The following is a 71663-nucleotide window of genomic DNA, read 5'->3' as shown; positions in this document are numbered from 1 at the left end:
GTCGAAGTTGAGCACGTTGTTTAAACTGTTGACAGTGGCTACAAAGTGGGTGGTGAGTGGGCTTTGAATTTTTTCATCGTCCGTATCCCATCCTCGCTGACCGTAATCCGGCCAGGGCTCTCCTGATAAAGAGAGAGACTTGAGAGAATTCAGGATATCGCCAAAAGGCGAGTGCTGAAAGATGTCTGCGGCGGTGAACTCCATTATCGGCGCCCAATTGGACTCGATCGGTAGGGGCGCGGGGGGTTCGGAGTCCAAAGAGGAGTCCAGATCCTCGGAGTCATGAGTCACGCGGAGTGCGGGGCTGGCGTTCGGCTCGATCACCCTTGAGGTCGCAGCCCCTGAGGTGACGTCCAACCGCTCATCCTCGATTGGCGCAGTGGGCTCCGAATTAAGGGTCGGAGCCAGTGCGGCCTCCAAGGCGCTGTTCGGCTACAGAGCTAGATCATGCCCATCGAAACAGTGCGGCGCGCTTGGCTGTGGCTCGAATCCGTCAAAGATCAAATCTCCACAGATGTCCGCCGTGTAGTTTAGGCTTCCGAACCTGACCTGATGGCCAGGGGCGTAGCTTTCGATCTGCTCCAGGTGGCCAAACGAATTGGCCCGCAGGGCGAAGCCGCCGAAGACGAAGATTTGTCCGGGGAGAAAAGTCTCACCCTGGACCTCATCGTTACTGATGATCAAAGGAGCCATCGAGCCTAAAGGCGATGACACAGAGGAACTCTCAATGAAAGCACCAATGTCGGTGTCAAAACCGGCGGATCTCGGGTAGGGGGTCCCGAACTGTGCGTCAAGGCTGGATGGTAATAGGAGACAAGGGACATGATGTTTTTACCCAGGTTCGGGCCCTCTCGATGGAGGTAATACCCTACTCCTGCTTGATTAATATTGATGATATGGGTAGTACAAGAGTAGATCTACCACGAGATCAAGGAGGCTAAACCCTAGAAGCTAGCCTATGGTATGATTGTGTATGGAGTTGATTGTCCTACGGACTACAACCCTTCGGTTTATATAGACACCGGATAGGGTTAGGGTTACACAGAGTCAGTTACAAGGGTAGGAGATCTTGAATATCCGCATCACCAAGCTTGCCTTCCCCGCCAAGGAAAGTCCCATCCGGACACGGGACGAAGTCTTCAAACTTGTATCTTCATAGTCCAGGAGTCCGGCGAAGGTATAGTGCGGCTACCCGAACACCCCCTAATCCAGGACTCCCTCAACCCCCCTCTAGTCGATAACTAGCACTTTCAAGTTAACCTACTCCTTTTAGTCTGCATGAAGGTACAAATCTTTTAACTAAATTTTAACAGTTTGGCAATGTTTTCACTGAATTTTGGCCTTAAGTACAGTTACAAAATCTGACCGTTTGAGTACAATTTGGACTACTGTTTTCTGGAGTGAACTGAACTGCCTTTGGAAGCAAAAGGCATCAGAAACACAGAGAAACAAAGCCATTTTACAAAAGTTGCTTTCATAAGTTGCAAACAGTACTCCAAACTGGCAGTAACAAACTGAATTTTGTACTCCAAACTTTCATAATTTGTGGAGTACTCCAAACAGGAGTAATTCCAGCAGTACCAAATAGTTCTCCAAATTTGCATATGTTTAGTGACTGCATATGTTCAGTGACTTCAAAATTTGACAGTTAGCAAAGTACAGTGATTGCGTATGTTCAAAATTGGATGATCTGCTCTAGTTCCATAATGCTAGAAATAATTGATCTAGACAAACATTCAATTTCATAGATGACTATCAGTTTCACTGTGACTATTAATTTCACTATAATTGATCTGCTTCCGTACGTACCCAGATATCAGCAGAGGTGGGGGCTCTGGAGGAAGCCAAGGTCGGCGCTCAGGCAAACAGTAGCAGAGGCGGAGGCTCAATGCTGCATTGCTTGTACTGTCAAAAAGGTTTAGGCTCAATGTGACATTGCTAAAAATTGATAGTAAGTTTTAACAGTTTGGAGTACAGATTAACTGAAACCGGACAATTTTAATTGAATTTTACCTTCTTCCTTCCTTAGGAACCGAGCTCTGGCGACAACACAAGGAGCAGGCCAGAGGAGCACAAGGGAGCTGCTACTGGAGCTATGCTGCTGCTGATCAACACGATCACGCCAAGCGAGCTGGGGATCAATATCACTCTGTATAAGCTACAGGACCAGAGCAGAATAGCAGAGGCAGAGGCGGAGGCCTCGGGGGTCGGGGGCAGGGATCGGAGGGCGTCGGCGTCGCCCACCAGCAGCAGTGGTGGTGGCACAGGCGTTGCTAGCCAGCACCACCTCAACCAGCCGGTGGGCCAAAGCGGACCAGCGCGGCGGCAGTGAGCAGCGGAATCATGGGCGGAGTGGACCAGTGCGGCGGTGGTGGGTGGTGGAGGAACAACTCATTGGTGGGCGACAGAGAACCACTCGTCGGTGGGCAGCGGAGGTCCTCCTCATGGGCGGTCGGCGGAGTCCTCCTCGTGGGCGGCCGGCGGAGATCCTCCTCGTGGGCAGCGGAGGTCATGTTCGTGGGCGGGCTCATTAGTGGCTCAGGAACTGCTCGTCGGCGGCTACCTTCTCCTGGAGACGGCTGGCCGTGGCGACACGGGCGACGGGAGGAGGAGGAAGGAGATGGGGCTTAATTTCTAAAGCTTTGAAAGTGGAAGGACTAAAATGCAGAAAAACAAATGTACTACCCCTGCGACAAGAATTACGGGATGGAGGGAGTATTATCTAAAAACATGTTAAAATTGTTAAAAAAATGTTTGTAAAAAACTATTCATGCGTTTCAAGAAATGTATGTGAGATTAAAGAAAAGATAATCATGTATATTGAAAATACGAACCATGTATTGTCGGATCACGGGTTCCGGCAAAAACCCTTAAGGTTCGAACTTTGGGGTGCGCGCGAAGATCTCTCTCCCCCTAGCTCACGCTCTCACCGCAATCTCAAAGCTCGGCCCGCCGAACCCGAAGAACAAGGGACACAAGAGTGTATACTGGTTCGGGCCACCGACGTGGTGTAATACCCTACTCCAGTATGGTGTGGTGGATTGCCTTGTAGGCTGGGGATGAACAAGTACAAGGGAAGAACAACCTCCTGAGGAGAGGTGTTCTTAAGCTCGGTGAGCTTGCGTGTGTGAGGATGGAATGGATCCGATCCCAGATGAGTTGTGTCGGTGTCAAAACCGGCGGATCTCGGGTAGGGGGTCCAGAACTGTGCGTCTAGGCGGATGGTAACAGGAGACGGGGGACATGATGTTTTTACCCAGGTTCGGGCCCTCTCGATGGAGGTAAAACCCTACTCCTGCTTGATTGATCTTGATGATATGAGTATTACAAGAGTTGATCTACCACGAGATCGTAGAGGCTAAACCCTATAAGCTAGCCTATGGTATGATTATTCTTGGTCCTACGGACTAAACCCTCCGGTTTATATAGACACCGGAGGGGGCTAGGGTTACACAGAGTTGGTTACAAGGAAGGAGATCTACATATCCGTATTGCCAAGCTTGCCTTCCACGCCAAGGAGAGTCCCATCCGGACACGGGATGAAATCTTCAATCTTGTATCTTCATTGTCCAACAATCCGACCAAAGGATATAGTCCGGCTGTCCGGATACCCCCTAATCCAGGACTCCCTCAGTAGCCCCTGAACTAGGCTTCAATGACGATGAGTCCGGCGCGCAAATTGTCTTCGGCATTGCAAGGCGGGTTCCTCCTCCGAATATTTCATAGAAGATTTTGAACACGAGGATCGTGTCCGGCTCTGCAAAACAAGTTCCACATACCGTCGTAGAGAGAATAATATTTCCACAAATCTAATCTGCTGACGTATTTCGCAGTGTGACATCACACCGCAGCCAGGTCATTTATTCGTTTTTCATAACCAATCTCAGCGTGTATAGCGAGGCGGTTTCCTTGGCACGTCTTGTCGGAGCAGAGATCGTGTCCCCTTTATTATGGGATTCTCATCAATGCGGACGTGGGTAACCCAATCGTGCCCGTTGGTACGACTCCTCGATTGTAGGCAAGTCCCAAACGGTCACGAGGAGGACACTTGGTATTCAACCTCTTTATAAAGAGACCAAGGCCTATTCTTTTTCCTTTTCGATCTTAATCGAATCCACCCCCGCCTCGAGTTCCAACACTCAAAGCTCAAGTTTAGGTGCTTCGGACCTCCGACTATGTCTGGATCCAACCTTCAAGGTCGGTGGATGCCTTCCTCCGTCACGGAGGAAGATGTGAAAAAGCTAAGGGAGGCTAGGTTTCTGACCGGCGAGATCCCGCACCGGCTGCCTGCTTGAGGGCAGGTCATTCCTACCCCCAAACCCGGCGAGAGCGTTGTGTTTGTGTCTCACTTCCTCCGAGGGCTAGGCTTCGCTCTAGATCCCTTCATGAGGGGGCTCATGTTTTATTATGGGCTGGATTTCCACGATTTAGCTCCGGAATCTATCCTCCACATCTCATCGTTCATCCTCGTGTGTGAAGCTTTCCTCCGTATTACCCCTCACTTCTGACTGTGGCTCAAGACCTTCAAAGTGGAGCCGAAGATGATCGAGAGGCGGCACGCAGAGTGTGGAGGCGCCGTAATAAGCAAAAACGCCGATGCCCCATGGCCCGAGGGCTCTTTCCAGGAGGTGTCCAGCTTATGGCAACGAGAGTGGTTTTATATCACAGCTCCCAGGGGTACCAAGTGGGTGGCTCCACCTGTCTTTCGCTCGGGTTCCCCGCCACGACTAATGTCATGGGTCAACAAAGGGATGGACTGGGGACCAGTAAAGGATGTGCCCACATTGCAGAGCCGCATCCAAGATCTCCTTGAGAGAGATATCAGTCTGGTCATGGTAATGCAAGTCATGTTAATTCACCGAGTTCTGCCCTGCAAACGTCGTCCCCTTCGCATGTGGGACTTCAACCCGGAGGGACCGCGAGCTATTCAACACTTCCTCGGCATGATGCCCGAGGATATGTACAAATTGTTCTTCGGACCACAAATAATGTGTCCGGACACCACTGAGGATGCAGGTATGAGCTGCAATCGCCCGGATACCCAAGTAAGTAGCCCCGCATCCGAACACACGGTCTGTTTATTTATCGCAACGTCGCCCTAAAAAAGCCGCTCTTTGACCAGGATTGGATAGCGAAGGTGAAGTTGATCAGGTGTCCGGCGCCCCTCCCTGAGACCTCACCGAATCCCGTGCTAACCAGGATGCTGGAGATCGTGCCTTATCAAGCGCCCTCAGGGGAAGATAAAGGGGGGAATAAGGAGGCTGGCACCTCCGCGAAGGAGGATAACCGGGGGAAGGAACTGAAACTTCCTCTCCCCAGGGAAGGAAGAGGACCGCCTATGAGGACCCGGAGACAATGGTCTCCAAATGGGGGAAGAAATCTTTGCCAGAGGGTCCTGCCCTGGGGGATACCCCGGCCGCACTATGCCCTCAAGGGGATCAGCCCTCCATCGAGCTGTAAGTAAAAGGGAACTTTATGGTGGAAATATCATGCCTTACTTCTGAGGAAAATAACTGAAATATTCCTCTTGCAGTTCGGATCATAGCCCATCTCGACAGAGTTCATCTTTTGGGGATCTTCTTCCGAAGATGATGGAAAGTGAGACGCCTCCCCCTACCATCCTGTCTCGTGAGGCGGGCGACCCCGAAGTGTTGTCGCGGAGGGTTTCTCCTAATCCAGCAGGGCCAGAGGATGACTTTTTGGCTGCCCGAAGTCCTCAGTATCCGGCTTTTGAATAGAGCAATCGGAAGAGTCCAGCGCCGCCTGGTGTGCGGTCGGACGTACTGGAGGATCTGCTAAAGCAAGCGGCTATCTCAGAAGAGCACCGCACGTTTATGGGTACGGTGATTGAAAGGATTTCGTCCGGTGAAAGACTCTGGGTTCTGTCAAAGACAACGGCGCACAGAGGATCATAGTCCCAGGAATAATTGTGCCGCCTTAATATGCAGATGGCGGAGGGTCCGGTGGCCAGCTGGACTAATGAGTTTGCCGATCTAAAGCGGCAGCTTGATGTGGCAGACGCCAACATCGTACTTGTCAACAAGCGGCTTGACGAGGCACAGGGTATGTGATTTCTCCGGTGACACATGGTAAGAGGAGCATGATGCCAGTATCTATAACATGTTTTTGAATGTAGATGGAGCTGCGGCCGTGGAGAACCTTCGGGCGGAACTTGCCCGAGCCAAAGAACAAGCCAGGAAAAGTGATGCGGCTGCCCTGAAGGTAGTCGAGGAGCTGAAAGCCGAACAGGCTGCTCACTGAGCAAGGAAGAAATAGCCAGGATGGCCGTGGGATTGAAGAATTCCGCTGACCGTTACGAGCTTCTAAAAAATGAAGATCGAGCGAAGATGACAGACCTGGAGAAGGCCACGGTGGCGGCCAAAGACACCCGCTCCGCAATGAGAGCGATGGAGGAGCTGCGTCAAGCCGGAGATATCGCGGCTGGGAAGCCCTTTATGCTACGGATGAAGTTCGGAGATCCTAAGTATGCCACTTGTATGCTCCGGCTGTGGAGTTCTGCGGACGCGTATCTGGACTTAGCAGCGAGTGCTACCGATGCGGCCGAATACTTCCGAGATAAAAAAGATTGCGAAGTGGAAAAGCTGTTCTGGTCACAATTTAACGTTCTAGAGCGTCCGCTTCCATTGAATGATCGGTTGGCCCAATGGGCCGAGCTTAATAGATTGTCCGTACTTGCCATGAGGTCTATTGTGGATCATCTATGGCCGGAAGGGCCAAAGCCGAACAGTTAGTTTAGTTTGGTGCAGCAGTTCCTTGGTGTAGTGCCACGCATCAACGGGATGAAGAGGTCGGCGTGCGTAGAGGGTGCGCGGATGGCCCTTGCCCGTGTCAAGACATACTGGGCAGAGATGGAGGCCACCGCCATTGCAGCCCAAGATTCAGACGAGAGCCGAGTACCTGCCGAGCACTACTTTCGAGAAGTTCTTGAGGGTGCTCGTTCAATAGAAGCGCAGTGCTCGAAGAATATTATGCTCTAATGACATGTATTCCTATCGAAAAACGATGTTTTACTGAATTGTAAAGGCTATTTTATAATTTTGCCTAAAAGAATTATAATACCTCCTGTGTGGCTGTTTATGTATATATGTATATAACCTGAAAGATGGCAGTCGTCGGCTTCAGCCCCCACGCATATAATGCAGGGGTGTTCACAAAAGACGCACGTTCACACTTGATCCAACGTCTTGGTCCATTAAGGAGGTGATGGCACAGAGAACTAGGCAATCGGACTATAATGCTTTAACGCTTTCACTTAGCCAGAGGAGTTCGACAGTGGGGCTACTATATAGCCCCTGGTGGCTCCGCGCTCATCCGAATTTAGGGCGCGTACATGCCTGGCCGGGAAACGACCCTTCGTTAAGGCAGAGGAATCCCGAAGATTCTGCTAGGTCATCGAGTGGTTGACCAGTCTCATGCTATATCATGACACTCAGTTTTCGGCTTTCTCTACTGAGGTGCTCGTCCGGATGAACCAGGGCACAATCACAGTAGTTCTCCTGGTGCCGCCTTAGCCGATAGAGCAGAACGTAAGGCAGCAAAACACAGGAGCCGGGCAAACCCAACATTTGACCAAAGACATGATTCAGAGCTGATGCATATAAGGCCAAACTCGCGAGGCCGAACACTCCCTAAGGTATTCGGTCTTTATGATGTAAACCGGGCTAAACAATGCCCTTTGTAATAAGCCCCTAGTGTCCAGGTACGTGCAATATTCTGACGTGGCCACAAGCCAATAACGTCAGCATCCTGCTCGGTTATACGGAGAATCCGGGGGATGTGTATCAACAAGAGACAGTAAAAAAGGTTTACGCAGGGTCTTAATCTAAAAAGAAGCCTTGGAACGGGTCCCTGCTGCACGTCTGCGCCTGTGTCTCCGTTGTGCCGTATCCTGGACGGGTGTAGCACGTTGGTCATCTGTAAAAGAGAGGAACTTAGTTGAAAAGTTGTCGTGCAAAAGGTATGGTATACTAAATAAACCATGTACAGTTCAAGATGAGTAAAGTTGAGCCGAATTGTCACTTGTTTACATGCATTGAGCCCCTTGTATTGTTATAGGGGTATAGCCATCAAACCTGTACCAATTATATGTAACTACGCCGGACTCGTCTAACCGTGTCCGTAGTCTTAACGACCGGTCATCTACTCTGGTTGGTGAGGTCATCTAGTGTGCGGCTGCCAGGGCGGCCGCACGATCTTCCGCGCGCAAGGAACGCTCAATTTTTTCCATTTACTGTAATGATGCCACGTGGACCAGGCATCTTAAGCGTGAGAGAAGCGTAATGCGGTATTGTGTTAAAGCGAGCGAAAGCTTCGTGTCCGAGTAGTGCTTGATAGCCACTTTGGAATAGAGCGATTTGGAAGGTTAGCTTTTCGCTTTGGAAGTTGTCAGGAAAGCCGAATACAACCTCTAGAGACAGAGAGCCCGTGCAGTGAGCTTTTGTGCCTCGCGTTACTCCTTTAAAGGTAGTATTGCTATGGCTGACTTTCGTTGGGTCTATCCCCATTTTGCGGACTATGTCCTGATATATCAGGTTTAAACCACTGCCGCCGTCCGTCAGGACTCGTGTGAAATGGTATCCGTCAATTATCGGGTCTAACACCAAGGCAGCCAATCCTGCCTGCCGGATACTTGCCGAGTAATCCCTACGGTCAAAAGTGATCGGTTGGGATGACCAGTGGCTGAACTCTGTGGTGATAGGTCCTGGGCCATGTGTCTTTGGGCGTGCCGCTTTGTTTCTCCCCTTCATCACGTGTACCACGTTTACTGTTTTGACTTCTGGTGGGAATTTTTTCTGTTCCCCAGTGCTTTGCTGGCGAGGCTTGTCCTCGTCTTCGCTTGGTGTATCCAGCCCCTTGTGTTTGGCGTTTAGCTTGCCGGACTGCTTGAAGACCCAACATTCTCTATGGGTATGATTTGCAGGTTTATCAGGGGTGCTGTGGATCTGACATAGTTTGTCCAGAATCTTGTTTAGGCTGGACAATTCGTCTCTGTTGCTTTTGGAGGGCAACTTTCGCTGACCTTGCCGAGAGTTGCTGAATCCGGCGTTTACCGCCGTACTATTCGGGCTGTCTTCTTTATTCCGGCGCTTGTTTTTGTTGCGTCGTGGCTTCCCATTTCCGTCCCTGACTTCGGATGTGCTTGGGTCGCTGGTGCTACTTCGGGCTAACCAGCTGTCCTCGCCCGCGCAAAAGCGGGTCATGAGGCTTGTTAAGGCTGCCATTGTTCTCGGCTTTTCTTGACCGAGGTGTCTGGCCAGCCATTCGTCTCGGACGCTGTGCTTGAAAGTTGCTAAGGCTTCGGCGTCCGGACAGTCGACTATTTGGTTCTTTTTAGTGAGTAACATGTTCCAAAGCTTTCGGGCTGACTCTCCGGGCAGTTGAGTTATATGACTTAAATCGTCTGCATGGGGTGGTCGGACATAGGTCCCTTGAAAATTTGCCCGAAAAGCGTCCTCGAGCTCTTGCCAACTTCCAATGGAGTTTTCGGGGAGGCTTTTAAGCCAGTGTCGAGCTGGCCCTTTGAGCTTGAGGGGTAAGTACTTGATGGCATGGAGATCGTCTCCTCGAGCCATGTGGATATGTAGGATGTAGTCCTCAATCCATACCCTAGGGTCTGTCGTTCTGTCATACGCCTCTATGTTTACGGGTTTGAATCCCTCTGGAAATCCATGGTCCAGCACCTCATCGGTAAAACATAGGGGGTGTGCGGCACCCCTGTATTTGGGTGTACCGTGGTGTTCGGATTTTTGTTGCGTTGCATTGTGCGCTGGGGCGCGCTTTCTTGGTCCGTAGATGGATCTGGTTGCGCCGGCCTTTTGATGCGAGTCCTCACGTGGATCGCGCACTGGTTTGTGTGCGGCGTCATTTGCCGCTCTATGGTGGCCACGAGGTCGTCTATCCGACCGGATGGCTGTTTTGTTTTTCGATTGCGGGGGCTCTAAGGCCTCATCATCGAATTCAGGCAGCAGCTTTCGCTTCGAGTAGCTCTTTGTGTGGCGACTGTCGCCGTACTTTTCTGTGGTGTTGAGTACTTTACTCCATCTAATTCTGAGTGTATCTTGTGCAGCCCTGAGCTTTTGCTTCTGCTTTTTCAGACTCCTCGCAGTGGCGACAAGCCTTTGATGGAGATTCTTTTGCTCTAGGTGCTTGTCTAGTGTGATGTCATCCGGACTGTTATCTTCGCCGGAGACGGGTTGTTTGGTTTGATTCTCCGTGTTGCCGTGGTCGGACGGCAGTTCCATGCCGTGTTCGTCGCCCGCTGGCTCACCCTGCTCTATTGCTGGGTCTATATGATCGTTGTTTCTGTCGAGGCGGGATTTGGAGCGGCACTTACGCCACCGCTTGGACTGCTTCTCGAGGGAACGATCCTTCGCTGCGTCCTTCCGTTCCTCGTCGTCGTTTTCTGTGGGTGTGTCCACCATGTATACATCATATGATGAAGTGGGTGTCCAGTGCCCTGTAGGCAGTGGTTCCTATTCGTCTCCTGCATCGTCGTCCATGCTGTCAATGTCTTTGGAGTCGAAGTCGAGCATGTCGGTCAAATCATCGACAATGGCTACTAAGTCGGTGGTGGGTGGGCGGCGAATTTCTTCGTCATCCGCATCCCAATCCGACCGGACATAGTTCGGCCAGGACTCTCCTGACAAGGAGAGAGACCTTAATGAGTTCAGTACGTCGCCGAAGGGCGAGTGCTGAAAGATATCCGCGGAGGTGAACTCCATGATCGGCGCCCAGTCGGATTCAATAGGAACGGGCGCAGGCGGTTCGGAGTCCATGGCCGGGGAAGAATCCAGCAGTTTGGCATCACGGCTCTCGTGAAGGGTAAGGTCGGTATTTGGCTCGATCGCCGCTAAGAATGCAGCCTCCGTGGCGGGGTCTATCCACCCGTCCATGGATGGCACAATTGGCTCCGAATTGAGGGTCGGAGCGGTTGCTGGTGCGATCTCCTAAACACTGTCCGGTGGCAGAGCTAAATCATGCTCATCGTGACCGTGCGGCGCACTCGGCAGGGGCTCGAATCCATCGAAGATCAAGTCTCCGCGGATGTCGGACGTGTAGTTTAAGATTCCAAACCTGGCCTGGTGGCCAGGGGCATAACTCTCGATCTGCTCCAGATGGCCAAGCGAGTTGGCCCGCAGTGCGAAGCTGCCGAAAACAAAAATCTGTCCGAGGAGAAAAGTCTCACCCTGGACTGCATCGCTATCGATGATCGAAGGAGCCATCAAGCCTAACAATGACGACACAGAGGAACTCTCAATGAAAGCACCAATGTCGGTGTCAAAACCAGCGGATCTCGGGTAGGGGGTCCCGAACTGTGCGTCTAGGCGGATGGTGACAGGAGACGGGGGACACGATGTTTTTACCCAGGTTCAGGCCCTCTCGATGGAGGTAAAACCCTACTCCTGCTTGATTGATCTTGATGATATGAGTATTACAAGAGTTGATCTACCACGAGATCGTAGAGGCTAAACCCTAGAAGCTAGCCTATGGTATGATTGTTCTTGGTCCTACGGACTAAACCCTCCGGTTTATATAGACACCGGAGGGGGCTAGGGTTACACAGAGTTGGTTACAAGGAAGGAGATCTACATATACGTATTGCCAAGCTTGCCTTCCACACCAAGGAGAGTCCCATCCGGACACAGGACGAAGTCTTCAATCTTGTATCTTCATAGGTCAACAATCCGGCCAAAGGATATAGTCCGGCTGTCCGGATACCCCCTAATCCAGGACTCCCTCAAGTTGCCTCCTACGGTGGTGGCTAGTCCTATTTATAGAGGCCCGGGTCCTCTTCCCAAATATCAGGCGGGAAGGGATCCCACAACGGCCAATTTGAAGGGGGGGCAGCTAGTACAAGCTATCCTGACAAAAGATGGTCTTCGCCTGCCAAAGGCTCTGGTGGTGACGCCGTCGTGGGCTCCGTGATGACCTCTGTCCTGCCATCCTGCTGGTCTTGGTCTCGTTGCACCGATATGGAAACCTTTGCCTGATGCCTCGGGACCCCTCGCCTGCGCCTGCTCCTTTAGCACCAAAGAGGAAACGAGTACTCTGCGCCCGCCTGGCCTTGGTCGTCATGGCTCACGTCACGGGAACCTCACGAGGTGCCCCTTGCCTTGATCTCTCTGCTCCACGCGAGCCAGCCTAGTGAGGCCGCCCCTGAGGAGGTCTTGCGTTGTCCGCCTCGCGAGGCTCGGCCCCTCGTGAGGGTCTTGAGCGTTTGCTGGTGAAGATGGGCCGTACAGGGCCGCTGGTGGAGCCACGCTGCAGGCCACAGGCAGGCAAGTCTGGGGACCCCCGTTCCCAGAACGCCGACAGTAGCCCCCGGGCCCAAGGCGCACTCGGACTTGGCTTCGAGGCGAAGCCAAGGGGCAAGTGCGAAGCGCCGCAGGCCCCAACCGCCTGCGGCCTTGATTGATGCGTGGCGACTGATGGGACTTGGGCGTCCCCGCTTCCCCATGCAGCCTTGATATCCGCCTAGCTAGGCGGCCACCACGACCTGCACAGTTGCTCCTTCGTTGCTGGCGACGCACTCCGAAAGAGGAAGGGATCTCCAAGCTGCGGCGGTGATGCCTTCCGGCCATTGAAACAGAGGAAGTATATCACCATAGACGAGTGAGTACCTTATCTTTGTAGTTTCTCGAGTGCTACTTCCCCTCGTGAGCATGATTCCTCAAGGTCCCTTCTGCTAAGGCGGCGAAATCTCCCGAGAAGCAGCCTTCTCCTACCTCGAGTCCTCTGCCGATCCTAAGCACCTCTAGCCGGCCTGCCACACTCAGTGCAAGGTCGGTCGGAGAGGTGCATGCGCCGGCCTGGCATCTTGACCCCGCGTTCTTGCCATTCCCCCTTTGCGGTCCTTCTTGGGGTGCTGAAGGTGTGCCAAGGGCTCCTCCTCTGGTTATTGACCGCGGCTGGGTGACCTCGGCCCTAGCGTCTTCTTCACGCAATGAACCTCCGCCCTTCTGGGCCTCTGTTGAGACTCGAAGGACGACTGGAAAGGGGACGGCCTCCAGCCCCCTGCCGGGGGGAGGCGTGCCTCTTCGGATTTCTTCAGCGACTTCCGGCGCGGAGGACGGGCCTGGTCGTTCGCTCGAGCAGGCGCGCAAGAGGGGCGCTGTCCGTCATGAGCTTTTCCGGGAGACGATGGGTGCGCTGAGTCGTCTTGGGGAGGAGCTTGTGGATGTTGACGCCGCCTTGAGACCGAGGGCCTTCGGCTGGTGGACGAGTGGCATCAACTGAAGGTGGCCATCAACCTCGGGTGCCTCCAGCACGAGCACGCCAACGCAAAGGCCGAAGCATCCCACGCAACCTCGCGCGAGGACAGCGCCCGAGCCTTGGAGGAGGCCGGGGAGGCAGATCACCGCCGCGAGGTTGCCGAAAAGCGCTGGCAGGAGCTCCAGGCCCTGAATGCCTCCCTGGAGCAGCAAGTGGAGGCATGTAGGGCTGCCTTGGCGTCGATGAAGGGGGCGCCGTCCGACGAGGAGGAGATCTTGAGGCGCGAGGAAGCGCTGATGCTGGAGGCCACGGAGCGCAGCCTCGAGCTTGAGCGATTGGAGACGAGGGAGCGTCAAGTTGCCCAAGCGGGAGATGCTGCCAGCGCGCGCGAGGCGAGGACCCAGGAAGAAGTTGATCGCAGGGTAACCGAGGCTCGCGCTGATCTTGCCAATGTGTACGAACTGAAGCTGAAGTTCACGGAAGCTGAAGCTAAGGGCAGGACCGCCGCCCTCAGGTTGAGGTTGGCTGGGGCGGAGTAGCGCGAGAAGGCCGCCGCGGCTGCCTTGATCTCCGTGCAGGCCGAGTTGGCCTCCTCCCAAGCTGAGCTGCTCCCGCTTCAGCAGCGGGTTACCATTGCCAAGTCCATCGCGCAGTAGAGCAGGGAGGAGGCGATCCGCCGACAAACGTTGCAGCGCGAGCATGCCCCATGCTCCGGGACCTTAGGACGAGGGCCAACCTGGCGCTCGGTGCCATCTGCGACGAGCACGCCCCTCATCCCCACACCGAGGACTATGTCGGCCATCTTTGCTTCTTCACAGATGTCGTGACGCGCCTGGAGGACTGGGCCGAGAGGGCTCACGAGCTTGTCGAGGAAAAGAGCCGGGGCCTCCTTGGACGCGCGTTCTCCCGCGTCTTTAGCCATCTTCAGAATGTCGATCCCAACTTTGACTTCGACGCTGCCATCGCCCCTGTGCCCGAAGTTATCCGGGACAACCTGGCACGCTGGGTGGATGATAACATGGATGCTCTGGCCAGAGCCTTCGCTACCGAAGACGACAAGGCCGTGGTCGTGGCGGACGAAGGTGGTGTGGTTGATGATGGTGAAGACGACTCTAGCAAAAGCGCCGGCAGCGCGCATGAGAGCGAGTCGGATGACGTTGCGAGCGACATATCCGACTAAGCTTGCACCCCTCTGTTTTCACCCTGCACGCAAAGACTTGGAGATGGCCCCGTGGGGTGTGAGAGTGTTTTGATGGGGAGATCCCCCTATGTGTATAAATTGGTGTTCTTCTCTTCTCTTCCCGTCTTAAAGCCGAACTTGGGACGTGCTTCCGCGAGTTGGCGGGCTCCTGAGCAGGGTCGCCACCGCGACTCATCCTGACCTACCTGGTCTTGTGTTGGTTGCAGGGCAGTTGGCACGCCCTTCTCCTGAGATAAACCGCTAGGGGTCCGCGGCCCTGAGCCTCCTGAGCAGCATGCGGCCCTACTGCGGGGAGCTTGGCCAGGGGCGTCCTGCTGACCGCGGCAGGATGCGTACGCAGCAATTTTGCGGCGCATACGCTCTTGCCCCAAGGAGGGTCCTGCCGAGGTGGAGTAGACCTGCCTGGTGGGATCGACCGTCCAGCCCCCGAGCCGGAGGGCCTGAGGCGCAAGCCTTAAAAACGAGGTGCATGACCAGAAAGCAATAGAACCAGCAGAAATCAAAGGAAAACTCCCCCCACTATTTGCAACGAGAAAGACTTCAAATTCAAGCCGAAAGGGTGACAAACCAGTTTACAAAGAAAATGGGAGAGGAAAGCAAATAGCCACGTCCGGCGCCTAGCTAGTCTTCTTGTCTTCCACCAGTGCGGAGCTAAGTGCTACCACTGGGACGTGGGCGGGAGCCCCCGAGGCCCAAGGGCGGCACTCGAAGACTCCGGGGCGTGTACAACCCCACTCATTATTACGTGAGAGTTTCACGAGTGGAGACCTTCACAGGCGTGAGCCTTACTTCATATTGCCTGAAGAGGGGCCCGCCTTGCGCCACCCCCGACCACTATTGGGGCGTCCGGAAACCAGGACGAGACCAAGGGGCAAGGGGGAAACCAGCGGTGCCCCCGGTGACCATGGGCCCTCTGCCGGGGGAAGGGCTCGCCGGCGCTCCGCCGGTAGAGGACCTACCTCCGTCCGGCGCCTTGCTCTGCACGGCATGCGGGAGGCCGTGGCTCCAAGCCCCCCATGCACAGCCCCCAGCACTGTGCTCTGGTCGGGGACAGAACCGCCGCCCTTGGGTCCTCGACCACTGTCATGGCCTGGTCCACCTGCAACCCATGGTTAGTGCACGCCTGCTCCTGCGATACCTGATGTACCCCGTCATCATCGCTGAAGGGATCGGCGGAGCCTTCAGGCGACTCGTGGAAAACTCCTGCTTCCAGCGTTCCGCCGTCCCATGCCGGCCCAAGGAGTGTATTGGGGCCCTCCCCGAGCTTGTACTCCAGGTTCACCATGCGGGGCACATAGGCATCGACGGCTGCCCCCCCGGGGGCCACCGCCTGAGTGCAGCGCGTCTTGAGCTCCTGGTCGTGGCTCCAGGCCCTGGCGGCCGTTGGGTCGCACTCCAGCATGGCTTCATGGTAGGCCACCAGCGCTTGCCTCGGCCTGTGACAAAGTTGCTGCAGTAGGATAGGCGGCGCCGGTGCCCACGCTGGTGTCTCTGAAAGTGCAACTATCCCTAGGTGGTCTTGGTAATTCATAACAACATATAGCTCATTGAGCTAATGCTATTCCAAGATGATTATTTCAGGAAAGCTCAATGATTGGCATGGCATGGATGTGAAAGTGGAACCCTCAAAATGCTAAGGACAAAGGATTGGCTCAAGCTCAAAAGCTCAAGACTCTTCATTTTATATTTTAGTGATCCAAGATCACATTGAGTCTTTAGGAAAAGCCAATACTATTAAGGAGGGATGAGGTGTTGCTTAATGAGCCTCTTGCTTCATGTGCTTAGTGATATGCTCCAAAACCCTCAACTACTTTCCCATATCCACGTATGACCTAAACCCTAAGCCAAACTCGGCCCTACCGATTCTTCCTATCCGCCGCCACCGAGTTTTACTTGTCATTAGCCACTGCCAAACCCTAGCAATTCGGTCCTACCGATAGGGATCTCGGTCTCACCGAGATGGGGTTGCAAACTCTCTGTTTCCCTTTCGTAACTTTTCGGTCCCACCGAAAGAGCGAATCGGTCCCACCGAGATTGCAATGTAAACTCAGTGTTTCCCCTTTGTAACTTTTCGGTCTCACCGAGTTCCACTCGGTCTCACCGAAAGAGCAAATCGGTCCCACCGAGTTTGCCTGACCAACTCTCTGGTTAGCTAATTACCAAATTCGGTCTCACCGAGTTTGTGTAATCGGTCTCACCGAGATTACGTTATGCCCAAACCCTAACCATATCAGTCCTACCGAGTTGCATGTCAGTCCCACCAAAAATCACTAACGGTCACTAGGTTTACATTTTCGGTCCGACCGAGCGTATTGATTCGGTCCCATCGAGATTGGAAAACTGTGTAACGGTTGGATTTTGTGTGGAGGCTATATATACCCCTCCACCTTCTTCTCATTCGATGAGAGAGCCATCAGAACACACACACCATTCCAACTCATATGTTCTGAGAGAGAACCACCTACTCATGTGTTGAGACCAAGACATTCCATTCCTACCATATGAATCTTGATCTCTAGCCTTCCCAAGTTGCTTTCCACTCAAATCTTCTTTCCACCAAATCCAAATCCTATGAGAGAGAGTTGAGTGTTGGGGAGACTATCATTTGAAGCACAAGAGCAAGGAGTTCATTACCTACACACCATTTGTTACTTCTTGGAGAGTGGTGTCTCCTAGATTGGCTAGGTGTCACTTGGGAGCCTCCGACAAGATTGTGGAGTTGAACCAAGGAGTTTGTAAGGGCAAGGAGATCGCCTACTTCGTGAAGATCTACCGCTAGTGAGGCAAGTCCTGTGTGGGCGATGGCCATGGTGGGATAGACAAGGTTGCTTCTTCGTGGACCCTTTGTGGGTGGTTGCTTCTTCGTGGACCCTTCGTGGGTGGAGCCCTGTGTGGATTCGCGCAACCGTTACCCTTGGGTGGAGCCCTGTGTGGACTCGCGCAACCATTACCCTTCGTGGGTTGAAGTCTCCATCAACGTGGATGTAGGATAGCACCACCTATCCGAACCACGGGAAAAACATCCGTGTCTCCAATAGCGTTTGAATTCTCCAAACCCTTCCCTTTACATTCTTGCAAGTTGCATGCTTTACTTTCCGCTGCCTATATACTCTTTGCATGCTTTCTTGAATTATGTGATGATTGCTTGACTTGTCCTAAAATAGCTAAAATCTGCCAAGAACTAAAATTGGGAAAAGGTTAAGTTTTTATTTGGTCAAGTAGTCTAATCACCCCCCCCTTCTAGACATACTTTCAATCCTACAGTCTCCTGGCTCCTCCATTGCTCCGGGGGGTGCACGAGCTCGCCGGGCCCTTTCGCGTGCCTCAGCCACAACCTGAGGAGTGGACAAGGAGCAGAAGGGCGGCGTGCCCCTGCAAGCACAGTCCATCAGTTCGGCAACGCGTTCTAGTAGTGCATCGCGGCCGCTCTCGGTCAGCCTGCACCGTAACAGCTCTCGTGCCATGATGAGCGTGGCCCGCACGTTAGCCTTCTCCCGCCGGGTGTGCGGTGATGTCACCGCTGCGTAGCTTGAGGCCCTCGCGGCGGCCCGCGTGCACCGCGGCGTGAGGGTGGAAGATGCCGGTCCGCTTCGCCCATGCCCCGCGGTGTTCGACAGTATGCGGGCCGCCTGGAGTGCGGAGTTGAGGTCTTCCTGGGCGGACGGTGCTGCCCTGATGGGCCAAGCTGCCCAGCAGTCAGCGTTGGTCCTCGGGTCGCCGGATATCGAAACCGCGGAGTGTTGGCGGGTCAGCTGATGGAAGAGAGGCTCCAGCGCACCCTACCTGGCGTGCCAAATGTCGGATCACGGGTTCCGGCAAAAAACCCTTAAGGTTCAAACTCTGGGGTGCGCGCGAAGATCTCTCTCCCCCTAGCTCACAATCTCACCGCAATCTCAAAGCTCGGCCCGCCGAACCCGAAGAACAAGGGACATAAGAGTTTATACTAGTTCGGGCCACCGATGTGGTGTAATACCCTACTCCAGTGTGGTGTGGTGGATTACCTTGTAGGATATGGATGAACAAGTACAAGGGAAGAACAGCCTCCTAAGGAGAGGTGTTCTTGAGCTCGATGAGCATGCGTGTGTGAGGATGGAATGGATCCGATCCCAGATGAGTTGCCTCCTACGGTGGTGGCTAGTCCTATTTATAGAGGCCCGGGTCCTCTTCCCAAATATCAGGCAGGAAGGGATCCCACAATGGCCAATTTGAAGGGGGACAACTAGTACAAGCTATCCTGACAAAAGATGGTCTTCGCCTGCCAAAGGCTCTGGTGGTGACGCCGCCGTGGGCTCTGCGATGACCTCCATCCTGCCGTCCTACTGGTCTTGGTCTCGTTGCTTCGATATGGAAACCTTTGCCTGATGCCTCAGGACCCCTCGCCTGCGCCTGCTCCTTTAGCACCAAAGAGGAAACGAGTACTATGCGCCCGCTAGCACCCGCCTGGCCTTGGTCGTCATGGCTCACGTCACGGGAATCTCACGAGGTGCCCCTTGCCTTGATCTCTCCGCTGCTCGCGAGCCAGCCTAGTGAGGCCACCCCTGAGGAGGTCTTGCGTCGTCCGCCTCGCGAGGCTTGGCCCCTCGCGAGGGTCTTGAGTGTTTGCTGGTGAAGATGGGCCGTACAGGGCCGCTGATGGAGCCACGCCGCAGGCCGCAGACAGGCAAGTCTGGGGACCCCCATTCCCAGAACGCCGACATGTATAAGAATATGTATACATAAAATACTAACCATGTTTAAAACGCGCCCTGTTAAGAAAGTAGCATTAGGATGTTGACAATCCACTGATGCATCAGTTATCCGCATAAATGATTTCTGCCTCATCATCAACCCACTTGATCAAAAACTGGTGCATAGTAGATGACACGCATTGGTTGCATGAACCCAATCACGGCCTAGTATGACGTTGTAGTTACCTTGCACCTCGGCGACAAAAAAAGCAGTAGCCAAAGTTTTGCTCCTGACTGTAAGCTGATGGGGAATGTTGCATGAAAATCAAATTCCTACTAACACCCAAGATCTATCTAGAATAAGCATAGCAATGAGAGGGGAGAGTGTGTCTACGTACCATCGTAGACCGTTAAGCGAAAGCTTATATAACGCGGTTGATGTAGTCGTACTCTTCGTGATCCAATCACGATCCAAACTGATCTAGCACCAAACGAACGACACCTCCGAGTTTAGCACATGTGCGGCTTGGTGACATCTCCTCCTTGATCCAGCAAGAGAAGGGAAGAAGTAGATGGGATCTCAACCAACACAATGACGTGGTGGAGATGGTGGTGGTGGAGCAATGGCAGCACTTCGCTAAGTGAAAACCATGGACTAGAACTATGCTGGGAGGGAGAGACGGGGCAGTAGCCAATGCCAATGTGTTGGGGTGCCTTGCTGCGCCCCCTCCCCTATACTTATAGGTGTGGGAGGGCTGGGAGTCTAGCCCTACTCCTAGTAGGACTGGCGCCAAGGGGGAGGAGTCCTACTCCTAGTAGGAGTTGGACTCCTAGTCCCTTTCCACATGTCTTAGCCACATGGGACTCTTAGGGGTTGGTGCGCCTGGCCCATGAAGGCCAAGGAGCCCCTTTCAGCCCATGCTGGCATGTGGGACTTGGTGGACCCACTTGTGGACTTCTGGACCCCTCCAGAACCTTCTCAAAGCTTCCCGGTAAAACACCGAAAAACTACACCTTTTTCCAGAATCCCGAAAATGACTTTCCATATATAAATCTTTACCTCTCAACATTTCCAAGACTCCTCATGACGTCAGGGATCTCATCCGGGACTCCGTATAACTTTCAGTTACCAATCATCAAACATCCCAATACTACTGTAGCGTCAACGAACGTTAAGCGTGCGACCCTGCGGGTTCGGGAATCATGTAGTCATGACCGAGACACCTCTCTGGCCAATAACCAGTAGCGAGACCTGGATGCCCATATTGGTTCCTACATATTCCTCGAAGATCTTCATCGGTTGAACCACGGCGTCGAGGATTCGGGTAATCCCGTATGCAATTCCCTTTGTCCGGTGATATGTTACTTGCCCGAGATTCGATCGTTGGTATCTCCATACCTAGTTCAATCTCGTTACCGACAAGTCTCTTTACTCGTTCTGTAATACAAGATCTCGCGACTAACTCAAGGCGAGGTTGGTAGCCAAGGGCTATGTCCAGCGGCAAGGGATTGACTTTGAGGATGTGTTCGCGCCCGTGGCGCGGATGGACTTGGTGCGTGTGTTGATCACCCTCGTCGCTCACCATGACTGGCAAATACACCACATGGACATCAAGTCAGCATTCTTGAATGGTGACCTGCTCGAGGAGCTGTATGTGCAGCAGCCGCTGGGATACGTGAAGACAAGGTGTTGCGCCTCCGCAAGGCCATGCACGGTCTGCGCTAAGCTCCAAGGGCGTGGAACACGAAGCTGGATGACAGTCTGAGCACACTCGGCTTCGAGCGTTGTCCGTCGGAGCACGCGGTGTACTGACGAGGCACAGGAAACTCACTGCTACTCGTTGGGGTGTATGTGGATGATCTCTTCATCACCGGCGTGAACACGGAGGAGATCGCAAGCTTCAAGCAGCAAATGACCAAGCTGTTCTGCATGAGTGACTTGGGAAAATTCAGCTTCTACCTTGGCATCGAAATCCACCGGGAGCGTGATCGGATCATGATCTGCCAGACGGCATATGCCAAGCGTCTGTTGGAGCGAGCTGGGCTGTCAGACTGCAACCCAGTCAGCACACCAATACAGGCAAGATTGAAGCTGAGCAAGGACGGTGTCGGGGATGCCGTGGATGTCATGTACTACCAAAGCATCATCGGAGGTTTGCGATATCTAACCCACACAAGGCCAGACGTAAGCTTCGTTGTAGGCTCTAAGGAGGTTCATGGAGGCCCCTGCTGCAAATCACTATGCGGCGGTGAAGAACCTGCTTTGTTACATAGCAGGGACGCTGGAGCACGGATGTGCGTTCAAGCGCGGGAAGGGCGAGCTGAAGCTAACAGGGTACAGTGATTCAGATCATGTCAGGGACATCGTCGATCGGAAGAGCACGACAGGCACCATCTTCTTCCTCGATGAGAACCCTATAAGCTGGTAGTCGCAAAAGCAACGAGTGGTGGCCATCTCTTCATGCGAGGCCGAGTACATTGCAACCACCACAGCTGTGTGTCAAGGGATTTGGCTGGCATGGCTGCTCAACGAGATGCTGAACAAGGAGACAGTGCCGTCGAAGCTGTTCGTCGACAACAAATCAGCGATCTCTCTGTCGAAGAATCCCGTCTTCCATGACCGGAGCAAGCACATTGAAATCAGGTTCCACTTCATCCGGGAGTGCATGGAGGGAGGGAAGATCGACATCCACTACATTTGAACCAGTGATCAGCTCGCTGATGTTCTGAAAAAGGGACTTGGACCTCTGGCATTTCAAGAGCTGAGGAGGAGGATCGGCATGACTGGAGTTCTTAGGAAATAAATCAGCAACGACAATATTAGGGGGTGATTTGTTGACAACTTAATCTAGTCATTGGTAGCAGTAGTTAATTTCCATTTTTCAGTTAAATTCAGTTAGGCATGTGTCGCGGCTGTGCGTGCCGTGCATGTAGGGCTAGGACCCGGTCTTGGTGCTCGTGGTATGGCACGGGCGTGAGCCAGATCATGGCACCGAGGTAGGATCTCTACTGGCCACCGTTTCTTCCTTTTACCAGAAAAAATAGTGAATGAGAAAGTCAGAAAAATCGCAAGATTTTACGCGACGCCAAACACCGGTGTTCATCTCTATCAGAGCGAGTGTCAGAGAGCGAATTCTCATAGCTGCTGCCTGCAACCCAGCTCAGGATGTACTTCACTGCCATTGTAGCACATCCGGCAGTTTTTTGGCAATTCTAGAGCTTTGGTTTCTCCTTCGCGGAGTGCAGCTACAAGCAGGCATGGAGGATACTATTTTGTGGAAACACACGGCCTGTGGGAGGTGTTGGGGAACGTAGTAATTTCAAAAAAATTCCTACGCACACGCAAGATCATGGTGATGCATAGCAACAAGAGGGGAGAGTGTTGTCTACGTACCCTCGTAGAACGAAGCGGAAGCGTTATATCAACGCGGTTGATGTAGTCGAACGTCTTCACGATCCGACCGATCCAAGCATCGAAAGCACGGCACCTCCGAGTTCTGCACATGTATGGCTCGGTGACGTCCTCGCCTTCTTGATCCAGCAAGAGGGGCGAAGTAGTAGATGAGTTCCGGTAGCACGACGGTGTGGTGACGGTGTTGGTGAAGAACAATCTTCGCAGGGCTTTGCCTCAGCACTACGAAAACTATGACGGAGGATAAACTAGAGGAGACGGGGTTGCCGGCACACGGCTTGGTGTTTCTTGGTGTTTCTTGGGTGCTAGCCCTACCCCTCTATTTATATGTTGAGCCTTGGGGTCGAAACTTGGAGTAAAAGCCTCCACAAAGTCAGTTTCACCCGAAAGGCAAGAGTCCTTCTCGGACTCCAGGGCCAGACGCCAGGGTTCCCGGCGTCTGGACCCAGATGCCAGGGACCCTGGCGTCTGTCCCCTGGACTCCGCAAAAGTTCCTTTTGCGCTTTCCAAAAACCTCGTGGGCTTTCCCCTTTGGCCCAGATAAAGTGTTCTCGTGCCCAAACATTTCGGGAAACATCCGGAACCCCTTCCGGTGAATTCTAGAACCCTTCCGGAGATCAAACACTACTATCCACATATCAATCTTTACTTCCGGACCATTCCGGAGTTCCTCATCATATTTGTGATCTCATCCAAAACTCCGAACAACATTCGGTCACCAACATACATAACTCATAGTACTATATCGTCAACGAACGTTAAGCGTGCGGACCCTACGGGTTCGAGAACTATGTAGACATGACCGAGGCACCTCTCTTGTCAATAACCAATAGCGGGACCTGGATGCCCATATTGGCTACTACATATTCTACGAAGATCTTTATCGGTCAGACCGCATAACAACATACGTTGTTCCCTTTGTCATCGGTATGTTACTTGCCCGAGATTCGATCGTCGGTATCTCAATACCTAGTTCAATCTCGTTACCGGCAAGTCTCTTTTCTCGTTCCGTAATACATCATCCCGCAACTAACTCATTAGTTGCAATGCTTGCAAGGCTTAGATGATGTGCGTTACCGAGAGGGCCCAGAGATACCTCTCCGACAATCGGAGTGACAAATCCTAATCTCGAAATACGCCAACCCAACAAGTACCTTCGGAGACACCTGTAGAGCACCTTTATAATCACCCAGTTACGTTGGGACGTTTGGTAGCACATAAAGTGTTCCTCCGGTAAACGGGAGTTGCATAATCTCATAGTCATAGGAACATGTATAAGTCATGAAGAAAGCAATAGCAACATACTAAACGATCGGGTGCTAAGCTAACGGAATGGGTCATGTAAATCATATCATTCTCCTAATGATGTGATCCCATTAATCAAATGACAACTCATGTCTATGGCTAGGAAACTTAACCATCTTTGATCAATGAGCTAGTCAAGTAGAGGCATACTAGTGACACTCTGTTTGTCTATGTATTCACACATGTATTATGTTTCCGGTTAATACAATTCTAGCATGAATAATAAACATTTATCATGATATAAGGAAATAAATAATAAATTTATTATTGCCTCTAGGGCATATTTCCTTCAGTCTCCCACTTGCACTAGAGTCAAAAATCTAGATTACACAGTAATGATTCTAACACCCATGGAGCCTTGGTGTTGATCATGTTTTGCTCGTGGAAGAGGCTTAGTCAACGGGTCTGCAACATTCAGATCCGTATGTATCTTGCAAATTTCTATGTCTCCCACCTAGACTAGATCCCGGATGGAATTGAAGCGTCTCTTGATGTGCTTGGTTCTCTTGTGAAATCTGGATTCCTTCGCTAAGGCAATTGCTCCAGTATTGTCACAAAAGATTTTCATTGGACCCGATGCACTAGGTATGACACCTAGATCGGATATGAACTCCTTCATCCAGACTCCTTCATTTGCTGCTTCCGAAGCAGCTATGTACTCCGCTTCACATGTAGATCCCGCCACGACGCTTTGTTTAGAACTGCACCAACTGACAGCTCCACCGTTTAATGTAAACACGTATCTGGTATGCGATTTAGAATCGTCCGGATCAGTGTCAAAGCTTGCATCAACGTAACCGTTTACGATGAGCTCTTTGTCACCTCCATATACGAGAAACATATCCTTAGTCCTTTTCAGGTACTTCAGGATGTTCTTGACCACTGTCCAGTGATCCACTCCTGGATTACTTTGGTACCTCCCTGCTAAACTTATAGCAAGGCACACATCAGGTCTGGTACACAGCATTGCATACATGATAGAGCCTATGGCTGAAGCATAGGGAACATCTTTCATTTTCTCTCTATCTTCTGCAGTGGTCAGGCATTGAGTCTTACTCAACTTCACACCTTGTAACACAGGCAAGAACCCTTTCTTTGCTTGATCCATTTTGAACTTCTTCAAAACTTTGTCAAGGTATGTGCTTTGTGAAAGTCCAATTAAGCGTCTTGATCTATCTCTATAGATCATAATGCCCAATATGTAAGCAGCTTCACCGAGGTCTTTCATTGAAAAACTTTTATTCAAGTATCCCTTTATGCTATCCAGAAATTCTATATCATTTTCGATTAGTAATATGTCATCCACATATAATATCAGAAATGCTACAGAGCTCCCACTCACTTTCTTGTAAATACAGGCTTCTCCAAAAGTCTGTACAAAACCAAATGCTTTGATCACACTATCAAAGCGTTTATTCCAACTCCAAGAGGCTTGTACTAGTCCATAAATGGATCGCTGGAGCTTGCACACTTTGTTAGCTCCCTTTGGATCGACAAAACCTTCCGGTTGCATCATATTCAACTCTTCTTCCAGAAATCCATTCAACAATGCAGTTTTGACATCCATCTGCCAAATTTCATAATCATAAAATGCGGCAATCACTAACATGATTCGGACAGACTTAAGCATCGCTACGGGTGAGAAGGTCTCATCGTAGTCAATCCCTTGAACTTGTCAAAAACCTTTCGCAACAAGTCGAGCTTTGTAGACAGTAACATTACCGTCAGCGTCAGTCTTCTTCTTGAAGATCCATTTATTCTCAATTGCTTGCCGATCATCGGGCAAGTCAACCAAAGTCCACAGTTTGTTCTCATACATGGATCCCATCTCAGATTTCATGGCTTCAAGCCATTTTGCGGAATCTGGGCTCACCATCACTTCTTCATAGTTCGTAGGTTCATCATGATCTAGTAGCATGACTTCCAGAACAGGATTACCGTACCACTCTGGTGCGGATCTTACTCTGTTTGATCTACGAGGTTCAGTAGTAACTTGATCTGAAGTTCCATGATCATCATCATTAACTTCCTCACTAATTGGTGTAGGTGTCATAGAAACCGGTTTCTGTGATGTACTACTTTCCAATAAGGGAGCAGGTACAGTTACCTCATCAAGTTCTACTTTCCTCCCACTCACTTCTTTCGAGAGAAACTCCTTCTCTAGAAAGGATCCATTCTTAGCAACGAATGTCTTGCCTTCGGATCTGTGATAGAAGGTGTACCCAACAGTCTCCTTTGGGTATCCTATGAAGACACATTTCTCCAATTTGGGTTCTAGCTTATCAGGTTGAAGCTTTTCACATAAGCATCGGAGCCCCAAACTTTAAGAAACAACAACTTTGGTTTCTTGCCAAACTACAGTTCATAAGGCGTCGTCTCAACGGATTTTGATGGTGCCCTATTTAACGTGAATGCGGCCGTCTCTAAAGCATAACCCCAAAACGATAGCGGTAAATCTGTAAGAGACATCATAGATCGCACCATATCAAGTAAAGTACGATTACAATGTTCGGACACACCATTAAGCTGTGGTGTTCCAGGTGGTGTGAGTTGCAAAACTATTCTGCATTGTTTCAAATGTAGACCAAACTCGTAACTCAAATATTCTCCTCCACGATCAGATCGTGGAAACTTTATTTTCTTGTTACGATGATTTTCAACTTCACTCTGAAATTCTTTGAACTTTTCAGATGTTTCAGACTTATGTTTCATTAAGTAGATATATCCATATCTGCTTAAATCATCTGTGAAGGTGAGAAAATAACGATATCCGCCACGAGCCTCAACATTCATTGGACCACATACATCTGTATGTATGATTTCCAACAAATTTGTTGCTCTCTCCATAGTACCGGAGAACGGCGTTTTAGTCATCTTGCCCATGAGGCACGGTTCACAAGTACCAAGTGATTCATAATCAAGTGGTTCCAAAAGTCCATCAGTATGGAGTTTCTTCATGTGCTTTACACCGATATGACCTAAACGGCAGTGCCACAAATAAGTTGCACTATCATTATCAACTCTGCATCTTTTGGCTTCAACATTATGAATATGTGTATCACTACTATCGAGATTCATCAAAAATAGACCACTCTTCAAGGGTGCATGACCATAAAAGATATTACTCATATAAATAGAACAACCATTATTCTCTGATTTAAATGAATAACCGTCTCGCATCAAACAAGATCCAGATATAATGTTCATGCTCAACGCTGGCACCAAATAACAATTATTTAGGTCTAATACTAATCCCGAAGGTAGATGTAGAGGTAGCGTGCCGACCGCGATCACATCGACTTTGGAACCATTTCCCACACGCATCGTCACCTCGTCCTTTGCCAGTGTTCGCTTAATCCGTAGTCCTTGTTTCGAGTTGCAAATATTAGCAACAGAACCAATATCAAATACCCAGGTGCTACTGCGAGCTCTAGTAAGGTATACATCAATAACATGTATATCACATATACCTTTGTTCACCTTGCCATCCTTCTTATCCGCCAAATACTTGGGGCAATTCCGCTTCTGGTGACCAGTCTGCTTGCAGTAGAAGCACTCAGTTTCAGGCTTAGGTCCAGACTTGGGTTTCTTCTCCTGAGCAGCAACTTGCTTGCTGTTCTTCTTGAAGTTCCCCTTCTTCTTCCCTTTGCCCTTTTTCTTGAAACTAGTGGTCTTGTTGACCATCAACACTTGATGTTCCTTCTTGATTTCTACCTCCGCAGCCTTTAGCATTGCGAAGAGCTCGGGAATTGTCTTATCCATCCCTTGCATATTATAGTTCATCACGAAGCTCTTGTAGCTTGGTGGAAGTGATTGGAGAATTCTGTCAATGACGCTATCATCCGGAAGATTAACTCCCAGTTGAATCAAGTGATTACAATACCCAGACATCTTGAGTATATGCTCACTGACAGAACTATTCTCCTCCATCTTGCAGCTATAGAATTTATTGGAGACTTCATATCTCTCAATCCGGGCATTCTGCTGGAATATTAACTTCAACTCCTGGAACATCTCATATGCCCCATGACGTTCAAAACGTCGTTGAAGTCCCGGTTCTAAGCCGTAAAGCATGGCACATTGAACTATCAAGTAGTCATCAGCTTTGCTCTGCCAGACGTTCTTAACGTCGTCAGTTGCATCAGCAGCAGGCCAGACACCCAGCGGTGCTTCCAGGACGTAACTTTTCTGTGCAGCAATGAGGATAATCCTCAAGTTACGGACCCAGTCCGTGTAATTGCTACCATCATCTTTCAACTTTGCTTTCTCAAGGAATGCATTAAAATTCAACGGAACAACAGCATGGGCCATCTATCTACAATCAACATAAACAAGCAAGATACTATCAGGGACTAAGTTCATGATAAATTTAAGTTCAATTAATCATATTACTTAAGAACTCCCACTTAGATAGACATCCCTCTAATCTTCTAAGTGATCACGTGATCCAAATCAACTAAACCATAACCGATCATCACGTGAAATGGAGTAGTTTTTAATGGTGAACATCACTATGTTGATCATATCTACTATATGATTCACGCTCGACCTTTCGGTCTCAGTGTTCCGAGGCCATATCTGCATATGCTAGGCTCGTCAAGTTTAACCTGAGTATTCCGCGTGTGCAACAACTGGCTTGCACCCGTTGTAGATGGACGTAGAGCTTATCACACCCGATCATCACGTAGTGTCTGGGCACGACGAACTTTGGCAACGGTGCATACTCAGGGAGAACACTTTTATCTTGAAATTTAGTGAGAGATCATCTTATAGTGCTACCGTCAATCAAAGCAAGATAAGATGCATAAAAGATAAACATCACATGCAATCAATATAAGTGATATGATATGGCCATCATCATCTTGTGCTTGTGATCTCCATCTCCGAAGCACCGTCATGATCACCATCGTCACCGGCGCGACGCCTTGATCTCCATCGTAGCATCGTTGTCGTCTCGCCAATCTTATGCTTCTACGACTATCGCTACCGCTTAGTGATAAAGTAAAGCATTACAGGGCGATTGCATTGCATACAATAAAGCGACAACCATATGGCTCCTGCCAGTTGCCGATAACTCGGTTACAAAACATGATCATCTCATACAATAAAATTTAGCATCATGCCTTGACCATATCACATCACAACATGCCCTGCAAAAACAAGTTAGACGTCCTCTACTTTGTTTGTTGCAAGTTTTACGTGGCTGCTACGGGCTTAAGCAAGAACCAATCTTACCTACGCATCAAAACCACAACGATAGTTTGTCAAGTTGGTGCTGTTTTAACCTTCGCAAGGACCGGACGTAGCCACACTCGATTCAACTAAAGTTGGAGAAACTGACACCCGCCAGCCACCTGTGTGCAAAGCACAGCGGTAGAACCAGTCTCGCGTAAGCGTACGCGTAATGTCGGTCCGGGCCGCTTCATCCAACAATACTGCCGAACCAAAGTATGACATGATGGTAAGCAGTATTGACTTATATCGCCCACAACTCACTTGTGTTCTACTCGTGCATATAACATCAAATCATAAAACCTAGGCACTGATACCACTGTTGGGGAACGTAGTAATTTCAAAAAAATTCCTACGCACACGCAAGATCATGGTGATGCATAGCAACAAGAGGGGAGAGTGTTGTCTACGTACCCTCGTAGAACGAAGCGGAAGCGTTATATCAACGCGGTTGATGTAGTCGAACGTCTTCACGATCCGACCGATCCAAGCATCGAAAGCACGGCACCTCCGAGTTCTGCACACGTACGGCTCGGTGACGTCCTCGCCTTCTTGATCCAGCAAGAGGGGCGAAGTAGTAGATGAGTTCCGGCAGCACGACGGTGTGGTGACGGTGTTGGTGAAGAACAATCTTCGCAGGGCTTCGCCTAAGCACTACGAAAACTATGACGGAGGATAAACTAGAGGAGACGGGGTTGCCGGCACACGGCTTGGTGTTTCTTGGTGTTTCTTGATGTGTCTTGGGTGCTAGCCCTACCCCTCTATTTATATGTTGAACCTTGGGGTCGAAACTTGGAGTAAAAGCCTCCACAAAGTCGGTTTCACCCGAAAGGCAAGAGTCCTTCTCGGACTCCAGGGCCAGACGCCAGGGTTCCCGGCGTCTGGACCCAGACGCTAGGGACCCTGGCGTCTGGCCCCTGGACTCCGCAAAACTTCCTTTTGCGCTTTCCAAAAACCTCATGGGCTTTCCCCTTTGGCCCAGATAAAGTGTTCTCGTGCCCAAACATTTCGGGAAACATCCGGAACCCCTTCCGGTGAATTCCGGAATCCTTCCGGAGATCAAACACTACTATCCACATATCAATCTTTACTTCCGGACCATTCCGGAGTTCCTCGTCATATCTGTGATCTCATCCAAAACTCCGAACAACATTCAGTCACCAACATACATAACTCATAGTACTATATCGTCAACGAACGTTAAGCGTGCGGACCCTACGGGTTCGAGAACTATGTAGACATGACCGAGGCACCTCTCTTGTCAATAACCAATAGCGGGACCTGGATGCCCATATTCGCTCCTACATATTCTACGAAGATCTTTATCGGTCAGACCGCATAACAACATACGTTGTTCCCTTTGTCATCGGTATGTTACTTGCCCGAGATTCAATCGTCGGTATCTCAATACCTAGTTCAATCTCATTACCGGTAAGTCTCTTTTCTCGTTCCGTAATACATCATCCCACAACTAACTCATTAGTTGCAATGCTTGCAAGGCTTAGGTGATGTGCATTACCGAGAGGGCCCAGAGATACCTCTCCGACAATCGGAGTGACAAATCGTAATCTCGAAATACGCCAACCCAACAAGTACCTTCGGAGACACCTGTAGAGCACCTTTATAATCACCCAGTTACGTTGTGACGTTTGGTAGCACACAAAGTGTTCCTCCGGTAAACGGGAGTTGCATAATCTCATAGTCATAGGAACATGTATAAGTCATGAATAAAGCAATAGCAACATACTAAACGATCGGGTGCTAAGCTAACGGAATGGGTCATGTCAATCACATCATTCTCCTAATGATGTGATCCCATTAATCAAATGACAACTCATGTCTATGGCTAGGAAACTTAACCGTCTTTGATCAATGAGCTAGTCAAGTAGAGGCATACTAGTGACACTCTGTTTGTCTATGTATTCACACATGTATTATGTTTCCGGTTAATACAATTCTAGCATGAATAATAAACATTTATCATGATATAAGGAAATAAATAATAACTTTATTATTGCCTCTAGGGCATATTTCCTTCAGGAGGTACTCTGCGTCTTTGGCTTATAACGTGCACTACTTGACCATCACCCGTTCTGCCATGTACAAGGTTGTCTGGAGATTCTGCGCCCCCCCCCCCCGAAAGTCAATTTTCTTGCATGGCTTGCCATCCAAGACAGGTTATGGACATCCATTTGCTTGGCCAAGCGAGGGTGGCCAAACAGTGGTCCGTGCACCCTCTGTAGGCGTGAACAAGGACGGTCGAGCACATTTTCTTCCAATGTAGATACACTTTGAGAGTTTGGGAGATGGTTAGAGTTTGCCTTCAACTCATTGATTTGGATACTTCTGGTTGGGCGACTTACACGAGCATCCATGATTGATGGTGTGAATCGGCTTCCGCCCATAGTGCACACAAGAAAGTGATGCCTTCTATCTTTATGCTCGTTTCGAAAGAAATTTGGGATGAGAGGAATGCACGGGTTTTTCGAGGCCGCTCCGCTCCAACGTTTAGCACTCTCCAACCAATCAAGCATGAGGCGAAGCTATGGATCCTAGCAGGGGCGAAACATTTGGGTCTTCTGATGCCGGGAGAGTAACGGCTTGTATTTTTCTTTTCGGCCTTTGGCCGGTGCCTGGATACCTTGTTAAACCTCCTTCTTATTTAATGAATGGGGCGCATCTGGCAGTAATGACGACCATGCTTAGCTATTTGAATTTTTCTTGCAAACAACAATTTGCAGTTTGCTTAGGTCACGGACATCTCCTGGACCATCTCATATATTGTCTGTGTACGAAACCTGCTTCTCCTCTTTTTTTACTAGGAACGTTTCCCTTTTCTGATCAAGAAATTGTTTGGCTTTCAACTCCATGGTACTGTAATAAACTGATGCTGAGGATGCTTCATTTTACATGCAGACATATTTCAGCTGTATTGGGCTTGTATGCTTGCATGCACCAGTTTGATGCGCACTGCATGGATTTGAATAATCCCCATCGGGAAGGGATTAAGTGAATTAACCAAAATGATAGGAATTAGAAGGGATCACGATTGACTAGAGGATTGCCCGGTGGCATATGACTTGTATAAATTGGGCCGATGGCTTAGGCCAACTCCAACGCACGACCCCAAATGGCTCGTCCGTGTCCGTTTGGGGGTAAATGGACAAAGCAGGACCTCCAACACGCGACCGTAAACGGACCGTCGTTCGTTTTCTGTCCGCTTCTGACCCACTCCTGGCCCAAGATTGAGACGAGTTTGCGGCAGAACGCATGGGCGTGACGCGTGCCCTTGTCCTCTTGGCCCGCCCGTCGGTGGCACAGGCGGCCACTTTCCCTCCCTTTCCTCCAAAATGCTCCCGGGCCTCGCCCTCCACTCTCCCGCGTCCTCGGCCTTACCCCTCCCTCCATCCACCATGGCCGATGAGGCGAATCCCGGCAACCCACCACCGGCCGCCCACCCCGTGGCGAAGAAAACGAAGCATGTGAAGAAGCTTCGGTCGGAGCTCACGTCGGCGGAGGCCGCCAAGCTCGGCGCCGAATCGGCCAAGAGGAGGAACTGGCGAACTGTCACGATGGAGAAGAAGGCCGTCGTCGAGTACGCCGCCAAGTGTTCCCTGCGGCGTGCGTTGCAGCACCAGGCCGACCTTGACGACAAGGAGTCCACCATCTCCAAGGCGCACACCCACCTCATGTTGGGCATTGTTGGGTGCTCATCAAAGATTTCCCCAAGTTCAAGGACCAATACAATGCTCTTAAGAATAATATAGGAGAGAAGGCGGCCATGGCTGATGAGGGAGACGTGCTCAAGAGGCCGAGGGGAAAGACAAGCTCAAAGGCCGACGAGAAGCATGATGTGTCTTCTATAGCCTTGCAAGGAAATTCGGAGAACATGATGGGCCAAAAGGAAGTGCGGGAGGAGAGCAGGTGCAAAGGGAAGGAGGAGCAAATGAAGATATACCTAGATCTTCAAACGAAGAATCTTGACATGGAGGAGGCCGTGAAGAAGAGGAAGCTCGACATAGAGGAGGCCGCTCAACTCAAGAAGCTAGAGATCGAGGCCACCAATGCCGGCACAAAAGCCAAGGAGATGGCACTAGTGTTGATGAGCGTCAACAAGAACAACATGTCACTAGAGAGGAAGGCTTAGTTCATGAACCGGCAGAAGGAGATGTTCGTCCGTGACGGCCTGAACTAGGTGAGACCTCGGCCACGCTGGCCGCGATGGCGGTCCTTTCTTAAGGCTGGCTGGTGTGTCGGCCGCTGGCTTTGTTGCCGGCGTGAAACATGTACTTTTTAAAGGCTGGCTGTGTTGCGGCATGAGATTATAGGCCGCTGGTTGTGTTGCCGGCCGACGTGAACTAGTGCGAACCGTGGCCGCGACTTAAATCCTTGGTTTCTCATGTTTGCATGCACGGGGACAAGATGCGTCGAAGATGCGACCGCTCGTTGGGCGTCCTACCGACGCAAACTCAAATCCGGGTGGATACGACCCAATTGTCACCCTCAAACGGACGAAATCCAGACAAAACGGACGTCTGTTTGGGTCATGCGTTGGAGTAGGCCTTAGTATGGAGCAGACCATGTGCCACAAGCTCCGGTCCAGAAAAAGTAGAAAGTAGCGTCGTTAGAACACCATTGTGGGCCACAACATTAATGGACAACCGGCAAGAAGCACTGGCGCATTGAATATTGATGCAATGAAAAAGAAATGCATCATGCAATACGCCTGTGTTCACTGATCCCTATGTGGACCAACGGCTCGGATAATGATACCATATGGTAATATGACCCATGTTGAATTTCCGCTATTCCTATGCATACAACAAGGAGCGATTGCTCTAACAAGATTCGAGACACGAACCAACCTGTAGTTGGATGGTTATGTGGACAGTGGTATCCCCAGCCCACCAGGGTTCAAGTCCTGGTGCTCGCACTTATCCTACGGTGACTTATTCATAAAATCTCAAGATGATATGCCGGCTCGATCTCTCAGAGATGCTCATAGGGATAGGATGTACGCGTGTGTGTTATAATAGTATGAGCACTTGCGTCTGTACTGTGTTTAAAAAAAGCAAGATTCGAGATGAGGAGGCGTTTCCGCTTTGGAGCTTTTTTAATTGTTTTGAGCCGGAATACTCTTTATTCCATTAACCAGAATGGCCAGTCAAATTGCTGGCAATTAACGCATGAACAAAATCTGGAGCCCCATCCGGCCACAAGGCTGAGGATGCATGGCTCATACGTGCACTGTGAGCAGCTAGGGCGTGTTTGGTAGCCTGCATGAGGCCCGGCCTGGCTCGCGCGGGACGAAAACGGGTCGATTGGTTGCCTGCTTTCACTGTTCGGCCCGCATGACACGAACCTTAAAGCACTCCTGGGCCTGGCTCCCTGGGAACGCACGAATCGGCAGTTTCTCCAAGGCCATGCCCGAGCGGTGCACGTGGGCGGCGAAGACTGCACGTGCGCGGCCACGCTCGAGAAGCCACGTTGCTTCCCGAAGCGCCGGCAGTTATTAGCCTCACTGCCCCTCACCGCTCCCTCTCCCCACTCTTCCCCACTCTCCCAACTCTCACCGGCGGCGGCGGGTCGGAGCAGAGCAAGAAGACCACCGGACTCCATCACCGGCGAGCGGATCAGCAGTTGGCCCGCGGCAATGGCGGTAAGCACTTCTCTTTGTTCGACATGCAAAACTTTTTCCCGTTCGATCCGGCGATAGATTCGATCCATGGCGGAGGGGAATGGGGAATAGAGGTAGATAAGCATAGGGGTAGTTCATACTAGTTCATACCAGTTCATACGAGTTCATATATGCAAGATCGGAATAGAGGTAGATGCAGATGCAGAAGGGGGATTGGGGGTACACAACGGACACCGGCTCACCGCGGCGGCCGTCACCGGCGTGCGGAGCGATGGGTCGAGCTGCTAGCCTTCATCTTCTTCTTCATCGCCGTGCGGGCCGGCGGGTCATCGTCGTCGTCCTCGGCGGAGTCGAGGTCGATCTGCCAGGTACGACGGCCTGGCTCCGGCGCCCTTGCTGGCATCTGCATCGCTTCTTCTTCCTCCTTAGGCTCCCCACTGATGACCGCCGGCGGCGCGATAGCCGTCTCCCAGTACACTGCGGCACGGCGGTCATTAGGAGCCCAGTAGTTCTTGTACTTGCACCACTTCTTCCTCTGTTTACCGTCGTCGGAGACGGCCTGATTCATGGCCCAGCAAATGATGTCAACTGCCATCGCGCCCTTCGCTGGGTCAGGAATCAACGTCTTCAGGTCTTCTGCAATGGCCTTCATGAACACTGCATTAGATTCCTTCTGCATGTCAGGCATGGAGCCGAAGTTCAAGCACACCTCCATGGTGTTCTCGAACTTGGTGCGGTCACCAGCCGACCACCCGAGGAAGAAGGCCCTCCAGCCAATACCCCAGGGGAAGGGGTTGGCTTTGGAGCTGGAGCTAGAGCTCATGGCGATGGGGAGGAGGAAGGTTGACAGTTAGAGAAGAGAGGGGTGGGTAAGTAGTGGTGGGCAGGGTGAGTAAATATAGGGGCGATGGAGAGGAGAAGAGTGACAGTCATGCCGTTTTAACTACATGCTCTTCAATAAGCCATGAAATCTGTGCTGTGCCTGACTCCATGAATTGTGTGCAGATCGAGGAGAGCAATGAGATGGGCACGGAGGTGCTCCCGACCGTTGACAACAAGGACAAGCAACCCCTTCACCTAATGCCCGACGAGGTTGTGCTGCCGCCCACAGCCGAGGAAGACCCGAAGACGCCTGAGGGTGGCGACGATGAGGGCATGGAGGAGCCCCCCCAGCAACAAGCGCCGCAACTACGGCCACTACCATCAGGAGGATGGCCCAACTCACTTCTGCAAGGTCATCCTTGCACCGAAGCTTGAGTGCATCCCCATGCCCCTGGACTTCACCAAGCACTTCGTCGCGGTGCCGACGGAGTTCAAGCTCAGGAACAACACCGGTTGCTCCTGGAAGGTGATGGTGAAGCTGATGAACGGCAGGGTGACCCTGGATCAGGGTTGGGCCACCTATGCAGCCGTTCATCAGATCAAGATCGGCTACATGTGAGGTTCAAGCTCCTCACTCCAGACACCCTCAAGGTCACCATCTTCGACGACGATTGCATTGAGGTCGTCAACAAGTGCGGGAAGCACGACGAAGCCTTCGCCGCCAAGGAGTAGAGTCGGGGCCTCCCTAAGTACTATCGAGTCTGCTTTGAACTGTTTATGTTTATGGTTTATGCATAGAACTGTTATGAAGTGTGGTACTGCTTATCAGAAATATGCTCTTAAGTAGTTGATCCTCTTTTTATACTCTGCTCTGCTTATGATGTGTGCTACATGGTTGTGCCGAAGTGTGCTGGTAACATCACCAACTAGCCAAAGAGGTTACCACACACCAGACGTTGCATACAACCAAACACCATGCCTTGGGTTTGTCCACTAACATGCAGGCAACCGAACACCAGCAGTGTGGTTCTGCCCATGCAGGCAACCAAACAACATGCAGATGATGCATTTGAGGCTGCATTTACATAGCCAGACTGAGTTGAGAAGGCTATGCAATGCACCTACTGTTGGCTACATCAACCAAGCACGCTCCTAGAGAATCAGCTACACTATTACAGCCCCTTGGGCAAAAAACAATCTTAAAAAAGAAAAAGTTTAAACTAACAAAGATTTTAATCTCTCTGAAGACAATACCGATGGAAGAGCGGTACTGGTCTGTCCCTTTGATTGCATGCATAAGGAAAAGCCAACGGCAGCCGACCTAATTTTTGGCCGGCCACCATGCAACCATTAGATAGGCCTAATTTTTGGCCGGCCACCATGCAACCATTAGATAGGCCGTTCCCCCGTTGGCGTCTCTGTCCCGGCCTCCATGTGTGCCCATTCGGCGAGGGACGACAAGCGTCCCGCCAGCAAGCTCTCCAGCATCGATCGGAGTAGCTGGAGAACTTGCAAGAAATCGGAAATGGTCAGTTGCCTGACAAAAGTCCTCCCAGAATCTTCCCAACGGTAAACAAACCATGCGAGTAGACCTCACATAAAAACATTTTTTTGTGTTCAGTTGCGCTCCTGCGCATGCAAGACCTAGCCGCAACTATGCATAATCGGCTACGGTGACACTTATCAGGATTATTAAAGACAAAGCCAAAATCTCGATCAGCATTCACCGAAACAAACAGTATTTTTTTTTCTTTTTTTGAAGAGCTACGATACAGGCCAGAACAAACAAAGGTAACACAAACACAAACACTGGAAAATGAACAGGAATGACGTAGAAAGACATCTAACAAAAATAATAAACCAACCGGAAATATATGACAACTCACACAGCCAGAAAAAGAAGCAACACATGTATGACCTGAAGCTACTTTCAACGAGATTCCACATTTACCAACCAACCATTATGCACTCATTGGAGCAACAAAAAAACTCGCAGATGGGGAGGGACTGGATTGCGACATACCCACAGGCTAGGTTATTACATACTCCGTAGTTCTATAATAACAAAATGGCTCCCAGACATCCACATTGCCCCTTCCCTCTCCTGACCTCCCAGACTTCCACATGCCATTGCCTCAATCCTCTCGGTGTCCGCGTGGCCACCTCCCTGCGCCCCTGCCCCTGTTGTTCAAGTTCCTCGGCTGGTAGTACCCATCGTCGTTGTTGTAGTACCCGCCGCCACCACCACCACCCCGGCTATTCTGGTACCCGCCGCTGCCACCACCACCCCGGCTGTTCTGGTACCCACCACCGCCACCACCACCCCGGCTGTTCTGGTACCCGCCGCCACCACCCCGGCTGTTCTGATACCCGCTGCTGCCACCATCCCGGCCATTCTGGTATCCGCCACCACAACCCCGGTCATTCTGGTATCCACCACCACCTCCACACCCATTTTCGTATCCGCTGCCCATGCCACAGCCACCACCACCACCTCCACGCCCATTCTCGTATCCACTGCCCATGCCACGGCCGCCACCACCACCACCTCCACGCCCATTCTCGTATCTGCTGCCCATGCCATGGCCGCCTCCATGCCCGCTGCGGCCATTAGGGTAGGCCCCCCTCCAGCCACGATCACCACCTCGCTGGTTCTGACAAGATTGCCGAGGGTGCTGAAACTGTCGCTTTTTTGGCTCGGCATACATCTGATCTTGTTCTTTCACATCAAATTTCTCCTGCTCTGCCTCAGCCACGCGATATTCCACACGAGGGTTCACCAGGGTTTTACCATCCTGAAGTTGGCATGTTAGTATCAGCAGATATATATTATATACACAGAAAAACACTCCACAGGTCATCCAGTCATTACCACATTTTCCACATCGGCTGCATTAGACTGATGATCATTGTCGATTTCTGTGGCATGCGAGGAATCTTCCTCGTCCTCCTGTCAACAAGTAAACATACCAACAAGATCAATATAAGCTTTAATCATTTCTACTTTCAGAGGTCAACAAACAGACCCCTCAAAATGTCCCCAATTAAAACTGTGTAAATTTTAAATATAAACACTCATCTAATAATTACAAAATGTGTACCATTTTTCAGTCTATCATAGCTCAGCTTCTGGGTGTTAGAACAAACACAAAATGAATAACCAAGCCAACACGACTAAGCAACAGTAGAAACACTTCACAGTAACCAAAATAATAAATCTAGCAAGATATCTTGTTTTAATCTCATCTGTAGAAAACACTTCGTACATGGTAGTGCTTTAGGTGAACATTCATAGTCATGACTGATCACATATGCTAGTATCAGAAAATTAGTAGTGCTTTTGCTTTCTGGATATAGTGGTTGATTATTTGCATCCAGCGCAATTAAAAAAGGCATCCCTGAAAAGAAAATACTATAGCTGGCAGCTTAGCCTCCTAGCAAAGTGCAACTGCTGTCCTGCTTGAGATATATTTACTTATTATACGACTGACCCTACAGAGGCAAGGAGTCCAGTCGAGTAAGTTAAGGGCATTGAGTTTGGAATCAGACTACGGCTAACCAGGAGGAACCATATAGTCCTCTAGGAAATGTGACCCTCTCATCAAGAATAACAATTACATGTACCTGCATTTTCTTCTCTATATCAATCTACACCAACTACCAAGACGCTAGCATGGGCATGGCTCACAGGGCAGCCACCAGCAAATAACGCCAAAAATCTTCAGTGAAGACCGAGGCAAAAGTTTCAGGAGTTCGGGTTATTCTAAAACTTGCATTAACACAATGCTCTCCGGGAAATCAAATCCTTTATGCATAAAAAACTGAAATGCCATCAGCGAAATATGTATGCACCATTACACACTAAGTGTCCAGACGACCGCTGTGAGCTGGATAAGGTCTCTCATCATATGGCACAAAATAAAAACAGTACTTGAATTCCCAGCAACCCAAAACAATGGGAAAACACCACAAAAGTTAAACGATAACCCAAGTTCACGATTGGCTGTTTGGAAAATGCAAGACAGCACAATTTATCCAGGAGAACTACTTAATTATTAATGCATCATTTCAAATGTGTACCCCACCTCAGTGATTTATCATAGGTATGTACTCCCTCCGTCCGGAAATACTTGTCATCAAAATGGATAAAAAGGGGTGTATCTAGAACTAAAATACATCTAGATACATCCCCTTTTATTCATCTTGATGACAAGTATTTCCGGACGGAGGGAGTATGTAGGTGCATTTTAATAGTACTCTACACCAAAGAACTGTGATATTACCAAAGGTGTAGTAAGGTGATGATAGTGCTGTCTAGCTTTTGTTCCAATAATCATAATACTAAAAGGTGGAGATGGACATTGTACAGTTTCTAAATATAATGTCTGAGGCAACATGCAGTAGGTGATGCTTGGACGATTTACAGTGAATATACCATGATTTTTAGTTTTAAAAGCATAAAGAACTGTACACGTACACACAGGTTTAAATCTAGGGAAATCAATGCAGAAGCGATGCCAGCATAAAATTGTTACTAAAAATATCACAATGTTGTTATAAAGAATGGAGAACTGTGAACGTGAACTCTTAGGTTAGAAATCCCATTTTGCAATTTAGGAAAATGACACTACCTTTAGTGTTAGCACACACAAAAGAGCAACACTATAACTTCTATACATATTTAAATTGCAAGTGATTTTATGATGAGCCCTAGAGGCTGGAGCTTTACCCATGTCATATTAATGCTGAGTAAATAATTACATACTATCTCAACAATCAAGCTTGCGCAACGAACTGCAAAACTGGCAAGAACAATAGGGCTATAGATTCTGCAACTAGCAGCATTGCAATGCGCCTAGGAGATTGCGGCTAAAAATAATAAGAATTCCTCAAATGGAAGTCAAAGAAGATCCCTCGGGACTTAACAAAGATTACGAATGATCTATAGTTATGAAAGAGAATCTGCAACTCAGAAAAGTAATCTAGCAATAATATCGAAGTACACAGCTAGGATGCCAACGAACATATATTACCAGACCCAAAGAATATACAACTATTAAGTTGTGTTATCAAAGTAATGTTGGTCACAAGTCCTAGACTTGTAATCATAAAGTAGATAAGCAACAAGAAGTAAGAATGACAGATAGGAGTAAAATGGTCCCCAGGTCCCAGGAGCATGTGCTCCCTTAGTGGACGGTAAATAAATAATTCTGAGTGTCTAAAATTCAGTTAAAATTACACATGCAAATGTTTGAACCATTCAGATTCCAGTAGGTTTTCTTGGAAAAACAAACACTTTTTTGCGCCTGAGCAAAAGAAACAAATCTGGGCTCTAAAATGTAATCTTTAGAGGCACAAAACTTGTACAGAAAAAAAGAAGACCCAGTGCTAGAAGCTCCTACGCCAGGTGGGGCCTGGGGAAGGATTATACGAGGCAAGCCTTACCCCTGCACACTGCAATGCAGAGAGGCCGCCTCCAAACTTGTTTTACACAATGGGTACAAATATTGTCAGAGCGCTAAACTTGGTTTCTCCACTCATGCTGTAGAAATGCCAGCTTTTTCCGTTAAATTTACAAACGTAATAAAATACAAGAGAATTTACATGTGTATCCTTTTCAGAATGTTTTGATATCAGGGATTGGGATTGCTGTTCTTTTCAACCAGCATTTTAAGTAATGGCCAACAAAGTAAAAAAGGAACAAATGTACAATAAACAATCATGTTATTGCATGACTGCAATATGATGAATTCTAGCGCGTGATATTTGTAATCTTTAATACAACAAAAACTCAATTACTATGTTTGCAAACTGCGAAGACCCATCAGAATAGAGACCATCCTGTACCTAGATAGTGGTAGCACTACACATAATATTATACAAAGATCATCGTTTTTAAGTTATTATTTTCAGCGTTTTTTCCAGAACACCAATGCACAGGCACTGTCTGTTATATCTAAGCAACGGCGCACAACATCCATATGAAACAGCATAATATACACCCCAAATGGATCGACCTTACAGTTTTCCAATTAAAGCTATAATCCACATTGATCATTACTACTGAATCAGCACAAAAAGCACCAGCAGCAGCAACAATGATGATAATAATAATACTAGGAGCACTGTGCACTACAGCAGATCAATCGTTGACAAAGATCAGAACAAAGTTTCAGGGCAATGATCACTTCACCATGCTAAGCATATACTATTAAATTACTAAGGAGTGCAATTTGCTATTTCACCTTGTGATTTTCAGCAGCTAGGGTCTCCTTGAGTGATGGTGCCTCTGGTGAGTCGGTCATGCTCATCTGTGCCTGCAGACCTTCAGCTCCATGGTTCCCAGCAACTGCAGGTGCTGTGTAGTAGTCTGATGCCATGATCCTGTCTAACTTGGACCTCACCGCAGCATCTATAGCAAAAGGCCACAAATTTCAATCAGCAATCACCTCAAATCAAACCAAATTACAAACCTATATCAACCCTCACATGTAACAGAGGAGCCAGGGTGGATCGGCGCATCAGCACGGGTTAGCCATAGGCGGGCATGATGGGCACAGGCCTGGAGTGCGTCATGGTGGGAGACACCATCTGCGGAAGAAGGGCGAGCCGCGGCAAGGGCCGCCACAGCAGACACTGCGTCAAGGTCGTTCTCCACGAGCAGGTCCACGGTATCATCCCATACGTAGCCGTGGGTGATGCAGCTGCTCCGTTCGTTCTTGCGCGCAACCATGGTGGCGATGAACTCGTTCGGTGACTTGACATAAAAAAGGGAGCCGAAGTAGATGAGCGCGAGGAGGTCCTGGATGGACAAATCGGAGCCAAAGGATGAGGAACCGGCAGCAGGTGCAGGGACGGTGGAGAGCTCCTTGGTGAGAGCAGTGGAGAGTGGTACGCGGAGGCGCTCAAGCTCGTCAATGAGCGCGGCGATGATGGGCTTGGAGTGCATGAGCTCCTTCTGCTCCTGGTTAAGCATCTTGCCGGCAGCGACGGACTCCTCCATCTGCGCGATGCGATTCTGCTTCTTCCGCAGCACACGGAGACGCTTCGACACCACCGAGAGCACCGGCCCTTCCTTGATTTCAAATATTGTCCCTTTGGTTTCAAATTCTTTAACCAACTCTGCAAAAAAATGCAAAGCATAATGTAAGGCAACAGTAATGTTTTCATCAACAAAAAAGCAACTAATTACATGTGTTATCAGACTACCATATTAACTAGTGCTTTTCCGGTTATTACAATTTTTTGTTAACTCCGTAAATTTATTAGGGACGAGTACCTGAAGTCGTGCCAAAAGAGCTAAAAAGAACACACGGTTCATATGTTGGTTCGAACCACGCCGTCTTTTGAGGAGCACACTGCGCACCAGACTCGAGCTTCAAACTTTTGGTGTCCACAGTAAGTACATATGCTGTCGGATGGCACATGCTCTCGTTCGCCATAATGTAAATAACATTGTCATCAAGCAAGCTTAATGTAGGACCAGCACTAGTCAATTTCTTCCAAGTCAAATTGTTTTCCTCATCAAACATCCCAGGCAACAAATTCGGCAAACTTGAGTCGGTGAAAGATATCTCAGACGTATCAATCGTCAAGCCATCACACCAAACATCTGAATAAATTGATCTAGTCCATGTTTTAGCCATCCAGCCATAATCCTTTGCTCGCTTCATGTTGAAGAAAGCATCTTGCACATGAAAATCTAACTCAACACACTTGATCAAATCATTGAATATCGTCACATGACGGTGTGGTCTTGGAGTGAGATTCTCAAACATCAAATGGAACTCAGACGTATCACACAGTTCCGGAAGTGGCAACGGAACAAAACGGATGGTAGGCCTTTTATCCAAAACATTGCATAAGAGAATTCCCCACCAGAGATCAATCCAACCTATGATACCCTTTTCTGCATATGCCACGCTCATGGTATTATGAAGCAATAGCTTATCCCTGGCATTCCTTGTCTCATTATCCTCAGCGATACAAGCGGCCTGAGAGTGCCAATCATTCGTGTCAGATCGATATATGTGGAGTGTGTAATGGTTGCGAAGTCTGAAATATTCAACATGTGGGAAAATGACAGCAAAGTCTTCACTGTTATCACTAACAGACAAGATGGCAGCCATGTTTGGCGAAAAAGAAGACGGGTATGGCCTTGCAAGAAGATGAAGAGAGGCGAAATCGGGCCCTGCTTTGTAAACAAAATAGTCGATGAACTGCAAGCAACGGTTGACATTGTCCGAGAAGGTGATAGCCAGCAGTACAAAGCCTCCAGTTACACCAAGTATACGAGGCGGTGCTGTCAAGCGATCCCCGATCTGATCAACGCAGCTGACCAGGCACAGTGAGATGGCTGGAGGGTCAACTGCTTCAAAAGAAACCTCCAAGTGAACCCCTTTGCTATTCTTGGATTTTGCGGTAGTGGAATTTTTCAACTCGCCCACTAAACATTTTTTATCCAAGAGGATTTCGGGGTGGTGGCCACACGGAGAAGGATGGTCTTGCATTGCCATGACGGAAGTGAAAGGGTGCCGATGAAGATATGGATCGTGGAAGGCGGCGAATGGCCTAGCCCTGGGAATTGACGGGAAAGAAGCTCGGGGGTCGATGTCAGGGAATCAGGGTAGATGAGCTTGGACTATGGCTGCCTGGGAGTCAGGGCAGACGGCCGGAGACGGAGCATCGTGGAAAAGGCCGAAGGTGGGAAGCGCCGGGATGGCGGTGGTGGCGGCGGCGGCAGGCGGTCGAGGTGCGCGGCGGCAGGCGGTCGCGGTGCGCCGCGACGGCAGGCGGTCGCGGTGCGCCGCGACGGCAGGCGGTCGCGGTGCGCGGCGGCGACGGTGGAGCCGAACCCTAGCGAGGCGGCGGCACGAGGGAGACAGATTGAGCGAGGGGAAGAACCGAAGGAGCGAGACAGACCTTTTTGACAGATCGGTCGCAACAGATCCTCGAAAGCTCGGGGCGGCCGGCCCATGTAGTGTAAGGCTCGGTAGCGAGTTGTTTCCAGTGAGTTTGTTTTTCCTTTTTTTGAGGTTTTTTTCTGTTTTATTAGTTTTCAGTGGGTTTTTATTTTGGTTTTCCAGGAAAACACGAGATTTATTTATTTATTAAAAATATATTTCTTAAAAAAATACATGGAATATTTGAAAATTTGAGAATATTTTCTAATATGTTTGTGAGCATTTTATGAAAAAATATAAACACTTTTTTATATTTCTGAACATTTTTAAGAAATTTTTGTAAATGAAACGTTACAGTTTTTAGTAATAGACTAGCACAAGTGTTTTCGTGGCTCTTTTGGTAGGTTTTGGAATATTTGAGAATACATAGGCGGAAGAAATAGGTCGGCAGAGTCACGAGGGGCCCACAAGGGTGGGGGGCACGCCCTACCCCCTGGGCGCACCCTCCGTCCTTGTGGGTGCCTCATGGCTTCCTTGACATGTACACCAAGTCCTCTGGATGTCTTTTGGTCCAAGAAAAATCATCGCGAAAGTTTCATTCCGTTTGGACTCCGTTTGATATTCCTTTTCTGCGAAACTCTAAAACAAGGGAAAAACAGGAGCTGACACTGGGCTCTAGGTTAATAGGTTAGTCTCAAAAATAATATAAAATAGCATAATAATGCATATAAAACATCAAAAACAAATATATAATAGCATGGAACAATCAAAATTTATAAATACGTTGAAGACGTATCAACGCCTTCGTCGCCGGTACCCACCCCTCTCAACCAAAGCTTTCACCTATAGCCCAGAGACCCTCCACCTCGATGAGCCTCTTAGGAGAATGCTAAACCACCGATACGTACCACATGCCAGTGGAAGACCACGTGAACCGAACAAGGAGCAAGCTGCTCGATGCCTCTCCATCGCACCACGTCAACAAAGTGCCTAGCTCGCCCAGAGGCCACCCGCACCTCCACAGCCCAAGCACGCCTGCGACGACACTGGCAGAGCAAGGCACACGCCACCACTGAAGCGTTTACCACTGAGCCCCACCTTCACGACCTCATAAGACTAACTCCGCCGCGCGACCCTATCCCGTCCGGCCCCGTCCGTTTGGGGTAAAAGGGACAAACTGGACGGCCCAGCGCGCGACGGCCTGGACCCATCTGGTCCGTTTTGTGTCCGGGCCGACTCATTTCGAGCGCAAACATGCGCCGGATTTGGGTCGCGGCGGACAGCAAATGGATGCGGCGCTCGTCCACGTCGGGGCCACGTGGCAGGCGGCCACCTACCTCCCACCGCTTGACATTAATGCGCACACGCGGTTGGCCCCACCTATCATCCGCCCAGGCGAACGGTCGCCGTCCTTTTTAAATGAGGAAGCCGTGGACCGGTCGTCGCCCACACTCCCCATTCCAACCCGCTGCCTCCTCGAAACCCGACACCCCCAAACCCTAGCCTCTCCCTGTCCTCGAACTCGCCGGCTGGCTGCCTCGCAGCAATGGGGCTATGGAACCATGGCCGCAAGGGGAAGCACGACCGCGAGGCTGGCTCCTCCTCGGGACGCCGTCGCGGCTCCGTGAAAGAGGAGGCCGCATCGCCACCGCGTCGGGCCCCCGCGCCTACCCCATTCACCATCGGCCCTAGGGCCGCCGGCGAGCTCAACAGGCAGTACATCAACGCGGATGTATGCCGGCGCTATTGGGAGACGATGACGCCGATGCCGTGGAGCGACGTCCACCTCCCCAACAATTGGCACCTCTCCGCCGACCAGGTCCCGATCCCGCCGGTCCCGACGGGCGACCGTGCGCGCCACGACGAGATCGTGCGCCGCCGCCACCTCCTCCCCGGTGACCTCTACTACGACGATAGGTACGCCCCCGACTCCGTGCTCTAGGACACGTGGTTAAGGGACGAGCACGACGTGCGGCGCGCCTCTTACTTCGCCGGCACGTCGTCGGGGCCGCGGCGGCCGCGGCGGGAGGTGCGCGGGAGTACGCGGGTGCGCGGCCTCACACCCACGTCGTCGCCTTCCCCATCTCCATCGCCACCTCCACCTCCTCGCATGACAGTGGAGGAGGAGGCCCAGCTCATGCAGCGTGTCATGGAGGACTCCATGAACACGCACTATGAGCGCCAATGGTGGGGCCTCGAGTAGACGGTGGCTCTCTTTTTGGACGGCGACGTCGCCTTCCCCGAGCTGCAGATGGTAAGGGCGGAGGAGGTGATGGGGGAGGAGCTGGTGGCCGCGTTCCACCCGAGCCTGGTGGGCCAGCAGTGGAGCTGGTCGTGCACGGCTCCAGAGATGGCCGATGCCGTGGGTGGCGTGAACTGGTGCCCCACGCCGCCGCGGTCACCGGAGCAAGAGGCGTCGCCATGGGAGGAGGTGGTGCAGGCACCTCCCGCCTTCTGGCCCGCCACCGAGTACCACGAACCGCCGTCCCACCTCTGGACGCCGCCGGACTATGTCGACCTCGTCAGCGATGACGACGACACTGGCGGCCACCGAAGACGGCGATGGCCACGGCATCGACGGGCACGACAGGAGCGCACGGGCAGCGTTTTTATTTATTTATAAGTTAATTATGCCAAACTGGACGTTCGCTTTATTTTAGTTTTTCAGTTTCTTTTAATCACGTCCACTCCGGACATGATTTGGGGTGCGGCCACGCGTTAGGCGCACCCAGGACCCAACTGAAGGGGACATGAGCGAACCCATTGCCGCTCCAAAGAGACAAAATCCAGCCAAACTGGACGTTCGTTTGGGGACGTGAGGTGAAGTTGGCCTAACTCACGTCGTGCCCTCACCAGAGCTCGCCAAGAACGGATCTAGGCGCCAAACCGTCCGTCACGTGTGTGACGGCTTGGTCTCCTGTCTGGCGCTTCTTGTGGCGACCTAGGGTTCGCCTCCTCGTCCCCCAACTCGGCGCCGGCAGATCCATCTCGTCCCAGCCGCCTTCGGCAGGTTCGGAGGCCAGCGACCCAACCTCCCTCTCTCGTCCGCATAGATCCCAACCCATCTCCACCAGAGGCCTTCCGTGTGAGTCTGGGGCATGCGGTCGCACTTCCACCAAATCCCTAGTTTTTTTTTGTTTCTCCGGCGACGCACGGGCATTTGGAGGCTGGGGGTAGCATGGAGGGAGTCGAAGGAATGTTGAAGAAGATGAACCTGTCCGAGGCAGAGAGGAGGGGAGTCAAGGTGGGCTGGAAGAGGGCGACGGCGAGGGAGGGAAGTGTGCCAAAGGCGATGGGGAAGCTGATCTCGGACAGGCCGGGGTATGCAGAAGGAATGGCGATTGCGCTGGGGCGAGTGTGGTGCCCGATGAAGAGACTGGAGGTCAAGGAGATGGGGGAGAACCGATTTCTGTTTATGTTCCATCAGGAGGCAGGGAAACGAAAGGCGCTCGAGAACGGGCCATGGACCTTCGGCAAGGAGCTTCTGGTGATGGAGGATTTCGACCCTAGGAAGACACTAGATGAATATGTGTTTGAAACAGTTCCAATATGGGTCCGTATTTTTAATGTTCCTTTGGGAATGATGTGTAAGGAAATGGGGGAGGATCTAGCAGATGAGATAGGGGAATTGGTAGAAGTGGATTCGGGTGAGGATGGCTCGGCGTTGGGGTAGTGCCTGAGAGTGAAGGTGCGAATCAGAATTGCTGAGCCACTTATGCAAGGAATCTTTCTGGATATTGATCCAATGGATGATGGGGCAATGGAGGAGGAGGGAGGGGAGGAGGAGGAAGAGAGGGAAAAGGAAGACGAAATGGGTGGGAGGAAGAAGAAGAGAAAGGAAGATGAAAGAATATGGTGCCGTTTTGAGTACGAGTTTTTGCCAGACTTCTGCTACACATGTGGTAGGCTGGGGCATTTAGATAAGGACTGTAAAACAAAACTCAAAAGGGGACAAGCTGCTGAATTCGGGAGATGGATGAAATATGCCCTAGAGAAGCCTCAATCATATTACATGGTCCGGGGTGGACCGAGGGAGACGAGTGGAGGCAGCTCGGGAAGGAAGAAGGGTTGGTCGAATAGTGAGGGAAAGAGCAGGAGTGATGCACCATCGTGGAGGAAACCACCAACTTGCACAACCGATGGGGGTAAGAAGAAGAATGATGATGGGAAGGAGGTCACGAGTCCACTTAAGATTGATCCAACTGCTAAGGGGGCTAATGACACTGCAGTGGGAGAGAAGAATAAAAACAACTTGATTTGGGAAGGGGGACGCCAACGATCCAAGCCTGGCTGGGATGGAAAACATTACAGAGACGGCAGTAAGGGGTGGTGGTGGTGTGATAGTGGGTGTTGGGAATGGGTCGAATGAAAACCACAGTGTGCCAGGGAACAAAGAGGAAGATGGGGTAGGAAATATTGTAAACAGCCCAAGGGCTGAACCAAGAGGGAGGAATGGGAAGTTCAAGAGAAAACCCAGGGAGAGTGTGGAAGGCAAAACATGTGGAGTAATAATAGAAAAAAAAGAGGAGGGGGAGGAGATGGAAGTGGACAGCCAGGGGTCACCGAAGAAAATCAAAGGGAACGAAGCAAGTACCCAAGAAATGGAGGGAGTACACACCGTTTTGAATGCGGGACTGCCGAGTCAGTCCTGCGAGCAGAAATGAGAATCATCACATGGAATTGCCGGGGTTTGGGGAATGGCCCGGCAATTCGAGGACTCCTGGATATCCGGGAGAAGGAGGACCCCGACGTAATCTTTTTGTCGGAGACGAAATTGGTACGTAGTAGGCTAGAGTGGCTGCGGTGGAAGTTGGGCCTTACGAATATGATGGTTAAGGACTGTGAAGGTCAAAGTGGAGGTTTGGCTTTATTCTGGAAGAATGAGGTGAACTTGAGAGTGGTGGGCTTCATGTCTAGATATCACATCGATTCGGAGATCACGGAAGAGGACGGGTTTGTGTGGCGATTCACATGGATGTATGGGGAGCCGAAGCATGATGATAAGGATAAAACTTGGCGTCTTATGAGCAACCTGAAGGTACAAAACAACAAACCGTGGCTTTGCTCAGGAGACTTCAATGAGGTTTTACAACCATGGGAGAAGGAAGGGGGGGCACCTAGATCACAGAATTGCATGGACAAGTTTAAAGCTACACTTGAGGCGTGTGAACTTGGAGACTTGGGATTCATAGGAGATGCATTTACATGGCGGAATCACAGCCATACTGCAGTTAATTACATAAAGGAGCGGATTGACAGAGCAGTGGCTACACAATCATGGTGCAACCGGTTTTCTGCTTTTAAGGTCACTAACGGAGATCCTCGACACTCGGACCACAGACCAATCATCATTGACACACAAGGAGGAGCTAAGAGACAGCAAGGCGCGACTCGGAGCTCTACGCCGAGGTTTGAGGCGAAGTGGCTGGAGGAAGAGGACTGTAGGGCAATGGTAGAAAATGCTTGGAAGAAGGGAGTGCAGTTGGAAGGAAAAGGGGTGGCAGCAGCTGTTAAAGGAGTCATGGTTGAATTAGTGGACTGGAGTAGAAATATTTTGGGGGACTTGGAGAAAAGAATTAGCAAAACAAAGAAGGAGTTGGAGAAGTGTCGAAGGAGCAGCATTAGTGCAGAGCAGGTTCGGAGGGAGGAACTACTTAGATTTAAACTGGGGAGGCTCGAGGATCGGAGGGAGTTATATTGGAGACAGCGGGCACATGTCCATTGGATGAAGGGAGGCGACCGAAATACGAAGTTTTTCCATGCAGCAGCCTCGGATAGAAAGAAGAAAAACCACATTAAGAAATTGAGGAGACAAGATGGTACTGTAGTGGAGGAGAAGGAGGCCATGAAGGAAGTCGTGACTAGCTATTTCCTTAATCTGTTTACGCCCCACACGGCAACAAGAATGGAGGATATGATGAGTCAGGTTGATGCACGTGTTACCCCGCAAATGAATGAGGTTTTGAATGAGCCCTTCTCTGAGAAGGAAGTGTTTGAAGCTCTCCAAAGTATTGGTGACCTGAAGGCCCCTGGACCCGATGGTATGCCATCGGTGTTCTACAAAAAATACTGGGACATTGTAGGAGAAAAACTGGTCACAGAAGTGCTTGAGGTGCTGAATGGGGGACCCATGCCCGAGGGGTGGAATGAGACTTGTGTTGTGCTGATTCCTAAGGTGCAAAATCCGGAATGCATGAAAGACTTGAGACCAATTAGCCTCTGCAATGTTGTTTATAAGTTGGTCTCTAAGGTACTTGCAAATCGGTTGAAACAAATCCTTCCAGACATTATCTCACCTAACCAAAGTGCCTTTGTTCCGGGCCGATTGATCACGGATAATATTTTGCTTGCTTATGAATGTACACACTATATGCAGAGAAAGAGAAGAGGAAAGGAAGGGTTCGCTGCAGTGAAGTTGGACATGAGTAAAGCCTATGATAGGGTGGAATGGGATTTTCTGGAAAAGATGATGTATAAACTTGGCTTCGAGGAGACATGGGTCAAACGGATCATGCTTTGTGTGTCCACGGTGTCATACAGATTCAAAGTGAATGGAGAGTGTACGGATGTGGTGCTGCCCCAATGCGGCCTCCGTCAAGGTGACCCCCTCTCACCGTACCTCTTTCTCATTTGCGCGGAGGGGTTCTCCTCCTTACTGAACAGGGCAGAAGTGAATGGAACTCTGACTGGTATACGTATTTGCAATGCAGCCCCAAGTTTCAACCACCTATTGTTTGCAGACGACTCGTTGGTACTGATTAAAGCTACAAGCGAAAGTGCCAGGCATCTGCAAAGTATACTACATCTGTATGAGGTGTGCTCGGGACAAATTGTTAATTACGATAAGTCATCGATCATGTTCAGCAAAAACACAAGGAGGGAGAGGAAGCAAAGTGTCCTGGCTGAGCTACATATCAATACGAAGGCTAGATCCGAAAGGTATTTGGGGTTACCTGTTTATGTGGGACAAGATAGAGCAAAAACCTTTCAGTATCTCAAGGAACGAATCTGGAAAAGAATCCAAGGTTGGATTGAGAGATTGTTGTCAAAGATGGGGAAGGACGTCCTAATTAAAGCTTGTGATCAAGCAATCCCTACTTTTGCCATGTCATGTTTTGACCTCACTAAATCCTTATGCGAGCAGATGGGGAGCATGATATGCAGATTTTGGTGGGCAAAGCAGGAGAAGCAAAACACTATGCATTGGTTGAGTTGGGAGACTCTGACAAAGCCGAAGAAGGATGGGGGCCTTGGATTCTGAGATCTATATGGGTTCAACATCGCTATGCTTGCAAGACAGGCATGGCGGCTCCTCCAGAACCCAACCTCCCTTTATGCACAAGTTCTTAAAGCACGTTATTTTCCATCTACATCAATTCTTGAGGCTGCACCAGCACCTGGTATCTCATATACTTGGAGGAGTATCGTGAAGGGTGTGCATCTATTAAAGGAGGGCCTAATATGCAAAATTGGTGATGGGACTGAGGTCAATATCTGGAAGGATCCGTGGCTGAATAGGGAGGGCCAGAGATTTCCCATCACGCCAAGAAGAAGGTGCCTTCTTACTCGGGTATGTGAACTCATTAATCCAGAAACCGCAAACTGGGATAGGGAGCTGGTCAGGAATATCTTTGCTGACGCCAATCCGAGAAGAGTTTGAAGATTTCTATGCATGGTTCCCTGATAGTAAAGGCCAATTCTCAGTAAAATCTGCATACAAACTGTACGTCAAAACAAGAGATGCTACCTCAGCCTCGTCGTCAATCTCAGGTCAACAACTCTGTTTCCCATGGAAGAAAATTTGGGACATCCCCTGCCAACCAAAGATCCAACAGTTCATGTGGAGATTAGCACACAACAGTCTACCTTTGAAGCTAGCTCTGAAAAGGAGAGGGGTTGAATGCGAAACACTCTGTGTATGTTGTAGAAGGGTAGATGAAGATGGGGCTCACTTGTTCCTGAGATGCAAACAGGTTAAAAAGCTGTGGCGTTGTCTCGAGCTGGATGAGATTCGTGAAAAGTTGTGTGCTTGCACTGATGCAAAGGAAGTAATACAGGCAGTGCTGGATCTACCTGAAGATCAACGGGTGCTTGTTACATGTATGCTGTGGAGGTGGTGGGACTGCCGCAATAAAATTAACGCTGGGGAGTCTTCAGACACAGTGGAGAGGACTGCAGTGTCCGCTAGGCTTTGGGCTGCTGAATCACTACAACTATGCGGTAATCCCAAATCCCAGTCACAACCCAAGGAACACCGTTTCTGGCAGAAACCGCTCGGTGACTTGATGAAAATTAATGTGTACGGGGCGTTCAATGTCTCTACTGGGTGTGGCGGTTGGGGATTCGTGGCCAGGGACAACAGTGGCGGCATAAGGGGATCAGGGGCTGGCAAGCTTCAGCATGTGGCCAGTGCTTTCCAGGCCGAGGCGACTGCTGCTTGGGAAGCAATTCACGTAGCATCCTCTTGGGGAATGACGGCTATCCAAGTGGAGTCTGATTGCCAATCTTTGGTGAAAGCTTTGCAGAGTACGGAGTACGACTTGGCTCCTGAAGGTGTTCTTCTAAAAGATATCCGATCTTTTGCTCGGTTGAACTTTTTTTTTTGCGAAAAACTTCCAATCTATTCATCTTCAATCATGACAGTACAACGAACACCAGAAATAATAAAAATTACATCTAGGTCCGTAGACCACCTAGCGATGACTACAAGCACTGAAGCGAGCCGAAGGCGCGCCGCTGTCATCGCCCCTCCCTCGCCGGAGTCGGGCACGACTTGTTGTAGTAGACAGTCGGGAAGTCGTCGTGCTAAGGCCCCATAGAACTAGCGCACCAGAACAGCACCCGCCGCCGATGAAGGATAACGTAGATCGAAAGGATCCAATCCGAAGACACGCGAACATAGACGAAAAACAACCAGATCCGAGAAAATCCACCGAGGATAGATCCGCTGGAGACACACCTCCACACGCCCACCAACGATGCTAGACGCACCACTGGAATGGGGGCTAGGCGGGGAGACCTTTATTCCATCTTCAGCGAGCCGCCGCCGTCTCGTCTTCCTGAGCAGGACAGAAACCCTAACAAATATGAAAGGAATGACTAACAACGGAGCCCTCTCGCCGGCCCTTACGAGGATCCACCTCGCCTCCATGGCCCTAGGGCCACCGGAGACGAGGCAGACCTGCGGTGAGCCGGCGAGAGGCACAAACCCTAGCTTTTTTGGTGGAGGAGGAGGAGGAGTACGTATTTGCTCGGTTGAACTTTAATTCTATTGATTTTATGTATGCTCCCAGGGGCTGTAATAAACTAGCACATGCACTAGCAGCCGTAGGCTCTAAGCGAACAGACGCTAGGCAGCTGTGGACCGATGGTGTCCCTGACGATGTATTGGTGTATCTGGCCAGCTCTCTTGCTGTGCCTGTGTGATTTATGGAATCGCTGTGTTCCATCTCAAAAAAAACGGATCTAGGCGGTCCTCCAAACCCACGGCGCAGATCTATCCTCCAGTTGCCATAGGGTGGCCACCACAGCGCCGAAGGGATGAAGGATGACGCTGCCACAGTCTTGGAAATCAACCCGAGGCGACCACCACGCGTGAAGCTCCCGCAGAACGCTGGACACCACCGCTGTGGCCTAGCCAGGCCCTGGACGGGCATATTTTCATCAACTTGATCATATGATTAGACACGTGGCATGCTGATTCGTGACAAGGGATGTTCACAAAACATTTTGCACAAGCAAAAAACGAAACTAAAATACCCTTGTATATAAGAGGTGTTTGTTAATGAATCACGATCAAATTAATAGGAAATTTAGTCCACAACATGTGCTAAGACCTTCATCTACCCAGTTGGTAGGCTACGTTTACCGCCGCATGGGCAGAAGGATAAGATGAGCCACCCGAATAGTTTAGGAACCGATTTGGTCACTTTCATAGCTTAAGGACAAAAAAGAGTGGTTTGTAGTTGGAGGAGGGTATTGTGTATTAATTCTCATTAATACCGCATTTTCTATAGCACATGCGATTGTAGTTATAGTCTTGAATGGACATCTAGGTCTCTAAATGGATTGTTATAATTAACATCCAACAATTAATTCACTAATGTGTGTGTGCGCGCTAAGTGTATGAACATGTTTCAGTGCCAAATGTTCCAGGGCATTGACGCCCCCTCCCCCCTCGAAAAGTAAAAGGAATTTAGGCGGTGGCTTTCCAAAAAAATATTTTAACTTTCCTATGTTTTTGTGATGTTGTGTAATCACCTTGAGTCATGGGGTAGCCACACTAATTACAATGGATGCCGAAAGAAAAGGGAGGCGCTCATTCTCAACTTTATCCTTTTGTCGCCACAAAAGTCAGACCAAAACGTACAACATAATCGGATTTATATTGGATGTGTGGAACTAGGAGTCTTCATATGTGCAGTAGGACTCCGTAGTGTCTGAGGGTTTCTCTGACCCTGTGTCCAGAGTCTCTCGGTGAGGGGCTCGGAGTATCCTGAATGAAACCCGGAGGCCGGACCAATGTTCGAGGTTAACCACGAACAAGCGCCTGAGATCGACCACACACCAGCTTCCCTGGTGTGTCTGCGATGATGTTGTTAGTGTGGGGGTGTTGAAGTTTCCGAACGTTGTATTTGTGCACTTTTTTTCTCCTTTGATCGATTATTTGGACTTGGTTCCCGGAGTCTTCGGATGTATATTTTTTTCTGCAACGGTAGATTTTAAGGTAGACCTACTTGTACTCCTCACCCCCGTGAGAGAGGGGCAATATCTGAATTCTTTTAGATGTGAGTGTTGAAAGGGAAACAAGAGAACAATTGAGAGAGCCTCGGCACAGATGTAAAAGTGAATGAGTGTCCTTTCATTAGATGATTGTAGGTATTTATACAGGAAGAAGCGATGCATCGAAGAGGCATCCGTTCGGGAGAGATGTCAGGAACCGACGCGACAGTTGCCAACGCAAACTGGCTACGGTTGGTACAAGGGGAGATTCCCCCATAATTAACACAAGTTAATTGAGCTTTAACACTCCCCCTAATCTACACTTGTCCATGTAATATCATCATCTTGAAAAAGTCTCCTCCAAAAACCCTGTGGGAAAAATGTGAGGAGTATACTGTTTGATATGTTGCTAAACTCCTTCAAACCCAGTGGGAAAAATAAGGAGAAAAGGATGCAACATATAATGGTTATTATCTCTTTTAACTCAATATGAGAAAACTCATAGAGTTTAGAGAACAATAAATATGTCGTATATACTTTCCCAAAAAACCCGGTGGGGAAAACAGAAAGTATGACATATGATCTCATGTTGATATTACCTCATTAAAAACCTTTATGAGAACCTGTATAGTAAACTCATGAAGGGAAAAAGAGTATAATATGATGCATTGAATAGGAACAATTCAGGAAGATACTCCCCCTGATTCTTGCAAATTCCAAAGCCGTCAGATACCAATTCCATGAACATGTTTCTGGAATGTAAAAGTTGGTAGAGACTTGGTGAACAAATCAGTTGCATGATTCGACTTGCAAGATATGCAATATAAAGATATTGCTTATTAGTAACCTGTTTGCATCCGGACAACACAAGAAACATTATCTTGAGATAATGGTTGATGGATGTAGCCATGAGGTCTGTTTCAAAGACTCTCCATGAGATGGCTACCACACCTAATAGGAACACTAAGCTTGTCTACGATCCGACATAGTGGGATCTGATCGATGTATCCAATGATATCGGAGTTCACATTCCTGTGAAACTGAAAACCAGGACAAGATGTTTGATGCCTTGGAGATATCGAAAGATATTCTTGAGTACCAACCAATTGTGTTTGGTGGATCCAATGGCATTATGGAACATTGAGTCCCAATATCTCATTTCCATCATCTCTTGGTCTAAATAGATCTTTCTCTACATCTAGAGAATGAATTACCATGAGAGTTATGGATGGATAAGATTTGTCCATAATGAGTTTCTCCAATATGTTTTGGATATAGACAACATGGTGTACCATAATGTATGAATGAAGGTGCTCAAGTTGTAGTAACGAGCAGTGTTTTGGTTTACCCAGATCCTTCATTTTAAACTCCGTCATTTAGATGATTACATGTGTCGTCATTGCAGACACACAAACATGGATAATCATCATCGTAGGAGTAATCCTTGTGGAAAGGAACTCACTAAGTCGGTTGTACCAAATGTACCGACAACGATAAGTCGTATGGTGACTTACTAATTTTACACAATGTATGTTGCATTTTGTATTTCGATTCAGAATTGAGATTCCATCGGGAATCAATCATATATGTCTGAATCTAGTGATGCACATGGATATGTAATCACTACATCTATCAACTGCAGAGATAGATGATTTTGTACTGCCAATGATATAAGTTATCGGAAAGAGATTCCACCTGTGGAGAATAGTTGGGTATATGCATGAACCCTTATGCTACAATACTTGCTCTATGTTTCACCACCTCATTGTTCTCAATTCCGTTTCCAGAAGAAAACTAGTGTAGGTATTGCTTATGAATACCTTCCCATTATTGAGCAAGATCATTTCTACCTAGATTATACCCTTTGCTTGAGTTCCCGAGTGTTGTTCACACTTTGCCATGGCCATGGTCTTTGGATCTGAATCATTTGAAAGGTTTTTACAATCTAGTTGAGAAATATATGTCAACAATTGTAGACTTCCGGTTATATGATTCTCCAGAATCTATATATCAATATAGACTTGATGGAAATATCGTTACCCATGGTGACTGCTCGCGATTTCCCAATGCGATCGAGTCGGGTATTCCGATGTCCTGGTCATTGTGTGCACTATGACCTGGGTTGGTGGAGGTTTCCCGTCCATTGGGTGTATACTACCCATTAGGTGTCTCTCAACGTGAAGTTGACTTGCATTTACTGATTCACAGGCCTTGATATCCTTGCTTGCGGGAAGCTGAATCCTGATGTACTTCTGCCATACATCTCCCTTTGTTGCTATGAACAGGGAGTGGAGTGAATTCTGTTGGTACCATCACTCTTTCAGGCATATTTTTGCAGGATTATAGGATTGTGTGACACCTTTATAGTCAGTAAATGAATCTGGCAGGTTATTTGCAATGTGATACAAATCTTCTGAACGCATGGTTCAGATCTTTGAGTATGTGGATTTGAGGTAGAAAATGTGTTGAACATTCCACTAATTTCCTGGCATTCTTTATGGTACTTGAAATCTCCCCCTAATGCCTGGAAATGTTCCTCATTGAATCAACATACTGGCCTTGAATACCTCCCCATGTGAGGGGCTTGAGGTATTGACGGAAATACAGTTATTCCTCACATAGATCCCAACTATATGTTGAGGGGCCAATGATGTATGCCAGGTGGTGATATCGGTATGCAACCGAATTACCGCAGATAGGAAATACTTGGTAGATATCCACATATCAAAGATAGTGGGGAATAATATTATGCAGTTCTGTCATGAGCATGTAAAACTGCATGACTCCAACGTAAAGTTGGTAAGTTGCAATTCCAAAGTAAAGATAATGCAATGAGCTTAACTCTTTGGATAGGATTCTACCAAACCATTTTGAGTCTAGACATTAGGACAAATTGCTAAATTTCAATCCAAAAGCCATAGAGATGGCCCTCAAGGAGAATTCTGCAATGTTATCCATTCAATTTGCTTGAAATCGATGTCAGGATAATGGCCAATGGTTTCGTGTGAATAAATCACACACTTAAGACCATCATGTAGATATGTCTTTTAGAACCATGGATACCTGAATAGTCTACTCAATGGCTGGGAAGAGCCACTTACCTTGACTTGATGCATTCAAGGAGTCTGAGTGGTTCAGCGTAGACTTTAAGGTGTGCGAGCCTTAAAATTAGCTTCCCTGTGTCACTTGTAGTGCACATAAAATCCAAATGTTATTAGAATTTAGCATCATAACAATCATAAACCAGTGGAATTGTTGATAGTTTCGGTTTCAACCCAATGTCAATGATGACCAAAGCAGGAATGCCAAGTTTGTCATGCAAAAGACACTCTGGAAAACTATCTCGTACGCAACATGTGCTACGGGTTTTGTAGTATGTGTAGTGCAATGCCGATGATACATAGAGAATGTGCTTGCCATATCCGTTGCATATGGTAAAGAGAAGATATTTCTCTTTGTTGTCATCATAAGTTTCGCTATGGAAACTATTTTGACGGACACCTCTATAGTTTAGTAGGGTACGAGTTAAACTTGGGAAGCAATAAAGCATCCCGATGTTACTCGGGTACCCACAGGGATAGTAAATATGACTCGAGTTGAGCCAACAAATACCTCATCGCGTCTAGCGATTTTAAAATACATTAGACTTCCCTGAGTATAGAGTTTGTGGTGCATATGTCCACAAGGCACATATCATTTTTCATCGGATTGACTCCCGTAGAAATCTATATATAGACATGAAGATTCTCAATATGAAAATCACTGTCAGATATATAGAATACATACAAATATATTTGTAACAAAGTGCTGATATAATATATTGTGATATACAATATATGATGACAACAATACTTATGTTCTTATTAGAACATCATAAATGGACATAAATTATGTTGACCACTCAGGAGATTGAGAGACTAGACGAAGTCTTCAAACATGTTAGTTGAGTCATATTCAACCATCATATTCTCCGTGCCCATAGGGTCCCGTCACTGCTGGTGATGTTGGGTTGAAGGTTGAAGTGAGCTCCAAACCTTTGCCCTTGAGGTCTGTTGTGTCCTAGGAATTGCTGATACAGAATAACCAGATGCAGAGATCTGAATCGATATAATGCCTTATGATGTATAAGACAATATTTTTCTGTTAGCGGTGTGATTCCGACCAGAGGTTAATCATGTGGTCTTGGATTGCACACACTATTCCACAAGACACAAGAGTGATCATGATGTCCATGCCCAGGTAGGGTAGTGGTGGCGATTGAGGGCGAATGCCTCAAATTCTCTAGCCATCGGTTACCAGAGATAGTTAATCTACAATTAGTAAATTGAAGACCATCATGGTAATATTGTAAAATTAATGGATATTTCAAGAAGTTATCTTGAAACCATTAATGTGAATCTCAAATTGCTAAGCATGACACCTTGAAGATAATCTCCAAAATGAAGTAGATCTCGCAGCACTAGGGAGTATAATCTGATGAAATCAGTAGATACTCACTCCTAATGCCTTATGTCATGACTTAGTAAAATGCATGGGAGTGCACAATGTTGTGCAATCATAATGTCAAATTTGACAAAATGTAGGCTTAAACAGTAGTGGTGATAATCTGCAAAGCAGTAGATCTACACACTACCTCGGGATCCCAATACATCAATTTGAAGAAATCACTAAGAATTTTGCATATGTATTTGCAAGAAATTGAAAATCTCAATTACTAATAGACGTATTAATCTCGACATGTAGTGAACATGGAGATACATACATTCCGGAATACATCATACTCAACAGAAATACACCACTATTATAAATGAATAGTAATGATGTTGCAAACTTGATGTTCAAGTGGAAAAACTTGAATTATATACACCTCAAATTTAATGAGATGTTCTTGTATCAAGTTGCAAGATAATTCAGCAGGGTGAATTAATATTTTGCGAGAGAAAATTAATCTCATTCGCAATGAGATTGTTTTGCGAGAAAAAAAAATATTTCTCAATCGCAAATCAATATTGTTGTGCGAGAAAACTTAATCTCGATCGCAAAACAATATCGTTATAGTAATAAGACATGTTATAGAGATTGCTAAAGGCAAACATATTGAACATGCCACATAATAACCGATAAATTGCGTGTGCACATGCGGCCACGCGAGGTCGTTATCCGCACCGGTAGTCCCCACGCGATTCGTGCTAACTCCAATACGACGTTCGCGTATAAAGGCCACCGGGCAGCGTATCCCATCTCGTATAGCTCTCGCATTAATCTCTGCGCATCAGTGAAGGCCCACATGGCATCTGGTAGAGACAACGGCTAGCTGAAACAGAAGGCAGCGACCGCATTTACTGCCCGGCAGTGACAACGGCTACCCGCATCAGGCGTGTGAGGGAGATCACGTTGGTCACCGTTCAGTCGCAACGGCTAGCTGGGCGACGCTCCTCGCTGGCTATTTAAACGCCATCCTTCCTTGCTTTGGATGGCCATTCCAAGCTTCTCCCATTCTCCATTATTCTCAGATTATCTGGGCTTGCAAAGCATGTGTTCATCCATGTCCCGTAGCAGTGCGACACCACCGCCATCTCATCACACGAGCAACCAGATGCCGCCACTTCTGCTCATCCGTTGCCCCGAATGCAACGCCGGCTACGTCCTGTGGTTTGTCTCCGGGATAGAACTAAACCCAGGGAGGCACTTCTACAAGTGCGACCAGCATGGGGTAAGTTTTTTCATATCCTCGCAGCTCATGTTCTCCGGGGCATGCTGATTCTTGTTCATTCTGCAGCATGGAGGGTGCAAGTTTTGGAAGTGGGAGAACAAGAACATACAGTACTTAAGCCAGCGGTGGGGACATCTGATTTCGCACGCGTCGGTTCATCACCACGTCGCGCTGCTCGAGCAGAACCATGCATTCCTGAAGAACATATTGATGCTGTGCCTCGCGAATTTGGTGGTCATGGTCACTATCTTCCTCCTCAAGTTCTGAAGCACCACCCCGTCCTGCGTACGTAGTGTCGTACTCATACATGCCTTCGTCTTGCTGCCGCTCAGTGGAGTTTGATGTACCCACCGCATTGCCATGGCCATGAACAGGGCAATGTCGTAGTCACACATGGGCTGTATCCCCTCTGCGTAGGGAATGCCGTTTCCTTTTCGTATGTTACAGTATCTCTAGCGATCTGCATGTATCAGTTAGTACGTCCAGCTTGCCCATGCAAGGGCGGGAGCTGCTAAGTGCAATTAATTATGTACCCCCCGCCGTCGTAATTAGACTGTCTCTAATCAAGAAACAGATGCAAACACGTATTTTTTGTAAGAGAGAGTGGAGTCATGAGTCATCGCCCAGTCGTCGTCCGCCATGCACTTGAATGCACCAATAAGAGAAGGCGATGCGCCCCATCAATGCCACACCCATGATTAATTGATTGCTCCAATTACGACGGCCTGCAACGGAGCAGAAGACGCCAGGGCACGCGTGCTCTATAAATTGAGCTCCCGCGGCCCGAGCCTCGACCCACACACCACACGGTTCCTTCATCTGGTAGCACACAGCCACAAACACGTGATTCACCGTCTCTGTAAACACCACTGCCGTCGCCGTGCTGTGGCTGTTGCCGGACACCGGTAACGGTAAGGTAAGCATCTTCTTCTCGTTGCTCCTTTCTTTCATTCTGTACTCGTGAAGGTGTAATCAATCCCCCTTGTCCGCGCGTGTGTGCGTGTGTATGCAGATGGATGAACCCATGCACCCCCAGGGCACGAACGACACGAGCAACCCCTCCCCAACGTCATGCTGCTCTCCAACAAAAGTACGTGCCATGCTTGATTCCTTTGATGACTTCAAACGATCTCTTGTCGAGGAGATGGGTTTTGAAGGCATACTGGAGGTGCCACATTTGCCAAGGATTAGCCTGAGATTAAGTATATGGATCATGGCTAGAGTTGATGAGTTGTCTAGAACTATTTACATCCGTCCTGGCAGACAAATGTCCTTCAAGGCAGCGGACGTGTTCAAAGTTTTGGAGTACCGTCTGGCCGCGTACATATATAGAAAGCGTCGATCGCCGAGACAAACCACATGCGCGATGTGCTAAGTATAAACTCGAGCGGTAAAAACCTATTATCTGCTGTCGAGAAAATACTAGTTAGACCAATAGACGAGTCAAGTTCTAAACTCGAGATAGACAGTTTCAAAATGGCATTTGTCATTTTCGTAATGGGGCATCTGCTTGCCCCGTCGACGACCCACGATCACACAAACATGCATTACTGGGGGGCACTCGTCCTGATAGACCACGTTAGCGAGTTTGATTGGTGCGAGTACGTGATAGAAGAGTTGATGGTTGCATGTTCAAGAGTAAAAGCAGATCTCAAGGCAGGACGGCCTGTCACGTATCTCCACGCCTGCCATTTATTCTTGCAGGTTAGTTTCAGGATTTCTACCGCTAGAATCAATTGTGCCCATACGCACGTTTAACATTTTATTTTATGTAAATAGGTCTTTTACCTAGACAACCTTGATCTCGGGATTTTCAACCTATCGCACACTACATTCCCTCGAATAGTTGTGTTCGACGACATGCAGTTCAGGCGTATGCTTTTACAGTGCAGCGTTGGGGGGAAAGGCAGTATAGACTTCTCCGGCGCAATGGTCCTGTTCTTGAATTTCCGATTTTTATTATTCACCTCTAAAAACCATGTTTTGATTTTACGAACCCACGTGCTGATCCTTCAACCGCAATTATATCAACTGTACAGATCCGCGAGGCTGGTCAGGTGTGCTATACCAGGAGTGTGTGGGACACCCCACCAGATCCAGTTGGCCGCGCGGCTCCCATGCTGCCCGGCCTACCATGCAACAGAGTACGGGCGCCAGCTAGGCCACACGGGACCCACACCATCGCTAATCCGCAGCCGATCTCGTTCAGGCTGCCCCAAGTGCCGCATGGAGCGTCACCCACTCCAATCACACCAGCTCCTCTTTTCCCACGCATGCCGACCGGAGGCGACTTCTCTACGTATCTAAAGAATAATTACCCAAAACTGGTATGCCAATCATTTTGTAATCAACGATCATTTTTTTGCTGCATGCGCGCATCTATTTCATCGGGCACGCCACATTATCCGACTTCGATAAATAAGGCTTGACTGGTCTGCCCAGGCAAGTTTGAGTGTCGGGATGCTGATGAAGCGGCACAACGCCACCACTTTTAGGTTTGCAAACACCCTCAAGACTAAATTAATACAGGAGAACACTCAGTTTCTCAACTCGCTAGTTAGTGAGCTCGGCGAGGGGTGCATATGCTGCAGCCTCCGATCGGTACCATGCATCATCACCACACCTGCCCCCTCGGGTTCTCCGCAGTGCACGAACATCTACCGTCGCAAGCTAGAAATGACCGAATCCGATGGTACGTCCATTACTTGCACTCGTGCCTAATTATTCCCCCACCGGCTAGACGAATAAACCCTTTTGTTTCATTTTTTTCATAGGGGAAAGCTCTTCTGGTCAGAAGTTCACGTCATCGGCCTCGTCCGGGCCTAAGAAGAGGAAAGGGCCACTTGTCCCAGGTGTGTTTTTTTACCGATTGATTTCACGATTTCGTGTTCTTTTCTTAGTGCTAAGCGGGACAAGCCTTTTTACTGATTAGACATATCTTTCCCGGCAGACCAGGAGACCACCAACGCGGCGGGTTTTGTCACGCCCACACAAGCCAAAACCTTGTTCACAAGTCAATCACCAGCAGACGAGCAGAAGGGGTGGTGGGACGGGCTCGCGGGTTTGATTATGTTGATGGACGGAGATGCAGCGCACCCGGCCGACGCGGTCCTGTTCGGCCAGGCTTCATCTGAATTTGCGACCGGTGGACTAGCTAGTTGACAATCTAACGATGCATTTCGTAACCACGCAGGGATCAATCGTAGGAGAGCGGCAGGAGATTCTGACCGAGCTCGTTGAAATGAAGGGCAACATGGCCCCCCCTGCCGGATAGCATCACCAACCTAATCACCTCATGGCCCACCCAAGAGCTCTAAGTTTCGTGTGCTGGCTGCCCTTCCATATAAAATAAACATAGGGCTTGCACCCTAGTACGTGTAATGTGTCTAGTGGCCAACCAAGCCCGTTTCGGGGGCTGTAAACAAATATCTATGTACTGTAATGCGTGTAATGGGCAACCAGGACCGATTATTGTAATATATAATAATCACTCGCCCTCTAATGCGTGTAATGAGTCGGTGAGTGTAATATATAATCAAAGACTGTGGGCTTCGATCGGTCAAAGTATAAACGCCATGGGTTTCGAACACGCGCGCTAGCTAACTGCAACGCTACAAGCTACCCCAGACGTATAGCACAGTCGCCTCCCGTCGCGCCAGTACTGTTGCACTGCTGAGCAATAAAACTAGATTCACGTGCGCCTCAGAATATCTCTGCCGCACGGAAACGGTGGCGTCCACATGCAGTTAGCTGGCTGACTTTTCCGACGCACGCACGACGAGGAGGAGGCAGCACCATTGTTTCCGGTCCACATCGTGGTCGATAGCTCTCTTGCCCGAGACCTGGAAACAATCTCCGCTGGTTCAACGAAAAAGGTGACGACGTTTTCTGTGACGGCAAAACCCAAACCAAAATTACGATGTTGTTCATACATGTCTTCATACACAAATCACATACTAAGCATTCTCTTAGGAATGCAAACATGGGACGTGCCCGGTAATGTCTTCAAGACCCCAAGCAAGAGAAGATTTTTTGAAGATTTCCAAACCCCAATGAGGGGCATTTGGAAAAATTGCCTGCTTCGTGGTGTCACATTCTAAGTTTTAGGAATGCAAGAAACGAAACACTTTTTCTCTTGCGACGCTTCCAACAGCATGATAGCTTTCAAGAGAGAAAGAAAACATACATGGTTAACTAGTTTTCTAACTATTCACATGGTCGCATCGTAGTTTACAAATGAGCGGCACTTGTCTTACATCATAAAATTAATTATACAGATAAATTTTTGTGTTCAGTTCTACAAGTTGAAGAAACAGAACTCCCGCCCGATAGGTGCATTCCACCACGAAGATGAGTGCACTGATGACTTAACCCCTTGGCGCGGTCACACCTTTATCTAAAACATAAGCAAAGAGAAAACCAAACATTTTTTCTTCGTGACCCTCCGACACCATGATAGCGGTGAAGAGAGAAAGAAAACATACATCGAATTCATCGGTTTTCTAACTAATTGCGTGGTTTTCTACGTAAACCGTTTCCGTTTATATCAAGATGAGCTTCACTCCCGTCGATGATTCGGTTTGGCCGTACACAAATTGAACCAAAGAGGCTTATTTAACTTTTCAAACAACAAATGAGCCCCATAACATTTTCCAACGTAATATAAATTGGTGTTTCAGTGGGTTTGGGTGTTGGCCGTACACAAATTGAACCAAAGAGGCTTCTTCAAAGTTTTCAAACAACAAATGAGGGGCACTTGTCATACACCATAGCTTTTTCCACCGCAATTTTTATTGGTGTTCGAGTGGATTTTCTTACAAGGAGAATAGCTTCCAAGCTAAACCACCCAATCCCCCAAGATTGGGTGTTGGCCGTACTCGAACTGAAACAATGAGGATTTTCTCATTTTCCAAAAAAACAAAACGAGGGCCACTTGTCATACACCATACATTTTTTTCCCGCAACATTATTTGGTATTTGAATGGATGTTCTTCCAAGGAGAATAGCTTCTTGGAATCCAAGAACTCAAACAACAGATGATTTTTTTTAAATCTCCAAATTCAAAAGAGGGGCATTTTGCGTACAACATAGCTCTAGTCTATAGGTACACACAAAAATGGTGGGACATGCCTCGTGATGTTTACAAGAAAACAATCCAAAGAGGATTTCTAAAAGTATTAAAAAACCAAACATGGGGCATTCGTCATACACCGTAGTTTTACAAATGACCGGGACTTGTCTTACACCATAAAATTAATTATACAAGTTGAAGAAACAGAACTCCCGCCCGATAGGTGCATTCCACCGTGAAGATGAGTGCACTGACGACTTAACCCCTTGGTGCGGTCACACGTTTCACGCCTTTATCTAAAACATAAGCAAAGAGAAAACCAAACATTTTTTCTTCGCGACACCTCCGACACCATGATAGCGGTGAAGAGAGAAAGAAAACACACATCGAATTCATCAGTTTTCTAACTAATCGCGTGGTTTTCTACGTAAACCATTTCTGTTTATATCAAGATGAGCTTCACTCCCATCGATGAACCGGATGAGCGGTTTCTACGTAAACCGGTTTGGCCGTACACGAATTGAACCAAAGAGGATTTTTTAACTTCTCAAACAACAAATGAGCCCCAAAACATACACCGAATTATCCGGTTTTCTAACTAATTGCATGGTCTCTTGCATAAACCGTTCCTGTTTCTATTAAAACGAGTGCCACTCCCGTTGATGATTGGTGTTTGAGTGGATGTTCTTCCAAGGAAAAAAGCTTTGAAGCTAAACCGCCCAATAACCCAAAAGAAGACGCGGTCACACGGCTTTGTCTAAAACATATTCAAAGAAACAAACCAAACACACGCTTTAGTCCCGATGCTTCCGACAACATGACATAAAATTAATTATACATATAATATTCGGTGTTCAGGTCTACAAGTTGAAGATACGGAACTTTGCGTCCGATAGGCGCCTTCCACAACGAAGATGAGTGCACTGACGACTAAAGCCCTTGGCATGGGTAGTTCTAATTATACAAATAATATTTGGAGTTCATATTACAAAGTAGATCCAGCAGTCATTTTTGGAGTCCGAACAATTGACAACCTTAGAGGCTTCAGGCAGGTGGGTTTAACACGATGGCTGGAGGCAGGGCGTTGTTTCTTGGCATAGTAAGCACCAGCATCATGAGCTTCTGCTTGAACAGCAGCATCTTGTCCTGACAACACAAACCAAACAAATATTCAGAAAGAGTTCATCACTCCGAGAATAAATAGTTGCTAGGACAATGCACGCACCGCCCACATCCCTTCTGTCATGAACTCCCCATCAAAGCACATAGTGTAGTGTAGAGTGTAGAACGGAGTGTCATCGCTGCATCCGAGCACAAGTTATACGTAAATTTGATATTCTAAGCTGCAGATCAAACATCAAAGCGGATGGACGGGGGGCGCATACATGTTCGATGGCTCATGCATCAGGCGGTGAGCCGCCCTTTTGAATTCATCTTCTCGGACATGCCACCCTTTGAAAAACTTGTCAATGCACTTGCACAGCCCATAGAGCATCCTGTCGAGGACCCGTGCATGCTGCCTCTCCAGCCCTAGAAGGTTCCACTGGGTACGTCTCGGATCCATCACGTGAGCAATTTTCTTCAGCATGTCGAAAACATAGAGCACATAGAAACCTCCCTCGTCCTTGAATGGCACGGTTATCTGAAAAAAGCACATCCATGCAGCTGTCACGTAACATGCTAAAACATGGTTATGAACTAACGATCTATGGATCAGATGGGGATTACCAGGCGGCATGTCTCCACATCGTATCCCAGGTGCTCCCCAACAAACAAGTTTTTTATGTAAGGATCGCTCAAGAAACCGTCGCCCACCTCCATGATCCGGGACTGCACGAAACAAGGAACAAGACGCTCAGGCCACGATAATCATGTATGGATCATTGAACTAAACATCGCCGATTCGAATTACGTACCGCAAAGTAAGGCGGCATTGGGTGATGGAAACGCGCCCTGTCTGAAGGATCGTACCACCTTGCATCTTGTTCCCTCATCATCATGTTTGCGACTTCGAAACCCTTGTCATCTAGTGTCTGACAAAAGTTTTCATAAATTTCATAGCCAGTCATTTTCACATGAGGCGGACCCTGTTGATCGACCCAGACACTGCAAAAAGGCGGGGATGCGATCAGTTAGATATAACGCTAGCTGCTGAACAGACAACATGCGATAAATTCAGTGTTTTCTCAAAACGCACTGGGACCAACAGTACCTGTTCAATACATCTGGGGCTAACTGTTGTATTTGTACCCAAGCGGCGTGGGCGACTAGAGGCGACACGAATTCGTAATTGAACTCCGGGATGCGGAATGGTGAGACACCATTCTCCGTGGAGATAACGATCTTCCTCCCATCTCCCTCCTCACCAAACCTTGCCAGCAAGTTTAACTCACGAACAGCTGCACCTGCATTGACAAGTGTCGTTCAGCTGCGACTACAAGTTCAGTATCCTGACATAAGTAAATTCCATTCACAGGAACCACTTACGTCTACCCTGGTAAACAATGATCTCGTTGCTGTCCTCCACCTCCCTTTCTTTCCTCTTCCCCAGTTGCACGAAGCCCATATTTTCACCAATCGGCCGCCCAACCCCTGCATCATGCTGGCCACACCGGACAGGCTGCACCACATTCTCTAATCCACCATCTAGATACAACTGGCCAAAAGACCCCATGGACATGAATATTGGCACACCCGGCAGAACGAAACCGGGGTGGTGGGTGTCGCGTGGCTGCCCAGGCAGCAAAAGGAACGGACCTGGAGGGGAAGCAACCAGTTTCTCATTTAGTTCACTGAAGTAAGCATCGGCGTTGTTGGTATATGCATAAATGCTGGGTCTCACCTGTCTCGGCGTGCTCAATGTGGCCATGGGCAGAGCTCGCGGGAGCAACTGGCACTGGACGGACGGCAACTGCATCGCGTACTCCTTATTCAACAGGCATTAATAAATTGGTAACATCTACTGCATCTATCACACTGCAAGAGGAAAACTTACCAGGACGAAGGACGCCTGCCGTGGGGATCATTTCGTCAGGCTCTCCTGCTTGTGCTCCACTGCATCCTTCCCCGGAAGCACCCCCCTGGTACGCACCTGCGCATTAAAACCAACAATCATTTGTTTTTTGCCAAAAATGAACATACACTGAATTAATGCAACGGTAGATACAGAGTACGTGCGTTGTCCTGGTTACCTGATTGCGCAGCGACTGCAATCACTTGGTTTTTAAGCTCGTTTACTGAATCACCCAGGCCCAACCCATCCACGTACTTGAGCAAAGCTTGCATGTCCCGCATTGTCATCACCCTCTCGTTAGCAAGGTGCCTTTCAATCTCTCTGTGCATGTTCTCGTTCATGCAGGTGATTGTCCCGTCGTTAAGTGCAGTTAAGTTGCGAAAGAACAAAGTATTGCGCTCAGCACTAGCTAGCGCGTGCTCTTTCAGTGAGCGATCTATGAAAGCTTTTGCCTGAAACCAAACACAATGGTTAGTGCGCACCACTTCTGCAGGTGGCTAAAAAGAATGGGTTTAATGAAATCACCTCCTGGATTTGTCTCCTGACATTTACTCTGTTCCATGGCAAGCTTTGATCTGTCATACGCCTGGCCTGTTGCATGCATGCATGGGTCAGAACAAGGGCGGTGTGCACAAAAAAAGAAACATGGGATGAAGGCCGATGATCACCTTCATAACACTGTATCTCTTCGGAACGCTGCCTATGGCTGTATCTTTGAGTATCAGTTTTGACAAGTTGGAGGCAGTGTAGAACTTTATTCTGGGGCGCACAAGCGGGTCAGGCTGGACAGATGCAGAAGTGTCGACCGAGTCGAAATACAATGCCTGCCACGGAAGCAAACCGACTCAATTTAGTTCAAGCCCTGAACAAACATAATATTAATTCAAATTCCTACGCACGATGGAAACAGGCACCTCACCTGCAACACTAGCGGGCACCCGTACAGCTGCGGCCTCTTCCCTTCACTGTGTATTGCATGGGCCGCCTGGGCTGCGCCGGTGAGCTCAGAATGAACATATCTTCCCAGTTCACCCTGTGCAGGTTAGCCGGCTCCATGCAAATAGCATACGCCTCCTTTGGGACAGTGTGCCTCCTCTCCCTAGGACTAAAACAAGTTGCCATGCAAAGCATGGCAAAACCGACCTGGGTCCTGATCTTGTCCTCTTCAGACAGGGTGGTCTGGCATGGTTTCTTCAACGCCCATCTAATGTCGCCGACAGTTATGTAAAAGCTCGACGGGTGCAACCCTAGGTACTCTCTGATCTGCGCTAGCTGTGCCATTGAAGGCGCAACATCTCTCTTTTCTATTTCTATATCTCCGCCTAGTGCAATTCCTAAGATGTTGTGGATGTCAACCTCGTTGAATGTGACGTAAACGCCATCATCTATCTTGAGTGCACCACGCTCAAGGTCTACATCTAGGAATAAACTCCAGCAGTTCTCCCGATCCACATGGGTTATGTTGCCTATAGCTAGCATCCCCCGAGACCAATCTCCCTTACAGCATCTCTCTGTTCATCAGTAAAAAGAACAGCCGCTTCGTACACATCTTTGGGAGCGAAACTACTGTCTACTGTGCATTTTGGCTGCGCGGCTTTCTTCCTAGACTCATAAACCTTGCTACAACGTGGACGGCTAGACCCGAACATCTAAACGAAACAAAGGATAGGAGAGCAAAAGAGAACAGGGAACAAGAAACAAGAGCGCCCCATCAGTATACATCCAAGCAAATGCGAGAAAGTATTACATCTAGCAAAGGGATTTTTTCTCACCTCGCAGTTGGCCGCCGCTCCGGCGACGCGCTCGCTCCAGAAGCAGAGCTCTCGCAGTGGTAGAGTGCTCTGGTTCTTGGATAGATGAATGGCTTCCTTCAGATGACTCCCCCTCGGGCAAGCTCTTTCTTATGCACGCGGAGGGGAGGGGGTATAGAGTACAGAAGAGTAATGCCTGACTAAACAGCTCTGTCTACTCCTGTCAAATCGGACTGCCAGGGCGGCAAAGCGCGATGATGGCCTGTGCTCGCTGGCTGAGCATGGCTTCAAGGCGCGGTACGTCCTCTATCCGGCCGGGATCTCCTAGCGTACCATGTCTATGTATTAAACTAAACTACACGCTCGGTACGAAGAACCTTTTGCAAGCACATAGCCGGTTGTCCAGGGCCACTACACACGCGGCCACACGTGATCCGGTCACACATGCACGCATCGAGCACCACTGCGGCGAGTTTGAAAATCGTTCACACCAATCCATATGAAAAAAAAGAATTACGGAGTAAATCGCCCTAATCAATTCTCACAGCCCTATACAGGTCGACAACTCTTTATGTATGCAAACCACCCATCGCGCGATCAAGCGCAAGATGACAACCGGGGACTAAATTGCTAGGCAGCCCAAGACACAGCGAACCGGAGGAAGCATGGCCACCCATCAAAACCCATACCCCCGCTCATTTTTGTAAAACCAGAGCCACTGTTGTGATGACGGATGCAGGTCACGCAATCCTAGCGCAAGATCACCCACCCACCCACCCCCCATAGCACACCACTGTTCACATTTTGACTAACCTTTCCTTCGGGGAGGCACAATTTTTTTATTTATATTGGACATTCTGGGTCCATGTCATTGGTAATCTTCAGTTGGTTTCTGACCCGTGAAGATGTATGAGAGAGTAGAAAGTTGGGGTTATTCATTTTATGCACCAACATTTAGTTTCCTCTTTCTTCATCTCTTT

General features: G+C 49.0%; 2 protein-coding genes, 1 long non-coding RNA gene, 1 other non-coding gene and 3 pseudogenes across 6 annotated transcripts; 4 read left to right on the top strand and 3 right to left on the bottom strand.

The window, feature by feature from the left end:
* Positions 1-34941: 34941 nt before the first annotated feature.
* Positions 34942-35403, bottom strand: LOC147958752 (uncharacterized). Its single transcript, XM_087532278.1, has one exon. It carries the CDS (start codon positions 35401-35403, stop codon positions 34942-34944), a length of 462 nt encoding a protein of 153 aa, XP_087388404.1.
* A 350-nt stretch (positions 35404-35753) lies between these two features.
* Positions 35754-36242, top strand: LOC147958751 (putative B3 domain-containing protein Os03g0621600; annotated as a pseudogene).
* A 1403-nt stretch (positions 36243-37645) lies between these two features.
* LOC125554534 (uncharacterized) lies at positions 37646-44026 on the bottom strand. 3 transcript variants are annotated; one of them, XM_087535337.1, is made up of 6 exons: positions 42790-44026; positions 42000-42632; positions 41756-41922; positions 38383-38460; positions 38005-38305; positions 37646-37953 (listed from the first exon to the last, which is right to left on the bottom strand). In XM_087535337.1, the coding sequence occupies exons 1-6, from the start codon at positions 44024-44026 to the stop codon at positions 37646-37648; spliced, it is 2724 nt and encodes a 907-aa protein (XP_087391463.1). The 3 variants fall into 3 exon arrangements, with proteins under 3 accessions (XP_087391463.1, XP_087391464.1, XP_087391462.1); XM_087535338.1 differs by having other exon boundaries at positions 38053-38305; XM_087535336.1 differs by having other exon boundaries at positions 37646-38305.
* Positions 39338-39424, bottom strand: LOC147958750 (small nucleolar RNA Z161/Z228). Its single transcript, XR_015612476.1, has one exon. It is a non-coding gene; the product is annotated as a small nucleolar RNA Z161/Z228 (small nucleolar RNA).
* A 1933-nt stretch (positions 44027-45959) lies between the features above and the next one.
* On the top strand, positions 45960-46616 carry LOC147958749 (uncharacterized; annotated as a pseudogene).
* Positions 46617-47804: 1188 nt separating this feature from the next.
* On the top strand, positions 47805-48782 carry LOC147958748 (uncharacterized; annotated as a pseudogene).
* An 11842-nt stretch (positions 48783-60624) lies between these two features.
* LOC147958747 (uncharacterized) lies at positions 60625-61376 on the top strand. The gene is made up of 2 exons (XR_015611754.1): positions 60625-60848; positions 60915-61376. It is a non-coding gene; the product is annotated as an uncharacterized LOC147958747 (long non-coding RNA).
* The last annotated feature ends 10287 nt before the right edge of the window (positions 61377-71663 follow it).

The sequence above is a fragment of the Triticum urartu genome, chromosome 7A (assembly GCF_056163025.1).
Source record: "Triticum urartu cultivar PI428250 chromosome 7A, HENAU_Tu73, whole genome shotgun sequence".
NCBI lineage: Eukaryota > Viridiplantae > Streptophyta > Magnoliopsida > Poales > Poaceae > Triticum > Triticum urartu.
The sequence above is the reverse complement of the archived record's forward strand: the minus strand, read 5'-3'. Positions and strand labels throughout refer to the sequence as shown.

Excerpts from the sequence above, each read along its gene's own strand:
- LOC125554534 (XM_087535336.1), bottom strand. The coding sequence starts at position 44,026 with ATGGCAATGCAAGACCATCCTTCTCCGTGTGGCCACCACCCCGAAATC. Across the intron at positions 42,633-42,789 it reads CTCTTTTGGCACGACTTCAG|AGTTGGTTAAAGAATTTGAA; the intron begins GTACTCGTCCCT and ends ATTTTTTTGCAG. Across the intron at positions 38,306-38,382 it reads CAGCCGATGTGGAAAATGTG|GATGGTAAAACCCTGGTGAA; the intron begins GTAATGACTGGA and ends TGCCAACTTCAG.
- LOC147958752 (XM_087532278.1), bottom strand. The coding sequence starts at position 35,403 with ATGGAGGTGTGCTTGAACTTCGGCTCCATGCCTGACATGCAGAAGGAA.